This window comes from Epinephelus lanceolatus, chromosome 14 (assembly GCF_041903045.1).
Source record: "Epinephelus lanceolatus isolate andai-2023 chromosome 14, ASM4190304v1, whole genome shotgun sequence".
In the NCBI taxonomy this organism is placed as follows: domain Eukaryota; kingdom Metazoa; phylum Chordata; class Actinopteri; order Perciformes; family Serranidae; genus Epinephelus; species Epinephelus lanceolatus.
Genome location: NC_135747.1, coordinates 17,829,823 through 17,901,911, shown reverse-complemented (window position 1 = coordinate 17,901,911; position 72,089 = coordinate 17,829,823). Strand labels below are relative to the sequence as shown.

Sequence of the window (72,089 nt, the reverse complement as noted above, 5' to 3'; positions counted from 1 at the left end):
AGACAGAAGGTAAAGTTACTGCAGTGCTTACTTTCACTTACTGCACAACAAGTTAAACAAATGCTTGCAAGTCCGTGAATGAAGAATTTGTTTCGCATCTACCTGAGTCATACACCTCCAAGGATCCATGGAGGGCTGGAGGGGTCCAGGTGACAGAGGTAGCCGTGACGGGGCTGTTGCTGCCGGGGTCCATCTCCGTCTTCACCCCCTCGCTGTGTGGGGAGCTCCCTGCGCTGGTGGTCGGCTGGTTCTGGTTCCTGACGCCGGGCAGCAGCAGAGGATTAAACCTGGGATCCAATGCTGGGCTGTGGGAAGGGTATGAATGAAGCATGGGGTGGTGGTGCCGGGTGTGGATGTGGGGGTGGGGGTGAGGATGGTAGACGTTGTGGACGTTGGGGTAACCGCTTGTGCTCTGGGGGCTCAGGCTGTAGGTCCAGCTATCCGAAAGGGCAGCCGGAGGCGGGAGGCTGGCCTGGGAGAGCACGTGGTCGGCCCACAGAGCTCCATCTGGGTGGTTGAAGGAAACGGGGCTGGAGGAGAAGTCCGGGTGGACCGAGACAGAGACAGATGGGAGGCACGGGCTGGCCTGGGATGGATAGGTGGTGTTCCACATTGAGCTGCTCTGACCCTCAGAGAGAGATGCACCATCTGAAACAAATATCGAAAAACAATTCCAGTGTTTTAAGGACTGTAATAATAATAAGGATCAAACACATAAAGTATTTTGAGATCTATTTCAGATTTGTCTCCCACCCTCACCTTTCCATAAGCCAGCAGCGGCTGAAGGAGACGGCTGAGTCACTCTGATCGGTTTGGTCTCGCTGTTGAAGGTGCTGGACTGGCTGAGAGCGCGGGAGAAGTGCTCATCTACCACGTCACCAATATCGCCTTGGAAGTAGGTGAACAAAACACACCGGGAGCTCAAGTACTCCGCCTCTGCTGGTTGAGTACTGTCCTTGAGCTCTGAGCTGGATGTGGATCTACGGCCTGAGTCGGTCACTGGTGCTGCAGAACCCTGCCGGAGGCCCTGATCCCTGGAGAGCATCCCCCTTCCTCCTCCTTGCTGCTGCTGCTGCTGCTGTTCCATACACTCCTGCATCTTACTGTAAACACTCAGCCTCTTCTGAGGGAAAAGACAGAGAGACAACAACTTTTAGATCCATGGAATAAAGTATATTTGGATAAAATTGCAGAAAAATACATTTTAGTTGAGCCTAAACAGAATAAAGAACCAAATCTTATTACACATGCTGGTAAAATACTGTTATTTTCCACTCAATAAAATCACAACTAAACTATTTCCAAGCATCATACCAGTGATCATTTTATCTGCAAGCAGCTCGTGTGTGTGAAAATGACTTTCCTTTTTCCCATACTGCATTCCGACTATTTGTAAAGCTCAGTGTGCCTCATCCACATTCCTGAGTGACTGACCGGCTGTCATTACATCACCATTTGACCGCAGGATTAATAGTTTCGTGTCATCACGCCTGACCTGAGGTGAATGCCGAGCCTCGGGCTGGAATTTAATCATTCAAAACTCAAAATTGAAGTTAAGAGGTGTGTGTATGAGGCGTGAAGAAAGTTTGAGGTGGTGCCTTTAAGAGCAATCAGGCGATACAGAGAGACTTAATGCGTAAAAGCGAAATGATTTGTCATTAAAAAAATCTACAACATATTCCTACAGTGACTTTTATTATAGATAAATCACAAACTTTATGGTATGCCTTATCCCCAAAGTTAACTTAGTGTTAAATATTCTGTAGTACTTCCTTTGCAACTTAAATAACTAATACTAGTACAGTTAGTTATGCTGTTTAAGTTTTGGACACAGAGTTCATTTTGATCCAAGATGGCACGCGCTCTTAAAATGTCCTCTAATGAAATGAAAATACAGTTCTTATCTAAGGTTGTGTCACCCAGTCGCTACACAAGTTGCATGAGGAATATCTCACCTGTTGTTGCTGGTGATGGTGGTTATAGTAGGTCGCCTTGTACGCCGCTGCAGGGAGGTAGTGCGCCCCATAGCTTTGGTGGTACATTACATCCAGGCAACTCATAGCGACGGACCAGAGCGGTGAGTGACGAGAGAGAGTCGGAGGAGAGAAACGCGCACAATGCAGCCGAGGGCGTCTCTCCACTCCTGAGACTTCAGACGGGCTGTATCCTCCGAGCCATCGGTTCCTCCATATATGCCCAAACGCATACAATAGCCATGCCGTCCAGTTTGCATACAGACAATGCGCCCTCCCGCTGCGCGCTTTACCAGCACCACCCGGGGCCACAAAATGGATCAAAACGATACGAGACGCACACACTGTATCCTAAAAAAGAAAAAAAAACTTCTCTGACAAGTTTTCAGAGCGCTTCTGATTGGGTGAGTAAGCCTTCCCTCCTTCTCTCGATTTCTGTTTTGGAGGGGAGTTATATTTAGAGAGGGATGGGGCCATTTACTCACGCCCACCGGGGAAGGGCCTGCATGGAGCAGTGGGGTTTAGCAAGGCACTAACCCAGCCATGAGTCTAATGGTTCTATTCCCTATGGTGGTACTCATTCATAAAAGTTTATGTACTCATATGTTACTGATGGTCATATTAAGGTCTTATAGTTCAGAGACCCCTGACCTCAGGACTGTGTCAGAGCTTAGGACTTTTAAGGAGTCCCTCTGTACAGAAAATTCTAACTAGATCCTAATGTATTTATTCCGTTAACACCTCATTTATATTGTCTGTAAATCTGATATCCCAGGGGTGTCAAACATAAGGGCTGCTGGCCAGAACCAGCCCTCCCTAAGATCCAATCTGGCCCACTGGATGACTCTGCACACCTAGCCTAGTATTGATGCACTTGTGAAGGCTAAGAGGTGCCAGGTTTCAAGAGCAAGTCAAACAGTGTGTGGCCTACTTAATGTAAAATGCTGCTTCAGATGCTTTTCCAACCTGGCCAGAATACAGTTCTCTGAAAAATAAAACAGTACTAATTGTGGTCATATTTTAAGATATTGAACATTGTGCAAAATATCAATCAGCAGCTTCAGTACAAACTAATATGTATCAGACATCTATCTTTAAACAATACTGGTGGCAGTGTATGGAAAAATGCACATGTAATGACAGTGAGTCAAAGACTGACTGAATGTGGAAATGTTGTGACATGTTAAAACTGCACTTATTTTTCTTATGGCATCTCAGGATGTTCATAATTTGTTTTGTAAATGGATTAACATTCTCAGAATATTGAAAATAAAAAATAAAGAGAAAGATTTGGAGGTGCTGTTATTTAAAGGTTATTATGCAGTGATTTTAATAGTCAGGCACACTCAATAGATTTGGGCTGTATGTGGCCCATGATCTAAAATGAATCTGACACCCCTGTGCACTGCTTTAAAACATTCTCCACACTTCCAGGAACAATATGAATCCTTTGCTGATTTGTTTATTTGTCGGCTCACAAACAACCAAAAAATTAAAGTACTGATTCTTAGAGAAAATGCCTGAATCACCCATTAAAATATCCACTGAATTTTTAATTGTAGAATGCAGACTCCCTCTCTGGGCTGCTACGTCCTCTTACAGTAATAGCAGTGACCACTTTGACATTTTCCATGAAGGAGGAGATTGTATCAAACCCTGCGTGAACAAAGTCATCTGCAGGTCATCTTGGAGCAACAGATGTTATCCAGAGCCAGGTGCATTTTAATGTGTCACCTTTTACAGAAGACTTTTGTTGTTTTTTACCCTTGAGATAGAGATTAAAATGGCTATAGTAAAAAGCAACAGATAGACTGAAAAGTATTGTTTCTGTGTGTGTGTTTGTACCATTACTGACCTATGGTTTTCCTGCCTCTGTGCATTTGGTTTCTGATATGTTCAGATTAAAATTAAAGTTGCTCAAATCACTAATTAGAAGACAGTATGGAGGTGAATAGGGGAGGAGGTGAAAGAAAGGGGTATGACATGCAACAAAGGCTCCCGGTTGCCATGCAGGAGCTGTGACTGTCCCCTTTCAGCTTTCCCTTTCTGAATGAAGTTCCCTGACTGGCTGAGTTGAACAGTTTGCTGCCACCTGTTGGCGAGGTTTGTGACATGACACGGCTGTCAGTTTGACCCTGAAGGAGACCTGCTTTAAGCCACGTATCTGTACCATCTGTAATAGAAGCAGATGACCCCAAGTAAGAGATGTTTATCTTTAGTCAAGTGAAAGTGAGATTACACATTGAAGTTAACACAAAATATTAAAGAACCATTTGCTTAATTCTCAATTGCACAAACCATTGGTAGGCAAATTTATTACTGGGTTGTCTAAATGATCTCAAAATGTGTCCATCAGATACTTGGTCTATACTAAACTCTCATTCCCCCATCTTCTAAAAACCTGTAGGTTGACCATTTGATGATACAAATTCCAGATTTGTTTCTATTGTGTTGGCTTTGGATATACATGTATGAACTTTTTTTTTTTCCTTCTTTCAGATCATGTTTTCCCTTAGTCCAGTCACTACTGATTTAACATTTCTTTCAGTCCATTCATGTCATCAATTAATGTGGAGTGAATTCAATTTGTGAAGCTGTTATCATTATCATTAAAATTAAATTTCCATACCATATGAGAAGTGACTCCGACGCTACTTTGAAAAGGTATTGTTCAGCCATGAGATGCATACTGCATTATGTACTATAACCATAGCTGTGCTTCTACTCAAAGTACACTATACAGCATTCCACCCTTATCCTTAACACTGGGGCTCCTCAGGGCTGCATTTTGAGCCCCCTGCTGTACTTCTTGCACACATACAACTGTGAAGCCACTTACGACTTGAACACCATTATCAAGTTTGTCGATGACACGGCTGCGGTGGGCCTGATCACAGACAACAATGAAAAAACCCACCAAGGGAGCAAGGACCTGACCTGCTGGTGTCAGAACAGCAATCTTAATATTAACAGGTCCTCAGAGGAGAGGGCGGAAAGCCAGGTACCTTGGTGTCCACATCACTGAGGGCCTGACCTGGGTGATGCACACTGACTCTGGAGGAGGCAGAGACTGCAGAGATGCTTGAGGAAATTCTAGGCATTTCCTCAAATACTCAGGAATTTCTACTCCTGCACCACTGAACATCACAAACAGCACTGAAGAGGACTGCAAGGTCCTGCAAATCACAGTGGTTAGTACAGCTGAACATACCACTGGCACTGCTTTACTTTTCCTGAAGAATGTTTACAACAGGTGCTGCAAGAATGAGGCTAGAACAGTCTTTGGCGATCCTAGTCACTCGCATAACAACCTTCTCTCCCTGTTGAGGTCAAGAAGAAAGTACCGGATACACCAGGCCAATAATGAGAGGGTCAGGAAGAGCACAAGGATCCTTAATGAGAACACTGCTTAACCCTTTCACGCACAGTGGTCACTACAGAGGACAGTTTTTTAAAAGCCATTTTGTGTATGCATGGGTTCTGATGCTCTAGTTGCACAAAAGCCACTACTATGGACCCTTGTTGCGTCTTGCCATACACTGCCACCCACTGGCCAGGTGTTGTAAGTGCAACACAAATCTCTGAAAACCAAGATGGCTGACACAACGCAAAAAATGTTGTGCAGCTCAGGAATTTATCATCAATCCTACGATGATAGGAGACCCTTGCAGGTAAATAAAATGTGTTAACATCAAGTAACATCTAAGAAGTAATTCAGTTGTTAAAATTTCCAAGTATTGATATCAAGGTGGGAGGAAATTACAATTAATCATCTGTCCACTAAACTGGACATCATGCAGCACTGGTTATATTTTAACTACAATTAAATTATATACTTTAGGTTTACGGTTCAAGGCTTTTGCACATGCGTTGAGTAGTACTGGAGTCTAGTTTAACAGCATTAGAAATATATATTTTCATAGTTTCACATAGTACATCTTTTTTTTTTTCACTGGTTTACATTTTTTCAGGTAAAAACTTAAACGCATGCCATCCACTCGCATGGACATGTAAAAAACTCCTTGAGAAGAATATAAACACTTTGGAAAAAAAATCATGACCGAAGTAGTCATAATTCATGCGTAAAAGACACCCCACAAACACATTATTACAGTCTTTTTTTAATGCACAAATTGAAGGAACTGACAAGATTACATTTTACTGGAATTGTACCTTAAATGGTTTCTTGTGACAAATAAATGGATTGACTAATTGATAATATTTCAGTTATTAATAGTGCTCTGAGGGTGCTAGCATGACTGTAGACAACCTCTACATACAAAACAAAAAGGCAATGTCAAAGTACTCCCTAGAACTCTTGAACATCTTTCTAAATGTTTTATAGCTTCCCATGTTTACTTTTCTGTCGTCTTCATTGAGCATATACTGCAGATAAACCAGTGCCATTTAACATCCAGCTCACCTCGGTGTTTATTAAGTATTAAAGAATAGTGCTCTTTTAAATACTTTATGTTGCAATGTGTGTGGACAAATGCTCATACTGTATTTATATATATGTTTATGCTAGCCTACTTATGTTCTTATTTTTCTGTTCTCTGTTGTCTGTCAATAGAAGCACTTTGAGTTTACATTTAATGAAATGTGCTATATAAATAAAATTGCCATTTCCTTTGCCACATGTAAAGCGCAATTTATACTTGTGCATCAGCTATATGCAGAGCCCACGTCGAAGTCTACACACATGGCCTACGCTGTTGTGAGCAATTATACTTGTGCAGTGGTGTGTTTATGTCACTCTGCAGTTACACCTCCAAACCACTAGTCAGCAACTGGGTTTCTGTGAAAAGTGACAATTTCAAACACAAGTCTGCTTCACTATAACTTCACTATAATTCTGTGGAGGCTTTATTGTCTTCACAATTTGTTGTTTCTTATCTGTGAAATCCAAGTTTCAGTTCACAAAAATAGACAGGAGATCTGTATTGCTGCGACATGTAGTTACATTTCTGGGGAGGTGCACGTCAGGCTACGGCATAGTGTACGGCATCAATTCAAGGAAGACGTATAAATCTCACATAAGGACTCTCCAGTGACAATCAGAACTTTTGAGACTGAACGTCTTAGACCAAATCTCATCCTTAAGCCCCATTTTGCCTGCCAATAAGATGCTATAAGGTGCAATGCTCAGTGTCGTGTTATCATGGCTGGTGTTTTCTGCCAGCACCAGGACTTCAGTGCAGAGGTTTCTCCAAAAAAGCCTCAAGGTACAGCAGCCTATGGTTGATCCCACTGCCCATTCTGATCTCCCATGATTATAAAGGGGTTTTACATGTTTAAACATAAACAATTATTGTCATTCCCTCGAGTTACCACTCTAAAATTTTATTTTCACACACCATTATTTTTCAGTTCAAATAGAGACAGCAGGGTGCTGCAGGGACAGGCAGCAATTAGACTGGTGACACCTGGCTCCTTTGCCGCTTGCTGTTATCTTGTTCACCAACTTTGTCTGTCTGTGTGGGAATTGACTTTCCATCTCGCATTCAGTAAATTGTAGTAAATAACACTGCAGGTGGAGACTTCTGTCTGTGCTGTCAGATGGATTTGTTGCAGAGGTGTAAAATGTGTATTTATAAACGATAATTAGATCATATGTGAACCCAGTGCTGTTGAGCTGCCATCAGTACTCTTTGAAGCCTCACCACACACACACACACACACACACACACACACACACACACACACACTTACTGTGTATTGAAAATACCTACAACCGTCTGATTTCTATTCCCACACCCACACACCAACACCATCCATCATGCAGTCACACTAATAGGCCTCTTGGCTTGTCTCAGTAGGAAACGCACAGGTGTTACTAATAACATTAATGATGGCTCACTTTAATTCAATTGTCCCAGTTAGCTGTGACAGTGTGACAGTGAACCAGCATGCACAATACAGGGACCCTGAATCTGAAGCAGCTAAATGGAATTTAGCTGTCATTGAAGGTATATATACAGGATTTTCCTTAAAAAAATGTATTGATTCATGCAGAGGTAATCATCACCTATGACCCATTAGAAGTGTGTGGCCGTGTATTTTTCTGCAGAGACTCTGCCTGTATTTTCTTATTTTCGTCTTACTTTCTTTGTTCAGGAAGTTTATGGGCGTGTATCCCCACAGTGTTCAGGTGAGGTTGGGGCTTCATAAGTAGGTAGTGACAAGGTGCCAGACCATAAGCAGCAGGCATCCAAGAGACACAGCACTAAAAAAAAGCAGAAATACAGCGAGGTGAAACACCAAACGAGATTGAATCTGGGGTTGGCTTTTACTTTCACTTTAGCTGGCAAGCGTGTTTACAAACAGTAACCCACAATCCTACATAGTATAACTTCAACTGTTTTATTTACACCTGTGCTTTACCTACTGGGACATGTGAAAAGGTGTTTAGGTCACTAAAACTCACTACTTCAGTCTATTCTGTACCAGGCTGTGTGAGGCCCCACTTCACACGCAAGGAGGTTCTTTCTTTCTTTCTTTCTTTCTTCCGAGTGTCCTTTGCATATCTTGGGAACGGTTCATCCAATCTACTTCAACCTTGGTGGGGGTACTGCTTGGGACCAAAGGATGTGCCTTTTTGAATTTGGCATTATTTAAATATGCGGCACATTTAGTATTAATAAACAAGTGAATGGCGCTCTGTGTCTCTGTACAGTGGTGGGGGTGGGGCCTTTGCAGAGCAGATTGTGAGTTGAACATGACATGTGTCACCATGCATATTTCACTTTGTGTCCACCACTGACTCATAACCATTGGTGAAAGAAGGCTGGCACAGTCCAGTACTCCGTACTACTAAAAGATCATCGCCAGTATGTAGTAGCCGGGAAGAGGGGACAGCAGCTGCCTGACTAAAGCATATAATGCTGGATAGTTACATAGAAAATAAAACATCATATTGTTGAGTAAAATCTGAATCTTTTTATGTAACCTGTCTCTGTCAGGTAAATGTAGTAGTATAATGTTTTCCTCTGATGTAGAAGTACACACTAAGTAAGCCATGTACCACTGAGTGCTTTGGTGGATTTTTGTGAGTTATTTTAAGGTATTTAAGGCACAGAGCTGATTGTTGTTGAGTTCGGATGAGTGTTCTCGAGAAAGCTACAGGCAGCAATACCACAGGCCAAACAATTATAGTCCCTGTTCTGAACAGGCAGGTTGTGAAGTGGCACTGCACTAGTTTACAGACATTAAAGGAACAGTGTGTGAGATGTAAGGGACATCTAGTGGTAAGGACTGCAGATTGCAGCCAGCTGAAAGTTCTCCAAATTCCTTCAGTGTTCATTGTTCAGGAGGTTTTTTTACCAGGAGCTGAATTATCTGCAGAGATCTCTTCTTCTCTAAAAAAAAAACTGGTAAAAAAACAAACAAACAAAAAAAAAAAACACTGACTGGCTACGGTTACATGATGGCTTCTCATTCGGAATGAAATAAATCTGAATGAAATCATTCAGAATTAAAGTTTTTCCAGGTAGTTTACATGGGAAATATTCATTCCGAATGAGGGTTTACACAGGAGATCAGTGCAATCACCTTTATTCAGGTCTGCGCAAGGTTTGGAGCAGGGAAGGTTTCTGATTGGATAGGGGGCGGGGCGGATGTTACGTGTTTATGTTTACCGGAAGAGAACACTGTAGTCCTTGCTCCGGATAACAAGATACTTGACGATGCCGTTCTTAGTGCCTTTTTCGGGCTTGTTTTGCTTATATTCCTGAAGCAGCAGTACGACAACAACCTTGTTCTGCTAATGCTTCATCGGTTGAGGAGGAGAAGGAAGGTAGAAGGTCGAAGAAGGGAGATAGAAGACCGTGCTGTGGCGAATGGAAACCAGTGAGTGCAACGAGTCTGACTGCTCTATCTAGTCTGCCCGTTGCTATGCAGTCCGTTGCTATGCAGCCCGTTGCTATGCGCACTATATACGTCATCGCGCCAGAAGGGCAAGGAGACGAGCATGCGCAGAAAGACCGGAATGAACTTAAAGAGGAATGAGTGTATACATGCACACAAAATTCTTTCATTCGGAATGACAAACGGAATAAACCACCCCCTTTAATTGGATTTAATTTTCAATCGGAATGACCGTTTTTCAATCAGAATGACTGTTTACATGACTACTTTTAATTGGAATGGCCTTTCATTCCAATTAAAAGTGGAATTAAACTGTCCATGTAAACGTACTGACTAAAGCAGTTTCACGTCACAAACCAGTGTTTTTCAGACATTGCCCATTGCAGATAGGCTTCTACCTATGATGGCCGATTGCAAAAACATGAATGGACATATTACTAAGAGCAAGTGTTTGGTTTGTTTGTTCTGGGCTACTGTAGAAACATGGCAGTGCAACATGGCATACCCCCTAAATCTCACACGTTTTATCCACAGATCCATCTTAAAAGAAAATCGACACCTGAGAGGCAAAAAAAGTTTTGTTAATCGTCGAATTGCTTCATCAGCATCAGAGATATATTTTTCTCTCACTTGCTATTTATTTTTCTCTCCTCATTTCTTACCTTTCATCGGTGTGCATTCCCCTCACTGTGGGATCTAATAAAAGGTAAATATTTAGGAAAGACAACAGGAAGATTTATTATTTATTTCCTGGCCCAAACCCACATGCATAGTTGTCACATACCAGATCTGATTAGCCCTCTGAGACTGTGGCATGTGAGTAACAGTCGCGACATTTTCCCTCATGTAACATTCACTTTGATTTCACACAGGGAGTGTGAATTATTCAGTTGCAAGCTGATGATGCGATTAGACATCATGGAAGTGGGGCAGCGTTTTGAAAGAAAAGTACCTCGACAGGAACTGCAAAGGAGTTTTGCTTATTTCAGTTGAGCTCAGCTGTGCTCATCAAGGTCCTTGATAAGAAGATTTCTCAGTTAATATTGCCGAAATCTTCTCAGATGATACAAGTGCAAAGCTTAAATTAGTAGGAAGAGTGTATTTTGTGCTCTTTTTTAGATTTTTCTATTGTCAAAATTGCAAGTGCTCAATGTATCTTAACATTGTATTTAAAGAAAATGATCAATTATTCACTCAGGGCAAGGTGAGCGCATCTGTAGAGGGCAAAAGTAGCATAGTTGAGAACAAGATGCTTCAGGTTTGTCCTTGCGGCTGGCAGAAAGTAACATCAGTGAAAGGCCTCAGAACTCATCAGGGAAAGAAGAAGTGTGTGGCAAAGAAAGGGCAGAGTAGCCGCATTGATCAGTACTTCCTAAGAAGTCAGTCGAGTCAGTCGGATGAAGTCCAGCAGCAGGTAGAAAACCACAGTTCGCAGGATATCAGTAACGCTGCCACTGAGGAGGAGGGGGTAGTAAGAGAGGATGCAGGTGACACTGAGGCCAGTATGCTAGCCAGAGAAAGAACCATGGAGCAAAAGGTTAGAGTTAGATGGCCTAGAGCAAATGACAGTAAAGAATGGGAGATAGTTAATAGAGACTTGTCAGTAATCTTGAGTAGGCTTAGAGGAAATGCAATACAAAGGTTAGAAAAGATGGGAGATATAATGTATTCATATGGTGTAGAGAGGTTTGGGGTGCATGAGAGAAAGAGGAGTGAGAGGGTACAGTCAGGTAAGTCTAGGCGGCAGAGAGAAATAGAGAAGTTAGTCAAGGAAAGGAGACAGTTAAGAAAGCAGTGGAAAAAGGCTACAGAAGAAGAAAGGGAGGGAATTAAGGTGTTGCAAGAGGAGTTGAGAAGCAGGCTAGCAGTTCTTAGAAGGGCGGAGCATCTCAGGAAAAAGAGGAGGAAGAAGGAATATGCTAGGACAGGTTTTTTCAGGGACCCTTTTAAGTTTGTTAAAGGATTGTTCAGCCAGGAAAAGGGAGGGCAGCTTAAAGCAGAAAGGTTAGAGGTTGAAGAATATTTGAGAAACACGTATTCAGATTTGGAGAAGAATAGGATAGTAGGTTTCCCACCTGATATCCCTCCATTAGGAGGGATAGAGCATGAGATGGATGTCAGGCCACCTAGGTGGAAGGAAGTTCAGGAGGTGGTCAGGCGTGCAAAGGCTTCTTCGGCCCCAGGGCCTAATGGAGTCCCCTACCGGGTTTATAAAAGTGCGCCTGATACCCTTAAATTTTTGTGGAAACAGCTAAGAATAGTTTGGGAAAAACAAATTATACCAAGAGCATGGCGTAGGGCAGGGGGTGTCCTCATTCCTAAGGAGAAGGAGTCTGTGGACCTTAGCCAGTTCCGGATGATTTCTCTCTTGAATGTGGAGGGGAAGATTTTCTTTAGTGTAGTAGCGCAGAGACTAGCTAGCTACTTAGAAAGGAATAGCTTAATAGATACCATGGTGCAGAAGGCAGGAATACCAGGTTTTTCAGGGTGTTTAGAGCATACTAGCATGATCTGGCACCAGATTCAGGCAGCGAAGATTAACAAAAGGGACCTACATGTAATATTTTTAGATCTTGCAAATGCGTTTGGTTCAGTACCGCACAGCCTCATTTGGAGTGCGTTTGACTACTTCAGAGTGCCACAGGTAGTTGTTAACTTAGTGAAAGCATATTTTCAGGATATTAGGTTGTGTCTAAGTACAGCAGGTTTCACAACAGGTTGGCAGAGGCTAGAAATAGGCATCATGGCAGGGTGTACAATTTCTCCATTAGCATTTACTATGGCAATGGAAGTAATCATCAGGGCTTCTAAGTGGGTGGTAGGTGGGGAGAGACGGCAGAATGGGTTGCATCTTCCACCAGTTAGGGCTTACATGGATGACATGACACTGGTGACCACAACAATGCCATGTACAAAGAGGCTACTAGAGAAGGTAAATAAGAACCTCAAGTGGGCCAGCATGAAAATCAAGCCTAGTAAATCTAGAAGCATCTCGATATGTAGAGGGAAGTTAAGTGATAGGAAGTTTGTCATAGATGATGAGGACATCCCAACAGTCAGTAAAGAGCTTAGGTAGGTGGTACAATGTAGAGTTGAATGATAAGGAACAGGTGGTGAAATTTAGAAAAGATGTGGCTGAAGGATTGGATAGAATAGATAAATCAGAACTTCCAGGAAAGTTGAAGTTGTGGTGTTTGCAATTTGGGCTATATCCTAGGTTAATGTGGCCATTGTCAGTTTATGAAATTCCAATATCTGTTGTGGAGAGAATGGAAAGGTTGGTTAGCTCCTACATTAGGAAGTGGTTGGGCGCTCCTAGGTGCCTAAGTAGTGTTGCATTGTATGGAAAAGGGATACTTCAGCTGCCAGTATCTAGTTTAACAGAGGAATTTAAATGTACCAAGGTCAGGACAGAGCTCTTGTTATCTGGGAGTAAGGACGTGGTAATTAGGAGTGTGGTTCCAAATCCAACCAAGGGGAGGAAGTGGAACCCAAGATCGGCAGTTCAGGAGGCAGAGGCAGCTCTTAGACATGCAGAGATTGTAGGTAATGTTCAGTTTGGCCGGGGAGGCCTGGGGCTTGGCTCAGGTAAACCGGTATGGAATACAGCAGGCCTCAAAGATAAAAGAAAGCTGGTTGTAGAACAGATACGCAGACAGGAAGAGATAGTAAGGGGTGCAAAGGTAGTGGCCCAGGCTAAACAGGGACAGTGGTTGAATTGGGAAAGTGTAGAGAAGAGGAAGCTTAGTTGGAGGGACCTGTGGAGTATGGAGGAGAATCGTATTAGATTCCTGGTAGGGGCTACATACGATGTGTTACCAACCCCCCAGAACCTAAAACTGTGGGTAAATGAGGACCCATCATGCCCATTGTGTTCACGTACCGCAACTTTAAAGCATATTTTGTCAGGCTGTAAAGTTAGCTTGTCACAAGGCCGATATACATGGCGACATAATCAGGTGTTGAAATGTTTAGCTGCAGGCATCGAAGGGAAACGAAGACAGGTGAATTCAGAAGGTGTTAAGGATAGGGGCTTAGTAATTCAGTTTGTCCGTGAGGGAGAGAAATACAGAAGGGATAAGTTAGTGAGGAGGCAAGGGTGTGGCCGCCTAGAAGGTGCTTGTGATTGGGAAATGCAAGTAGATTTAGGGGGAAAGCTTGTTGTTCCTCAGGAAATAGTCTGTACCAGGCAGAGGCCTGACTTAGTGTTGTGGTCAGTGAGTCAACAGATAGTTTATTTCATTGAGCTGACAGTTCCTTGGGAAGACTCAGTGGAAGAAGCCTATGAAAGAAAAAAGCTTAGTTATGCAGACTTAGGAGCAGAAGCTGAGCAGCGAGGATGGAAGACTAGGATTTGTCCAGTGGAAGTGGGGTGTAGGGGATTCATAGCAAGATCAACTGTCTCACTCCTGGGGGAACTCGGAGTGCGGGGACAGAATTTGAGGAAGACAGTGAGGGAAATGTCAGATGAAGCAATTAAATGCAGCCAGTTTATCTATTACAGAAGAAATAATGTCAGCTGGGGGCCAGCAGGGGGAACTACTAAGCAGGGCACATAACTCCTTGAGATCAGGTGGAGAGATCCACTTCCTGTCAGGAGAAATCCAGGAAGAGGAAGTATTTAAGTGTGGGAGTGGCCTATTGGAATCCATTTTGTTTGAGGCCATGCGGCAAGGTGAGTGTGCTTGCTGATCCTGTAAGTCCAGTTAGCTCCTTTAACTTTAGCTTATATTGTAGTTATGCTATGTAGTGTGTGAAATAGAGTATGGTGAATGTGCTAGTAAAGGTAGTATCAGCATTGCTTCTGCCTGGAGCTCGCATGTATGGAGCCTGGGTTTGGTTGAAGATGGCAGTGCTGTTTGGGCTGAGAAAGCCATGTGTAAGTAAGAAGGAAATCCAGGAAGAGGAAGGTTATTTAAGTGTGGGAGTGGCCTATTTGAATCCATTTTGTTTGAGACCATGCTGCAAAGTGAGTGTGTTTGCTGATCCTGTGAGTTCATTTATCTCCTTTAACTTTAGCTTACATTGTAGTTATGCTATGTAGCGTGTGAAATAGAGTATGGTGAATGTGCTAGTAAAGGTAGTATCAGCATTGCTTCTGCCTGGAGCTCGCATAAACGGAGCCTGGGCTTGGTTGAAGGTGGCAGTGCTGTTTGGGCTGAGATCACTGTCCAGCCTCCTGGAGGTGTCATTGTTGTGAGGGCTCGTCCTGGGGAGGTAGACTGTACAGCCTAACAAGGCTTCCTTCCCTGGGTCTACCTCCTCTGTGGTAGTATAGGTAAGGTAAAGGAGGTTGTTCGGTTAGTGTGGGGAGCAGTGAGACCTGGCATTAGGGGAGTGTCTCTGGGACGCCAGAGATCACTGTCTAGCCTCCTGGAGGTGTCGAAACACCGGTGAAAGGAGGTTCCCACCCGATGACCCCAAAGACATGTTAGTTATCACTGCTCACGGGTCTGTATAGTTAAGCCTTGCCATAATAGCTTATCGTAGGGCTTAGGAGGATTATTCACTGAGTGCTGATCCCTTTTTTTTTTATTAGAGCACAAACTTCTTGTGTTTATTTGAATTATTCATTGAATAGACAATTGAAAATATGTCACAACAAACTTGGAAAACAGCAACTGGGAAAGTTTTCAATAAACCATCAGTATCAGCCCCATGAATCATTCAAATCCTACTCCTGTCTGCATGTCTTGACCTGACAGATCACTCACTGTGACAACACCAGCAGACAAAGAGACTGATTATAAAAATGTGCAGAGATGGCAGAGTTAGTCCACATCTCCATCTAGTGTTTTCATAGAGGAAATCTCGTCCGTCGCTGCCTTCGCCTGCTGTGGAAGTGGGGCAGTGGAACACTCACAGTGATGCCTCGAGATGGAGCAGGAAGTATCAAATGTGCAGGTTTATAGTGCTGCCACATACACACACATGCACACACTCATGCAATCATGCACTCTTGATAGTGCATATTACAACAGACAGACACACACGAGCTCTCTGACACAGACGCTGGACCTCAGGGGTTTTCCACCAAACATCTGGAGCAGCCTGTGCCTCTCCTCCTCTGCTTCTTAATGAGGCACAGAGATGATTATTAGTGGGTGTTTTAGAGGGGGAAACGGAGGGAGGAGAAGGGAAGGGACAGAAATTAAAGTGGAGTTGGAGAATTGTTTGCTTATATACCCTTCAAAGAATGAGGGGCACCTCCAGTGCTTTACATCTAAAGAAATCTCTCATGCCTGATAAACTTCCACAGCTTTAGATCACAGACACATTTCAGAGGAACATTCTTCTCTGGGAGGGAGGCGGTTTTGGGGATACATCCCAAGAAACCAAAAAAGCAGGTCACAAGTGTTGTGTCCCAGATCTGAGTCTCAGAGGTAAAAGAAAGTTCGACCCTCCAAGTTAAGAAGCATTACCGCCAAGTTAAAAACAATCTTACCAAACATAAAGTACAATGCTTTTTGTCAAACTCCCCGTTAGCAGCAAATTGCAGCAAATTAGAAGCTCTACCTGTTTTAGACCTTACACTGCACTCCTGATGAGGCAGGTGTGAGATAACGCTGAGTGCTGTTGATGATGATAACTCACATTAAGCAGACTGCAGCATCATGAGTTTTGCAGTGCGGTTGCTATCATTCTTTTGCCCCGGGGAGGGTCTATAGAAACACACACCTGCCTGAGCTGACTCTCTGGACGACCTGAAGATGATGATGATAGTGATGATGCTGATGACACTGATGAGGAGGATGAGCAGACTACTGTGCAGGCAAATAAATGAACACTACACATGCAGGTTGCATGCTTGGGAAATCCTAAAAAAATACACTTACAGTAGAATTCTCATGACAAAGATGACAAGCTTAAATAATTTAGATCCACCGCTTGTTTCATATTTCATTGTCATTGTCATATTTTATTGAGATGGATCTCTGAGACATTAAGCCAAGAAAAGTATGTCTAAAAAGCCAATTTCTGGCTAAATAATAACAGACACTGGTTAAACTTGTCCAATATTTTGCTCTTACACACTTGCTATTTGTTTGCATGTACATTCAGTGGGTAATTTTATGCAGTTACAGTGTGTGTGTGAGCAGTGGGGGAGGACTGCAAACATTAAAGACTAATTAAAGAACCATTAGTGCATTTTCAACTACATGGAGTGATGCAATATCAGAGGATTTTTAATCCACTGCCATATTCAGAACAACTCCACTTACTATATATACAACACAGTTTGCCTCTAATTCAAAACTAGAACACGAGTCTTGATGTATAATTCAGTTAAAATGAGACACCAAACAACATGAGGGGATCATTAGCACTGTAGCACTAGTGTGTTTTCTAATGAGCAAAAGACAGTCATTTGTAAGTTAATGGAAATGGAATTTCCATGTTAAGCCAAAGGAAAAACTGTTACAAAAGCTTTTTTTTGTCAAACAAAAGCGCCACGGTTTCGCCTTTTCATTATCTCAGTGATCTCACATATTCAGTTTTAATTGCTCTAGCCATTATTGCGCATTTTGCAAATGGAAATGGGAGTTTTAATTGCAAAGACCAAGACAAAGGAAAGTAGTTCCTTCACAGCGTGCGTGCGTGCGTGCGTGTGCGTCTGAAGGCCTGCGCCCGTTACTGTCTCTCAAGAGTGACCAGTGGATATTGGGTTCCCTCAGAGCTACCATGCTGACCTTGGTTAAAAAGCAGATAATTACTTAGTCCATCCACCAGTTTTAACTCAAATTCTGCGTGTATAAAGATAAAGAAAACTGCCCAGGCTGCCCGGCACAAGTTAATGAGATGATGGAGACTCAAAGACGGGGTCATGTTGATGGAGGGGTAATCCACTCGGCAGATGTGTCTCCCCCTCGGAGGGTCAAGCTGGGAGGAATTTCCATTTAAACAAAAGCTGGACATGGATTTAAGTGTTAAATCTGAAAATCCACAGCCAATTGGAAAAAAAAATGTTTTGTATATGCACGGTATTTGGCTTCATACCCTGGATAAGATTAAGCACACAGGTTCCCCTCCATAACATTTTGCTCTATTGCTTTATGGAGCTATATTTTGATGTCTGGTTTAAACACTGACACAGGGAAGAATGCAGATTGGATTCATATTATCTGTGACATTAGTAATATGCTCTCCAGCAGAGGTAAAACGCAGCATGAATGAAAAACAGAGAGACATAAGTGGAGACACAGGAAGCTTCTGGCACCTTTGTGGGACATGACCAGTATTAGCCTTGGGTAAGATTTTACTTTGGGCCTCCCCTTCCATATCTTGGAGGCCCAAGCCTGTTTCCATCTTTACAAAATTACTGATATTACTGCAATATGATAAAATAATGTAAAAGCAGAATGTGTTTTTGCTTCTTTTTTTTTTTTATCAGAGATGAATACTAAATTGAGAACATGCTTCAAAAAAGAATTGCATATTCCCTTGTGTTTCAGTCCTATCAGCTCTTTACTGCAATAAAATGTTGTGTTTGCAGTGCTTGTGCTCATATTTTCACACCATAAGCCATTCACAAAGGGCAACAAATACGTGGAAATGAAAGGGTTTGAATTGTATGTCACCCAATACTCAACATGAATTAATCTTAGAGTAAGTGTGTTTTCAAGAAGAATGAGGCGACCCGTCTTACTTTAACATTTAATTGTTTATTACACAACAAACAAACAAAAAAAATCGACAAACTCACCTTACCTTCCATGATATTCCACCGCCCTACATGGGCTACACGTCTAGAATGTGATGCCTAGAATAATCATTAAAGAAGCTGTATGTGACATTCAGAGGATTTCTACAATCCAGAGTCTAACCTTAGATTGCCTGCACCTGGCTCTCAACATGGAGGAGCCTGAGGTGCTAACAACATGTACAGTGCTAACGATGGCAACAGCGCTGACATAACTAATGGTGTTAATGGGGGGTGTTACACTTCTGGGATGAAGTCATTTCACTTCTGGGATAACGTTTCATCACTGTGGGTCAGGATAGCACTGTCAGTGGTAATTGCTGTATGAGAGCTGTACAAAATGGCAGTGATTAGCTAGCCAGCGGGATATGCACGTGTGGCCGAATCATCTTCTACAACGAAGAACAGAGAAGCTGTATCTTTATATAGTAAATAATGGTTTGCTGCCATTCCAATGCTCTGAATGTCACATGCAGCTCTATTAAAACACATTATTCTGGCTATTCAGAATATGGCATATGAAATCAGGTCCATTCTAAAAACATCCATGTACTACATATTGGATACATGTCTGACAGGTATCTGATTAATAAAGCTTTCTCCCTCACACAACTTCCCAAACCTCCTGTGCAGAGAGAAGGACTCGTCCTCTGTTGCCCTTCCAGTTGTAATAACTCTAATTCCCTCATGCTAATGGTGTGTCTGTGCCTCGGCCCCTGCTGGGACCACCAGCCTACTTCTTGTGGTCACAGCCTGGCCCCGGGGCGAGGAGGACCACAGACTGGAGACACGGAACAGAGAGAAAGGAAAAAAAGGCGAAGGAGGGTTCTGGTTTGATGCATGTAGGATCTACCCTCAGACAGATTGGTCTCCTCAGGCTAAAAGGACCTGTGGGTAGAAGAGGGTGTCATTGAACCATGTGTATGTGTGCGCCTCTGAGTGTGACATCCAAAATTGGCGCCAGCAGCAGATTTAAACAATAACACCTCGCTGTTTGACCTTACTCACAAAACCAGCAGCATGTCTGCAAGATGTGTGTGTATGTGTGTGTGTGTGTGTGCAGTTGTTCATATTTACAGTCCACACCTGCATCTACATGCTAAATCTGTCTTGTGTTGGGTGTGTGTGTGTGTGTGCTTCGTGGGAGGCTGGGAAGGTTAGGAGTGGCAAGGATGATGAGCAAACACTACAGGGGAGAATAATCCCTCATTACCCATTATTCCCTGATACTGCACTGTGCCGGTGAGCGCTGCTAGATTCGTCCCACGGGCAGAAATGAGTGGAGTCACTCACTCGATTTATTAGACCGTCTCAAACTCCCTGCCCCCTGCCTCCCCCGCTGCTATCACCCTGTCTTGCTGCTTCCTACCACCCCTCCGTCTCTTCCAGCTCTCTCAGCCACCTGCTGTCTTCCATATGTCCAAAATCTTCTCCACAGCATACTCACTTTGTTTGGAAACTGATCAAAATGTAATGTTCAAGATAATTCCTTGTGGTCCTGATCAAACTGCATCATATTTGAGTGCATGAACCTGTTTGGCATGTTTCTAATTTTAAATGAGTTCTTGACATTTTGCAGAGAGTTAGATGAGAAGATCAGTGTGAGGATCATAAAATTTTATGTCTGTCCCTTAAATTTGAAGTTATAGCCAGTAGCCTGTTAGCTTACCTTAGCATCAAGACTGGAAACGGGGAAACAGCTAGTTTGGCTTTGTTTAAACCTAATTAAATCTATCTAGTGAAGCTAACTAATTAACATGTTCTCTTTTGTTTAATTCATGCCAAAAAAAAAGTGTAAAGAAAAAGAAGATGCATATAGATAATGCGCCTATGGAGTGATGTTTCAAACATCAAGAAAAAGAGCATGACGCTCGAAATGTCAAAAATTGCAGATGGTACCAATAGAAACATTCCTATTTTTGGTCACTCCTTTGTTAGGGTACCTAGCACACTGATCTGAAACCAAAGGGTGGAGCTAGAAACACTGCAGTCTGTTGATTGGTCAACAGAGTACCGTCACTCTTGCTCAGGGCTGAGTCGTGGCTGGTTTTGAAGGTTATGTATCCAAGGCACCCTGGTTGCGTTGGTTGTTGACGTTCTGGGACACTGTGTTAAGTTCTGCCTGAAACATGAATTGTCTTCTTTCAGAATACACTTCCATTTTAACAGGAAATTTACCGTTTACATACAGTCTCTTTGAAAAATAAATGCACTACGTTGGTACAACATCGCAAATTGACGTTTTTGTTTCCTTCAACAACAAACACACATGGTTGGGTTTAGGCAGCAAAATACGTAGCTAGGTTTAGGAAAAAGAACAGGGTTTGGCTTTAGAAACTTACGAGATGCATACACTGCTCGCTTGGATTAAAGTCGGTGTTTGTTGTACCCATCCACCACCCCTTCTGCCCACCTGACGTAGACTTTCGCTGCGTTTCCCCCTGACACCGTCGGGCATCATTTAACTATAACGGCAACCAGCCGTGTATCATGCTGATGGTAAAGGACGCCTTTTTTCGTTGGTTTCTGGCGCTGCAAGTCACAGCCCGAGCGCCGGATTTCGATGACTTCGGAGTGAGACTCCAACTGCTGACTAATATCAGCAACTTTTAAGGTGGAATGTTTTCTTGCATGTTACTCAATGCATGAGTTGACATTGTGTATCAGTCAACACACCTTAATTGTCAATATGACAACTTTTACCATTCCATTTGTTTTTACTGTCTCTCTTGGATGACATACACTTTAGTGATGATTGGATCTTTATGGGTTTAAAAGATGCACATGAGTTTCAGTGAATTTGATTATGTGAACTGCAAAACATTGTTCCAGTGCACCCTGGCAGCACCAAACCCCTGGTATTGCTTGACAAGGACTCAATGCACAAACCCACTATTTTTAAATATCCAATTGAGAGAAACTCTCACTCCAACTTGTTCTTTTTTGTTCTGAAAATGTTGTCGTTCTGTGGACGATGAAGGTGGTGCAGACTTCATCGGGCTGGGCTTCAAATCTAATAGACAGATATGAGGGTTCGATCTAGAATACATGACAAGAACGCCAATAAATACATGTCATAAAAGGTCCAACTATTCCTTTAAAGGAATACTTCAATCACAAAATGACCATTTTTATATCAGATTTTATATTATATTTTATTTTATTACCCTGAATTCATGAGGAAAGCTTTGTTTTTCTTGCATGCCACTGGTGAACAAAGAATCTAAAAATGGCAAATATTCCTGATGAGCTGAAGTAAAAGGACACTGAAAGTAAAAGATATGTTTCAATTTTTTACCAGTCACAGAAGGCTGAACAAAAGGCAAGGCAACATGGTTTGGAAGTACTAATTGGATAAGTGTGTGAGAGTTTGTAAACAGATGTTTTAATATAGTTTTGCTGTTGTTTAATGCAGTCCCTTTTTATTCCAATTAATCAACAATATTTGCCAGATTTGAGGCATCTGAAAAAAAGAAAAAAATCTTTATGATTTCAAGGTAACACGGCATAAATATTTGATATATGAATGGTAATTTTGTGGATGAAGTATTCCTTTAATAAAACAACAATGAACAGCACACATCTGTATAAGCCAATGGTGGCAGAGTGCTTTCCTAGTGATTCCAGACTTTCTGACCATCCTGTGAACTGTAACTTCCCCTGTCCCTCCTCTCCTCTATCACTGATTGTTCCATTGATTCATCCCTCCCCTCCTCTCTGAGAATTTGCCCTCTGTTCTCCTCTTCCTTTAATCCCCTGGTACTCTTTGTGTCCTCCCTGCCTCCTTCCATCTATCGTTCTCTCTCTCTCCATCTGGGTGGCGGTGAAGTATCCATCCATCAGAGAGAAGTACTGTTGAAATCCCGTGCCTCCCATCACAGCCCCTTGTCTCTCTCTGTGTTTGCATACAAACATATTTCAGCCTGCTTGCATGTCAGGGACTCAGGGAAGAATGCAGCATGTAGTCATATCTTATATCCTATTAGGATTCAGGATTTATGCTTGATAAACATGGGGAATGAGATCCTCAGGAGGCCCGGGGGAGATTTGGGGAAATTCTATTGCAAATGACAAACTAGAAAAAAAATAATGGAATCTGTGACACATGAGGCCAATATTGGCGTCTATTGCTGTAAAAATGAGATATCATCACGTCAGAATTGTCTGTCTATGATGAATGTGAAGTTGTTTTCTGTGATTTTTCAAGGTAAAATAGAGCAAAAGGGAGGCAGAGCTCCAAGTGAGAGTTTCTGTGTTACTGTAAGTTGTGTCTACATTACAGCATATTACAGCTGCAAGACCAAAAGGTGGTTGGAAAGACAGAACTTGCCATTTTTGTGTGGTTGTAAGGCATGAGGTATGAATTTTGGTGAAAAATATCAGTCATCACTTGGCTGTTTCAACAATGAAAAAATAAAATTAAAAAACATCGCTGGATCCAACACCTGGCTTCATTTTTGGATGTCCATGAATGGGTTTATCTGTGAAGAGGACAGAAAACACAGTTGTTACAACTCCACAGTCATCAAGTAAAAGGATCTGTGCGATTTGTTCGATGATACCTTAAAGCTGAAAAGCCTGATGTGCTTTATGGCTGCGACTCCCACTGATTGTGCAGAGATCTCATTTCACACATGAACGTCTCTCTCTGCTGCGTGTGTGTCCATACACTCTGTAGTTAGTGCCTTAACATTACATGTCTGCTTCCCCCAGGCCAGATTACAGAGATGAGGAGGAGAATGGGAGAGATAGAGAGTTGGAGAAAGTGGAGAAAAAAGGGAAAGTCAGGCTGACAGAGAAGAGAGACATTTCTTTGCATTTTATTTATTGGTTGTTTAAGTTTTATTTTCATTCTTAAATGTCCTTAGTTGCACCTGCTACCAGTATTCATCTGTAAACTGGACAAGTTTTGCCAAAATATGAAATTCCCAATATATCCATCACAGGTAAAACAAGTCACATATGTGAGCCCTGTGTATTGATTTACATCATTGCTACTTTGTAGCCTGAGACAGATACAGGCTTGGTACCTGCAGGCCCTCTGGGTGCTTGGGGCTAGATTTATCACCACTGGGGCCCTCTGATGATGAGGCCGTTTAGTGGGGGTCCCTGTAGTCTTCCACTGATTAGCGCCAAACATCTTCCCTAATAACCGTAACAAGAACAACGCCTCAGGACGACATGCTGATGCACACAGGCAAGTGCACATGTGCGCAACCACGCACACACACACGCAGACACACACCTCCTTGGAGATAGAGAAAAGAGCTAAGGGCTACCCATCCTCCTCTCCGTCTCCTCAAAGTCACCCCTCTCTCCTCTGCTCCAGCCATAACTTGGCATCTCCCACTATTTCTGGGCAGAGACACCCCCCCTCCCCACTTTGAATCTTCGGTGTTACCTCCCGCTGCCACCTCCAGCCCAGACACACATGCACCAAATTGAGTTGGTTATGGTTCAAGAGTCCCACCAACGCACATAAAGTTGCTCTCAGCATCAACATGAAATAGGACAATAGGAATACATGAATATATGCTGGAGTGCATGAAAACCCTCGCCTCTTGGGATAAGGAGGAAGGAAATTGAGAAGAACAGAATTTATGATGCTGAGAGGAGCCGTGGGGGTTATTTTATAGACAGGAACTGCCTTTGTGGATTGTTTCCGTACAACAGTTTGCATATTTGTGTGCTATGAGCAGTGTGTAGTACTGATAACATGTCCAGATGCAGACTGCTTGCTACATACAAAAACCCACTTGAAGGACTGAAAGGAAGGGACATCCAATTAACACATCAGTTGGATTAAATATCCTGTAAATGTAAAAAAAAAAAAAAAAAAGTAAAATCCATGCATACTTTATATGACTTAATTTGCTTGCTTAGCCTTATCATTAAGCAATAATAGGAAATGTCTTTGTTGCCAATTAGTTTCCGCCTTTATGTTGCATTCACTTACTGCATGGAATATGCATGATATGTCCACTGGACATTATTGAACAGCCTATATATATCTCTAGGTCCAAACATACACATTGGCAGAAGGATGAAATGTTTCTGTAGTCCAGACATTCATAGGGTTTGAAGTCCAACAGAAGGTAGACGGCACAGACAGCACTGTGTTGACATTTGTTGCCAATTAGCATTGTTTTGACGAGTGAGACACGTTTTTCTAATCTTGATGGGACATTTTACGAGGTACAAGTGAAGGCAGCATGAGAGTCCCGCCGTGACGTCATGCGGAGCCACTGAGTCAGTCAGCTGAGGGAGGAACTCCGACAACAGAAAGTCAACCAGGAAACGAAGCTGCTAAACTGACCCGCTGCCCCGGTGTGAAGGCTAAACGGCGGTATTAACGGCAGGAATCACACCGAATAAAAGCCCAGGACTTGTATTTAATATTTAAGTTAACACAAAGCGGCGACATGGCTTCCCTTTTCAAGAAGAAGACTGTCGACGGTAAGTTTGCTCTGTGTGGAAAAAGCTAGCTAACTTGTTTGTAGCCTTGGCTGTACAGACTGCTGTGTTGTTCCCTTCTTAAATTAGCTATCACCATTCAACGCCAACTTGTTAAACCTGTTCTGGGTCTAGTTGAGTCACAGCTCACACGGCTGACAGAAGCCTAAAAACAGCGTTGAGGCGCTGCCAAAGTTAATGCAGCTTAGGGGAACATGCTATTTGTAACGTTAAAGGATAGCTTAACGTTACAGTGCAGCTGTGAACACAAATATGTGGTGTTCCTTGTCACGAGGACAGTTTAGGTTTGTTTCCACTGACTGATCCAATCATTAGCTAAGTGGTGACGTTATGTCCATGTAGGAAGAAAGTGTCTGTGTTGCCACACTAGAGCTAAGGTAACATTAAGGTATTGTGTCACAATGACTGAACAAAAAACGGAAACACAAGACCCAGGTATCATAAAATTTGTGCCAAAACTTTACTGTCATATACAATTAAGAATATATTATAATTATTTTCATTTTTATATTCTATCATTGGTATTTGTTTATTCAAATGAACCTTTGGACTACTTTATCTCAGTCCCATCCCTCACATTGTCTGTCTTTGAAAGCTACATTATTGTCTATTTGTGTTAGACAGTGACTCCCTTGTTGTGCTGTAATAAAATAACTATATCAGTGAAATAAAAGTATGTGATGTCAAGGAAAGGCTGTTGAAATATGACCCATAAAGCTGTCTTTGTATTGTAATTTTAATCTGTATTACACAGTGATGTCAAAATTCAGAAAAGCCTTTCAATCTGAATCTTTCAGTACTTGTCTCCAGGCTAGGTAATCAACCCCACAAGGTCAAAATGGAAAACCAGCCTCTCTTTTATCAAATTAATGAATCAATTATTCTATTTCAAATACTTATATTGATTCAGAGGGCTGGATTTCAAGAGGGAAGGCACATTAACATTGACCTCCTCTGGACCCCTTATTTATGTTGAAAATTCCATAAAAAATATTTAAGTATATTAGCCACAGGCTTAAAAATAGGCTCTTTTGATGTAGGCAAATCTTTCCCCAGCACCGCCTTCCTCCTCCTCCCATCATTGTTATTCCAGTTTCACCCATGCGATCATCTACATACTGTACTCACTGCGCCCTGTGCCGTGTTACCTCCACTCCATGCCAAGCCATCGTCAGGTCCTCTCAGCTGTGACCTTACACAGTCTCCATCTGCTATTTAGAAATATTCTCATCTGTCGCTCTCTGGGCGCAGTTTTTTCATAGTTGCCCAGGGTAGGGTCGCTGAAGTAGTTTCTGGTTATTTGGCGAATGGAGGGGGGGGTTAGATCACACATATTTGTAGGACGATATCCCTCCCACTTTGAGACGTTGGCGGCACGTCACCTTATACGTGTACACGGGTGGTTCCCACAAGTGGTCCAACGTACTGACGTGTCTTGACCAAGGTCATGATCGTTGAACTTTTCAGAGAAAAAAGCATTTTTGCCAGTGGTTTGCTTTTTTTTAAAAAAAAGTGATATTTCCTTTTATATATTATATAGCAACTAATGAATATAGAGCTGAATCTGTTGTTTAGAGATGTATTGTACAGTTCTTCATTTTTATTTTATTTTTTCCTTTTATTTTATTTTTACAATTTAATTTGATTTAATGTAGTTTTTATTTTATTTTATTTTATTTTTTACAATTTAATTTAATTTAATTTTTATTTTATTTTATCTTATTTTATTTTACTTTATTTTGCTTTACTTTTTTTTTTTTTACTATTATAATCTTTAAACTTCATGTCTTCATAGAGAACCTATTTATTATTGTGTAATTTTGGGCTCATCTATTGACATCTGTTTGTCCTGGAAGGGAGATTCCTCCCCTTTCCCTTTTTTTGAGGTTTCTTCCTTTATTTCCCCTGTTCCTCTGTTTATTTGGGAGAATATTTACCCTGGAACTTCATTATTGCTTGAAGATTGTTAGAAATGTCTACAAAGATGTGTGTATTGTGCTGTATATTGCAACGTTAAAACATCTGGAGGTCTTAAAGGTGTATGAGTGTGACACTGATTGCTCGGGTTGTCCCACACTCAGAAGTCACGGATAAATGTGTGACTTCGGGGTCATACGTTATCTCACATGATGCCACTCTGTGTTGTGTGGGTGGTTTAGAGCTGACTCAGTATTGGTGTGAGCTGTCCAAGCACTTCCACAGTTGGCAGTGTCGGTATGCATTCTCAACGTGCTCTTTATTACTTTGTGGTATTCCGCGTGCATGTGGGCGCACACTCAAACATCACCACTCACTAGTAAGCCACTGAATAGATGTTTTAGATTTCTCCCAAAACTGTGCAGCTGACGTTGAGCGTGCCCTTTCAAAAGACACAGTGACCTCCTTTTTGAATGGATAATCACCACAACATAGTTTTCAGTCCATTTTTTTAACCACTTCACTTATGCTGCACTGAAAATAAAAAAAGAGGAAATTATAGAGGGTGGGTTATAATTAAACCACACAGAAAAGACAAAAGAACTGTACCCTACATTCTCTCTGCTTTTAGTTCAAATCAAAGGTCTCATTATGTCAGCTATGCAAGTCATGAGTGATGCCAGATTACATGACTGGAGTTTTCTCACCACAGCTACACATAGCACATAGCTGTATTTTTTTTTTTTTTTTTTTTTTTTTTTTTTTTGAGGTTATAGGGGGTCAGCACAGGGCAGAATTTTGAATAAGCCAGATGTTTTAGCTCCACTTTCCTGTTGAAATACAACTGATGCAAAGTCATACATTATCATACATTTCACGGAAATTCAGAGAGAGTGCATCTGCATTTTGGTGTGTGAAAAATGTACTTGGGTGTTATAAATGTGTAAATGTTTCGGTATTGTAGCTTTTACAAAGTATGAACTGACCTTTCCCCCTCTCTGTCTCCCTCCGAAGATGTTATCAAGGAGCAGACTCGGGAGCTGCGATCAACTCAGAGAGGGATCGCCAGGGACAGAACAGCGCTGGAGAAACAAGAGAAACAATTGGTGGGACCTCACACACACACACACACACACACACACACACAGTCTGGGGAACAAAACTATCTCTACGCAAGGCATTTTTCATAGATTTCAACACATTGCATCAATGCTTTATTAAGACCCCCCCCCCCCTGCTCTCCCAACACACACGTAGCTGGAGACGCTTATTACATCCACTTTCTACAATCTGGGATTGATCCTGATTGGCTAATGGGTCTAAATGAATAGACAAGACTGATCTGGAGTGGTGGCTTTGCTTCAGGCAAGTCAGACTACTCCTTCTCTCTTACACACACACACACACACACGCACAATAAGGCCATATTCACATACACACATAACATTTCCCCTCTGTGAAAGATGAAAGAAGCCGGCTATGTCCTCTCCCCTCTGTTGTATTAAGTAAATATCATACAGGACATAATTACCTCCCTGGGGAACCAGATTTTTATTCCTCATTAATGCTTTCCGCTAATTAGTCTGGTCTGTTTTTTTTAAAGCTTTGTTGCACGTTTTGAATAAAAGATACAATCACTAAGAAATGGAAATGACCTATATTAGCAGTTTAGCACCATCTTCACTGTCTGTTGCAGCCCCACACTGTGCTCACTTTAAATGTGGTTGTAAGCACACACATGCATATGCAGATGCAACATAAAAATGGCAAAGGATAGAGGTTGTCATCCAGAAATGAAAGTGCATTTTAAGTCAGATTTCCATGTAGTCTATAAGACTAACAAGTAAATTAGGTTTAAAAAAAGTATCTACTTTGTTTGGCTTCAATTTTTTTGTTTAACTGGTTTTAGGTACATTTTAAACGATGCACAAAGCATAGTAAATTGTGTCAAATTTGACTTCCTGAAACAAAATTAAATGTAAAACTCAGTCTGGGTTTTAAAAACTGAAGCAACATGGAGTTGAAGCTGCTGCTGCAACACATTGTACATCTGTTGTTCAGGAAAATCTTTGTCCCTTGTTTGTACATAATGATTCCCAGTTCCTACCAGGCAAAGTCTAACAGCCACACATTTGTGTGCTGCATTCCTTCACGTCGTATAGGAGCACTATCTATCCATCACATCCCTTCATCCCCCTCCCTCACCCCCTTTGACAGGCCAGTAAATAAGACATTATAGGCTTCACATCAGCAGAACTCCCACTGCTCTCATCCGCATCTTTTCCTTGTTAAAGCATTCATAGCTTTTCTGATGACACTGCAGTTGACATTATTATTGTCAATGTGTGCCTTTTTTTCTCACACAGCTCTACATTTGTTCTCCATGGCATTATTTTGAAGATTTTCTGCTCACAAACCCAAGCAAATGCAGACTGAACCTAATGCACCTGTTCTGTGTGTGTGTGTGTGTGTGTGTGAGAGAGAGAGAGAGAGAGAGAAACAGAGAGACACAGAGCTGAGTGGGGATGTCTATTGCTTCATCAAACATTAATAATTGATTCTTGTTTCCTGAAGATGCTTTTAGCTCACACACACACAAGAAATAAACAACACATGCTGAGGCTGTCGTACAGACTGTAGCAGTGCTGAGAGGCCTGCCTCGCTTACTGTAACCTGCAGCTCCACTCCTGTCTCTTGGGAGGCTCACAAACACTCATGCCCACACACAGGATCCCTGTGGGCATCAGTGTATTTTCAGATGTTTACCAAAGCTAAAAGCATCTAGTGGCTTGCCAGTATGCTCGGCCTGATCCAGAGATCTATATTTGCAAACACATTGGTCTCTCGGGAGCATTGTGGATATATTTCTGTTTGTTTATCAATGCATAGCGTGTGTATGTAAGCATGAGTACTTTTGTGTGTGTGTGTTCTCTGTTATACAGTAGGGAGAGGAAATCACAGTAGCGCTTTGCAGGTCATAAGATTCGTAGCAGCACAGCAAGGTTATTCAAATAATTACATAATATACTCAGTGACACTGACACTGCAGCTACTAAAACTGACACACTATCCCACACCCCCCCCTGCAGGAGGCTGAGATCAAGAAAATGGCCAAGAGTGGAAACAAGGAGGCATGTAAGATTCTCGCCAAGCAGCTGGTCCAGGTGAGGAGGCAGAAGGGCCGCACATACGCAGTCAGCTCCAAGGTCACCTCCATGTCAACGCAGACAAGGCTCATGAACTCACAAATGAAGATGGCCGGCGCCATGTCCACCACAGCCAAGGTAAGATCCCAGACTCTGTCCTTCAGTTCAACTGGTCTGAGGTCAGGTTTAGATCCACTACATTCAACTCACTGTTAGAAAAGTTAGGTGTATTTCTGTTTTGCATATGAACTAGTTTCAGTGTTTACTCGCATCAATATTTTAGCGTTGTAATTAAAGTATTAATGTGGGATCTGTTCATGTTTAAAGCCAAGCCTGGTGGCGTCTTTGTTAATGAAGTGTGAGAGGTGGCAATTGGCCAGGAGCGATGTACTGCACAGAGTCAGACTTTGCTAACATACACAGGTCAAACATAATTAGTCTTCAGATTAATGGAGTGTGATCAGATGGGTGTGGTTGTTTCAGAGAGAGGGAGAGAATGTATAAATTATTTTATGTCAGACGTACACAGTTTATACACAGATGCACACACACAGATTTTCCTAGAAAAAAATTGCATCTTGCTTTTAGTTTATTACATTAACAGTTCAGCGTTTTCCTCTTATAACATTGGGAGCTATGGTTTAGGGTGGTTTAACAGTGGAAGAGTATGTCAGCGACAGTAAATCCTATCTGTTTTGTCAGGCTCAGCTGTGACAGTAAGCTACAGTTGTGCTGATCTTTCACAGGAAGGAAAAAGATGCATAATTTAGAGTTGTGTTTGTGTGTTTTTTTTAGTACTTTTATTATCCTTACATGCTAATGCCTGCATATCTACTCTTGTAAAGCCTTATTTCAACAAAATTATGTTTTCTGATTTGTGATAAGAGCAGAAATCATTTGGAAATTGCACCATGGGAAACTGCTTTGTTTGTAATATGAAAGGAAATTCACCTTGAGTATTTTCTGTGAGAAAAAAAGGTCTTCTATATAGTGACCATGAGGATCAAACTTAAATTTCACCTATTTTACTGCCCTTACATGATGAAAAAGAAAGCTGTTTAAAATGACCGCAGGAAATTCTAAACAAAGTCCTGCGTGACGGTCTTGCTACATCCCTTTACTGCAATCTTGTTTCTTTACTCTAGAGCAGCTTTTAACAGCACGCTACTTCTCCTCAGTACCAGCTTTAACCCACAAGATTAATTCTTTCCCTTTTTTTAAATAATGTCTACAGACAATGCAAGCAGTGAACAAAAAGATGGATCCACAGAAGACCCTGAAGACCATGCAGGACTTCCAGAAGGAGAACATGAAGATGGGCATGACCGAGGACATGAGTAAGGACTCATAGTACAAACATGCGCACACAAAGAGCTCTGGTATTTACAGGCTTGCCAAAACCAGATTGTCAGGATATGTGTGAAAGGTGTACAGAGTGACATGTGTTGCAGCGTGTGCTTTGATGAGGAAAAGCGTAATATGAAAGTATGATTGTGACAACGATGCAGAGAGAGGCTTTGATATTTCAAGTGCAAATGGTAACACACAAGCATCCAGACACACGTGCCAGTCTGAGTACAAATTGTTTAGTTATCTCACTCTAAAGTCCAAACTGTGACTGAAAATCAATGTGTTAGATTTAATTGACCTGTCTGTCCTTATCTCCTCTCTCCCTGTCGACAATCTGTCCAGTCAACGACACTTTGGATGAGATCTTTGAGGAGTCTGGGGATGAAGAGGAATCTCAGGACATTGTCAACCAGGTTCTTGATGAGATCGGCATTGAGATCTCAGGAAAGGTAAGAGGTTCAAAACAACCTTCAAACTACCTTCTGTTGGAAAACATTTAACCCTATGGGGAAATGCCTATTTTATTGACTTTTATCTAAGTCTTATCGCTATTAATGTAAGAATGAGAAAATGCTATAGTTAAAACACAAGGTTATACCACACATTTTACTCCTGGGAATCATCCCCCAGCAACATGATCTAAACAGCAAGTGCTCCACATGGTTGTACTCGACTGTTAAAATGTATTCCAGCTGCCACATGGTGGGGCTAGCCTTCAGCTCTTCTAACTCTTATGTACTGTAGTGGTTTTAACTGCCAGGCTGCCCATCTGCTGTGTGTCTGGCTCCCCCTGGGGGGCTTCATGAGTTATTACCTCTCATAACACAATGTACAACCCCACAAATTGTCCCATAAACAAGCCCACAGCTGGAGAGAACAAACAGGGGAGATTCATAAAAACCTGCAAAACTTGGGGGGGAAATTGTTTGCTGCTCAATCACAATAAAAGACCGAGCAGAGAATTCTCCGAATGCTCTCGTTTTGTGCACTTTTCTTGGAAAAGCAAAACAATAAAACCTCTCTCAATCAACCCTAAAGCTGGAAGGACGTTACAAGACTCTTAAACAATGGTTGGTTGGGGGAAGCTGATATGAGTAAATAAGCAGACATATGTGTTATTGTGTTATTGTCATTGTCAGTGGAGTTATCATTCAATGGTTTTTAGTATGAGGGGGAAAAGGCTGCAAAATGGCTTCAGTGTTGCAGCAAAGACAAAAGTAATTTAATAAAAGTTTGAATTAAGATCCACATCATTTAATTATGCCTTTTGGCTGTGAGTGCCTGATTGTTGCAAACACTTGTATAATACCAGTTGAAAAGTCTGCAACATTCAGAGCATTAATATAACAGCACACGACTATTTGCCATGAAAAGGGGAAGTGGAGTAATGGCGTCCTGAGTAATAGTAATGATAATAGATTTATTTGATGTAGCACCTTTCACAGAAATGAAATTTGCAAAGTGCTTCACAAAATACAATCAAGCAATCAAACAATTAGACAATAAAACATGAAATCAATAAAAACAAAGGCAATAAACAAATAAAGCGAGGCAACAAGAACAAAGTAAAACACAGAGCAAATACAGACTTCTGAGGACCCAAACAGAAACATAATAGGGAAGAAGCAGTGGACAATTTAGGGTGGGACAAAGGCAATTTTGAAAAGATGGGTCTTCAAAATTTCTAAAGACACTGCAGACCGTAAACTTTAAGGAAGAGAGTTCCTTAGACACTTCGTCAAAGGCACTATCACCTGTTGTTTTGATTCCGGAGCAGAGGTCCTGTAGGTCCTGTTCTGTAGACCTAAGGGACCTACTGACAATATATCGATACCTATTGACAATATATTGATGGGAGAGATTCAGGTGCCTGACAGTGGAGGGTTCTATACGTGAGAACGAGTATCTTAAAATGAATCCTGAACTTGATGGGAAACCAGTGTAAAGAAACTTTAGTGGGAGTGATGTGGGTTGACCTGTTGGACGTGGTTAACAGCCCAGCAGCAGAGTAGTGAATAAAGTCCCCCTCCCTCTGTGTGTATGTGTTGTAGTTCGAGCTTCTCTGTTCATTGTTTTGGTAGTCGAACCGGTGGTGTGCTTGCTAGTGCATGTGAGTCCCAGTGTGGATCAGCACTAGGTTCATATGGTGGTCACTGGTGATAACACTGTCCCAACCCATGGTTGCGGGACCCTCCAACATTAACACCGTTAGCTCTGTTGCTGTTGTTAACACTGTTTGCGCTGTCAGCACCATGAGCTGTATCAGCCACCTCCATGTTAAGAGCCGATACATATAGATCCTGAATATTTGAAACAGTTTCAATACTCATTTTCCACAGTATCGAAACAACTGTACGAGCTGTGCTATCTCATTTGCTCTTACTGTGAATGTTTACTACAGTCATTCTGTAGATTTCTGCTACTAACCAAGAAAAGTATAGTTGTAGCTGACATTTTGCAGCCTTGTTGTATTTATGGTTTCATAAAAACTTAAAATTTTCTGCCCTCAATGTCATTTTTTCCCAGTGGTATAGAAAATAGTATTTAATATCACTAATGCTCTGAATGTTGCAGCTCAAAAAATATTGGACCTATCAACCAACAAACTTGGGAGGCAAAACTTTGAAGGGAGAGCTTATAGAAAGTTGAGTGCATAAGTGATTTTGCACTACTGTTTTACAGATGAAGGATGATTGATGCTGTAAACATAATGTTTAGAGATTGGATAAAGTAATTGAAAGAGACATCACAAAATATTTTTGCAGTATGAATTGTTATGTGGAGTAAATAGCTTTCCAAAATAACAGACAATTATTGTGATCCAATTTGAACAGGTCTTTTACATTTGGCTGCTGAGCAGCACAGTCCGCAGCAGCCAGTCTTACAACAAGCACCAAGCTTTGTGATTGCGTGTGTGTTAAGTTTGAATCGAGCGTGCTTGCTAATGGGGTTTTTCTGCCCATGTGTGTTTCCAGATGGTGAGAGCTCCAGCTGCAGGAAAGAGCGTCCCCAGCGCCGCCAGCTCCAAACAGGCCACCATCTCTGACGACGAGATCGAGAGGCAGCTCAGAGCTCTGGGAGTGGACTAATTGTCTTCTCTGTATTAATGTTCACATTACAAACCTGTGCAACATTAATACTGATTGATACAGACTCTTTTAGATACATCGGTTTTCTCATTGTTGAAATGCTACAGGTGTAACAAAGGGTGCACACCAACACACACATTAAGACATTCAAAGGCATGCAGACAGACATGTATACTAACACGCAGATAGTCACACATTCTTTGGCAGGTTGCCTTACAGGTCATGAGGGCAGAACATCTGATCTATTTATGCGAAAAATAATATTTATTATGACACTGGAGTGGCGTAAATAACAGATGTTTGACCTTAAGAGCTCAGAACCACCTACGCTGCTGTTTACCACCCATCTCTGTCTTTATAAGGGCTACAGTATATGAGACCATGGAACTGGCTTTTTCTCATCTGATGTTTTGGCCTAACTTTAGTTATTCATGTAATATATCAGCTTTTGGCTGGCTGAAGATGGATGGTCCATCTCCAGCATGTTCTAATGAGTAAAACATGCTAATTAAAAAGAGCTTAGGGGTCTTCAGTAACCAGATGGAACTTGTATTTTTCCTACTCACACCGTTTACGTGATTCACTCCCTCTGAGGCAAACTATCCTCTACTCCATGTGCATGTTTCATAACTATATGTGTAAAATATTCCAGGGTGTCAGAAATGGGACACAGTTACTTTACGGTGCAGGTGGAAAGGAAAAGGAGTGGTCAAGGAGCTCGTTAATTATCATGTTTTTTAAATCCTTCGGTACGCTAACGTAGTTACAAGAGATGATGTAACTCAGACAAACATGCATGTGAAATGTATAACTAACCAGGCCTTCACTTTACTTCAACATAATGCATGAGATTGGGAGATGGGTTGATCTGAGGGCAAGCATTTAATTTGTGAGACTTCCTAAAAACATGGGGTTTCACCCAGTTGGACGCAGTTCAGCAAACTAATGTTCACACTTTAGATGATAACCTGCGAGCACCTTTGTAAGACTGCAGAAAAAAATCCAGAATAATTTCAGTTTGATGAAAATTAGAAGCAGGACTGAGTGTCAAAGTATGGGCTAATTTTATTTATAATGCTTGGAAAATTAGACAAACTAGACTGAATAATACGTGCTACAAATATGAAAGCATACAGAATATACAATTCATGGTTTCCTATAGCCTGTATATTTGGTCTCATACCTATATTGACTACATGAAAACTGGCGAGACTCCCCCTGACCCAATGTGAGCTTACAATAACGTGCATCAGGCATGTGCGTCACAGAAGGTAACGCGCCACCGCCGAATGAAGCCCAATGTTTTTAAGGAGTCCCTTTAATTTGCACCACCGAAGATGCTATGCTGTACAGATTGTGTGAGGAAACTGTACCAAACACAATGAGGACTAATGTAAGACTGGCATATCAAAGAGTTTTGAGTCAATTGTTTGATGCTACTGAGTAATCATTTAGGTTTTTTTTTTTTTTTTGGATTCTTGGTTGAACTGATTGTGTATCTTATATCGGACGTGGGTTTTACAGTGATTGTAGGATGGCACTGTTCCTGCAGTCCCTCCTCTCTTTCAGCTGCTGTGCAGTTACTGTCATGTTATTTTAAACTGCCTCACTCACAAACACACACACATACACACACACTACAGCAACAAATTGATGGAAGTGTTTGCTAAAATTACACTGTGATCCAAGAGATGTTTTCTCTTCAGAGCTGAAGCTGGCTCTTATATACAGTGATTTGTCAATGTCAGCCGGCTTCGTAAGAGCGACAGAGATATATTAAGTCATATTAAGTCTTTGTCTTTCTCTCTGGCCTTTTGTTCCCCACATTTATTCCCGTTGCCAAAACAGAGTGAAAATGTTTTCATTCTTGCATGTATCTAACAAAACACAGTCCATTGAATTTCCCTAAATCATCCTTTCCTTTACCTTTTAACAGTCTGTCGTGATAGTCAGTGGAAACAATGCTTTAACAGATTTCGGCATTGTTTGAGTGCAATTCCATAATAAGGAAATTTCCACACTTTTTAAAAGGTGTATGTATACTCCTCTTTATTTGTGTAGTCATTGTAAAGTGACTCTGTAAAGGGTTTAAGGCTTTTATAATGAATAAAGTTTCTTCAGGTACAGGTTGGTGAGCCTTGTGTTTCTCCATTTTAATGACTAACTACAAACTGTTTACACTTGTACACACCGTTTTTCAATCCTATAATTCTTAGACATTTAGATGTATTTTTACTACCATTTCAGACAGGTATTGGTTCCCTTATATTGTCATGTAAGTTCCATTACAACAAGCATTGAGTGTGCTCATTCAGAAATACATAGAAGTCAATAGATGGATCCAAATGTGTAAGAAATGCCAGTATGGTCGAAAGCAAAAGCAGCAGCTGTGATGTTAAGTGTATATACTCACCTACACCGATCAGCCAAAACATTAAAACCACTGACAGGTGAATTGAATAGCTGATTATCTTGTTACAATGCAGTGTTCTGCTGGGAAACCTTGGGTCCTGGCCTATATGCGGATGTTACTTGACGCACTCCACTCACCCAAACACTGCTGCAGATCGAGCAAACCCCCTCGTGGCAACAACACTCCCTAACCCTAACCCCAGCAGAACGATGCAGCACACCACACTGCGAAAACTGCTCAGGAATGACCCAAGGAACTTGACAAAGAGCTCAAGGCATTGACCTGGCCTCCAAATTCCCCAGTTCCCAATCCGACTGAGCATCTGTGGGACGTGCCAATACCCCAGATGTACAGCCCATCCACAGTGGGGCCTCTAGGGATTGGACATGAAGTCTGGGGATGCCTCTTGGTGTCTGGCACCAGGGTCTTCACGGCAGATCCTTTCAGTCCCATGGGTTGCGAGATGACGTACCAGCATGTCCCTAAGATACTCAATCAGATTTGGATCTAGGGAATTCGGAGGCCAGGTCAAGGCCTTGGCTACTGCCACTGGGGAGTGTTGTTGCCATGAGGAGGTTTGCTTGGTCCGCAGTGGTATTGGGGTGGATGGTGCGTGTCAAGCGGCATCCACATGAATGCCAGGACCCCAAGTTTCCCAGCAGAACACTAGATTGTAATAAGATTTACTTCACCTTTCAGTGGTTTTAATGTTTTGGCTGATCAGTGTATATAATCCTTTAAGCACGAAACACTGCAATACAAACATTCTGAGTTAAGGTATATGCATTCAGATGTACTGAATGTACTGAACTGTGGTAAGCCCACAGTGTTCTCTGAATACATGCCAAGTGAGGACAAATTCCAGGACTCAGTCTTAAGAGGTGTACTTTAAAGCGTCGGTGAGACCATCATTAAGAAACTTCTTAGTAGCTTTATCCCATTCAGCATATTGTACCTATAACTTTCCACCATACAGCCTCAGAAATGTGTCGGCAGTCGATGGACCTGCTGCATTTATTTCCCCCGACGGCACTCCAGTGAGACAGCTGCTCATGGATCACAGTGGAAACTGCTTGTTCCTGAATTAAGATGTCTCCTAGCTTTATTTATGAATCCCCAGCGACACACTCGTAAATTGTACAATTCGTGGTGTACACATAACCAGACTCTGTCTCCTAATGTATGTATTCATAGGGCAATATAATGACATGAGTAAAAATGAGAGATGGAACATGTAGCTCTGAATTAGTTCTCCTTTATTGTCAGAAAAGAATTAAACTGATTTACTTTCCAGTGGCTGGGATGTGAAAGACAATAGCTCAGCACAAGTGCAAGTTTTTGCACTAAACAGCTGTGACGTATTTACTGGATCTTTTCAGTCAAGTTGAATGACACCATTTCATCTAAAATACATTCTTACAATGCTTATCATTCTTTGCACTATAAAATCATGGCAGTCTAATTTCCATCTGTCACCAGGCCTGCAGAGCTAACATTAAGGCTTACAGTACATTTTGTCTGAGAGAGAAGTTGTGGCGTGTCTGCTTGTTTCTTCACTTCATTAAGACATTTCACATCAGTCATCCCAACCAGGTCAGAGTCGTGACTGGCTGATGTTCTTCACTGTGTGACACTTTGTCAAGGCAGCAACAACAGAAGCCTAACATTAACAAATATGAAAGATTAAATCTATCTTACACCAAGGAAACGACAGCCCTCACATCCATTTGTTGACAAGAATGTCAAAGTTTCACACATATCCCTGACTTCAAACCATAAATCAGAGGTGGAACTCAGCAAAGTAGATCAACATAATACATTAGATATCAAATAAATAGGTTGTTGTGAAACTTTATATATATTACTTTTTTGACCACAGCTAAATTAATTTAAACAACACAAACAGTTTTTATAGGACAGGTAATTAATGAGAGAGCATCAGCTCTAACCTCAAACACACAAACAAATACAAATACGACACAAAGAGACCTGCTGTTAAATGCAGATGTAAATGTAGAGCATTTCAGAGACAAAATTATGAAAGCTAACATCTGTTGTTAGAAAGGCACAGGGCTGATGTATATGAGCACTCATCTGCACTCTAAAGCTGATTAATTACATTTTATTTGGTCTGTGTAATTAATATAATTTCAGTATGCATACATTATAGCAAACAAGGTACAGCCAAGATTCAATGCATTTAAATGCAGAGGTGAGACCAAGTCATTGTTTTGCAAGTCACAAATAAGTCTCAAGTCTTTGCACTAGTGTCTCAAGTCAAGGCTTATAAGTCCCCTAGTCAAGTCCCAAGTCAAGTCCTAATTTTGAGGTCCTAAACTTTGCATTACACATCTTAAATCAGTCACAATGTGCTTTTCACCAAATGTAATTTTAAGAATAAGTTGACGGTGGTGAACCAATCACCAGGTTTAGCCATTTCCAGTAACTGCCTGCTGGTTAGCATATGGAACATCTTGTGAGCAAAGCATTGGTTTAGGATTGGTCTGAACACTCCCACCATCTTGGGAACCAGGAAGTACATGGAGTAAAACCACTTCTGTCTTTCGTAAGTGGAAACGACAGACACAGCCTGGTTCTGTAACAGGTCCTGGATCTCTGCTGAGAGCTAAGACGTATTCATAAACTCATTATTCATTATTGCCTTAAATTGTAATAAAACATATTTTTCGCTTTAACTTGTTTGTTAATTATATTTGTGGTGTTGCAAAGATGTAAACAGAATGGAAACAGCATCCTTACAACTAAATGTGGGTGAAAAATGTGTGTTTAAATTATTTTTTGGGGGGATAGTGGCCATATTGGTATTATGCAAATTAGAGGGCATAGTAAAAATATAATATGATTATAAAATAAATCATGAATCTGAGTATTCCAATGTGTTTCTCATGGTCAAAAACCATAAAATAGACACCAAGTTTGCATTTGTAGCTAATCTGATAAAAAAATTATAACCAAAATGGTGGGTGGTGGCCATATTGGATTTTGCAGCCATAGTCATCAGAAAGCCAGTCTGCAACACCCCAACATTCAGATGTCTTCTACATATATCAAAATATATATGTGCCAAATTTGGTGCTTTTATCACAATTAAAAATTTACAAAAATCAGGAATGCTTTTGGAATTTATCTTTTTTTGTAAAACAAGTGTGTCGGCAGTTGTTGCATCGCCGTCTGTAATTTGCTACTGCAGTTTGTTTTTTGTTGACCACCACATCGTTTTTGAATGCAAACAAAATTATCTTTGGTATCATTTTTTTTGTACAACTGGTGGTTAGTACCCTAACATTAGTTCTTCATGGTTCGCTCCTGCACCTTGACTGGACGCTGTAGAATTGGTTGAAACAATGTGAATCTGGGGATTTATGTGTCGACTTGCTGGAAGTGAACTGTATTAATGTTGATTCAGGAAATGAAGGGAAATAAAATTATTAATGGCACACAGATCTTTTGGCTTTGGGGAAGGTATCAAGTATTTTCAAGTAAGGCTCAAGTCCACGTGAACTCACCAGTCTTTAGTGTTAAGTCCAAGTGAAGTTGCAAGTTTTATTTTTTGATTTTGTCAAGTTGAGTCTAAAACAGTCAGATCTGTGACTCAAGTCTGACTCAAGTCCAAGTCATGCGACCCAAGTCCATCTGTGTAAATGTCAGGTCATGGTAGCTGCAGCATCAAACCAGCAGGTCACATGTTGATGGCAACCTTTCATCGTCACAGTTTGAACTTCAAGAAAACTATTGCTGGCTCCCTGGGCTGCTCTGTGATGTTTATATATATTGACATACTGCTAGAAACATTTCTATTCAAGTAGATAAGAAAAGAACAACAACATAAAAATGGCATTTAGAAAGAACATTGTAGTAAGGGTTGTCTCTTTAAATTAAACAAACATTTGCTGTGCTGGAGTCGAGTTACACACCGACAATGACTCATGTTCTTATAGCTGGAGTGTTTTTCAGCTGTTGTTTTTTAGTCAGGCTGACCTTCACAGGATATAAATTATCATCTGAATGTTAAATCAATGACATTGTTTCAAATGCGTCAGCAGCTGCTTAATGCAGGGTGAGGGCAGGTTTTTATTACTGTGTTTTTCTGTTTCCTGTTGAGTTAAACTCTCCCACTTCATGATGGAATGATTTCTGTCAGACCCTTAATTTAAAATAATAAAATATTTTCAGCAGCTGTGGACATGAAGGCACCTCCACTACTCTCTCCAGCTGAACCCATCACTACGTCATTGGTCTTTGTGTTTTACTCATCTGTGCGATGCAGTGTGGGGTGAGTTTGGTCAAACAGGAGCTGAGGTTGAGGCTGGTTTTGACCCGTTTCTCTCTTTGGCGTCGGTTGCAGAACCAGACTCTGACAACCTCCTTCTCCAGATGAAGGCCCTTAGCTATCCGGGCTATTTCCTGAGAGGAGGGCTTACTTTTCTCCACAAAGCTGCGCTCCAGAGCCTCCTTCGCTCCCAGGCTGCAGCGGGGAACAAGGGAAAGAGAAGAGAGGATAAACTCTACGAAACAAAATGTCATTGTATGGTATGCATTGTATCTTTGTTCCTCTTTATCAGTGATACCTGATAGTTGTTCTCCGTTTCCTCTTCCGCTCATTCATTCCTATTTTATCATTGTACAACGCTGCAGGAAGGGGAAAAAGGTGTTGTTATTAAGAAGAGAGAATCACTTCACAGCTCACTCATTTATGTATCATCTGATGAGGAGGCATGAGTAAATAATGGGTAACTTTTCAAGAGGTCATAAAGCAAAAATGTTGGGACAGACCTTTGTCTTTTTCTATCATGAAGTAAACTAATGACCCCTAAATAAGAGACATATTTTATGGATGTTTCGCATTATATTCAATGCACAACAGAACAGCTGATAAACCCAGATAGTGAACTCAATAACTGCAGGAGGTTTGTGTAAAACAAGTGATTCTGCTGAATTTTGAGTAGCTTATTTTCAACAAAACAAATTCAGTGTTCCCTGACACTTGACTGTTGTTCTGCCCTTTTCAGCTGTTTTAAATGTGCAGTTTTTTTCATTCAGGATGAGGCTGTTTAGCAGAGAGTGAAGGTTCTATGAAAATAGCGTGTGTTCAGGTCCTCACCCTGACCTTATCCTGTGAGATGTTTTTTTTTGATATGAATAATAATATAAACTTAGAAATTACAATTTCAATTAGTTTTTTTTTTCACAAATGAATGATTTCTTTTTTTTTTAAAGATTATTTTTTCAGGCTTTTTGCCTTTATTGTACAGGACAGAGTGAAGGGGAGAGAGAGCAGGGGGGTGACATGCAGAAATGGTTGCAAACCGGAGTTGAACCTGTGACCGCTGCAGCAAGGCATCACCTCTGTACATGGGGCACCGGCACTATCCACTATGCTACCGACACCCCAGAAATGAATGATTTCTTTGTGATCTTGTGCCGTGATGCCAATCCATGTGTGCCGTGGGATTTTGTGATAACCATACATTATTATTGCAATATTCAACTGAGCCTATACAAAAAGATATGAATAATAGTATGTTGTGCACATCTATTTCCTAATAAAAAGGGAATCTGTAGCTAAAAAAATTTCAAACACCCTCACGGGGAACCTATTTGTCACCGGTCGTGCATGGGAATTATTAGTGTGTGATACATCAGAAGCCCTGATTGGCAGCCAGTGTGAGGGATGATAACATTTAAAAGGAGAAAGGCGTGAGTGGGACAATGGATCGCTTTATTGTACAGAGCAAATTACAACAAAGCACCAGTGAAGACGACCTACCGCCAAAAGAAAAGAAAAAAACTGTCAGTATACAGTTTTTTAATTGTCTTATGTCATGATAAGAGTGATAACACATGTTATAGAAGCTATTGTGCACAGATATAAATATATATTTTGCCCTTTGGTGTGCCGTGGGCTCAAAAAGTTTGATAACCAGTGTCCTGGATAATGTGCAAGCCAGTGTTAGACCTCCAAAGCCATGCAAGAAAAGCATGGCATTAATAGAGTTATTTCCAGCTGACCCTATCATCACTCAAAAGTGCAATTTTCAATTCACATTGATACAAATTTCAGCTCACAGAGATGAGCTATCCAGGTAAAGATTACCTTGGGATAAATGCTATAAATGGGGCTTGATGGAGTGGATGTGTGTGACTCACCGCCGGCCAGCTCGGCTTCGTCAAGCCATTTAGCCAGAATAGCCTTCAGTTTGCAGGCGTTCTTGAAGCTCAGCTGCAGATTTTCAAAGCGGCAGATCGTGGTCTGACTGAACTCTGAGCCGTGCACCGCAGCAAGAGCCTCGCCTACGTTGGTCTGTGTGTAGCCTGGAGGTCAAAATGAAATACTTTACAGAAAACCCATGAGCAGAGAAGCAGCAAGGCGAGCACACACATACAAACATTTGTGGTAAGGTCTGTAATTGGTGCAGCTGGATGGCAGGGTCATTTTCAGTTGTTATTATTATCATCCTTTTAGTCAGAGTACCCACCAAGTTTGATTCTTCGTATTTTGAAGTCATTGGCAAACATCTCCAGCTCTCGGATCTGCGGGGAGTCCATGGCAGGGGCATCTTCTGGGTCCCGCATGCTTTTCCTTTGGCTGTCAGTTTTCATCTCTCCGATACTCGGGCCCCCGGGGGCCTCATCAGTGGAGAGGAGTGCCGGGGGCAGTGAAGAGAAACTATGGCTTAATGCACAGGAACCACTACTAAGACCGTGATCCGGAAACTTGTACAAGCAAGGAGTAAGAGACCCTGGAGAGACAGAGAGAGCTTTTAGGTGGACAATTAGGTGGTTGGAGTCTCCGGGGAGACCCTCAGACTGTCAGGAGGGTGCTGAAAGCAGCATGGCCGCTACCCCCACACGTATCCTGACAGCCTTTATTTCCACAGCACAAAAAAAGTTTTGACATGCTCCTGTGAGAACTACTAAGAATAAAAACTGCTGGAACCTGCAGGCTAATAATTTTACTATCGTCATAATTCTACTATGATAGTCAATATAGAGTGTTTTTGAAATAAATGTGACAGTGTCCATCCCCCCCTGAAACAAAGGGGTGCCTATTGAAATGTTCCACCCTAGTTTTTTTTTATTTTGTAAGCGAGAAATACACTTGTGACACCCCATGTAGACCATGTAACACACACCTGAACCAGCTCCATTGACTGATAAAGACAGTTTCCCCATGATTTATAAAGCAAATTCAAATTTCTTGATGGATTACTCTTATCTTCAGGTCCAGTGTTGCCCCACAAAGCCCCCCATTTGTTTTAACAGGTCTATACTCAGCAGAGCAAAACACCACTCAGCCCTTTTAAACAGGTTGACCGTTTACAGGCTAATGTTCAAGATTCATTATTTATCTGCCAATCACTCCTTTCCTCCTTTTGTTAGCATTAATGACAGATTACTGCCAGAGGAACAGATGGATGGAGGACTAATTGTGTTTTGGAATATGAGGCTGCTCACTGCATCAACGTTCTGCACAGCTGCAGGGGGAAAAAGCAACTGCATTGATCAGTTTTAGTAAAAAGTTCAATCAATCACATCATCATACTGTAGGAACAGACGGTAGGTGACACTTAGTTTGTGTAGGCTTCCATCCACTCTGAGCTGTCCTGTGTACAGTAAATGGCTTGTTTTTTTACAGTGTCAACATTGCTGGAAGTGTATCTATAATGAGCAATACAACACTCCCCTCTTGTGTCAGTGGGATTGTAGTGCAGTGCAAACTATATCATATATCATATGCAACTGAATTTACAGAGGAGGTGACTGGAAAGATAGATAATAGAAGGTTGTGATGTAGTGGTCATACGCTGCCAGTTAATCATGTACACTTGGCTGAAGCGACAAATCCTACCTTCATGAAGGCTGGTATTGTTCTACTGTGCTGTTGATATTGTGCTGTGTTTCTAACATTTTGTCCTTCCTATAAATGGTTACATCTATCTACACAGCCAGTCAGGACGAGCCGGTGCAATCCTACAACTCCTTCCAGTGTGCGAACTGTACCATGACTTTCAGGGGAGCTCACTTTTTTTTCGCTTATTCAATGCTCATACAAATGTATGAGCATTAAATCCTTAAGCTTCTTTGTTTTGTTTGGACATATCTGTATGCTGACTACAAAACAGAGACAGGAATAATGGTAATCTGGTGTGCAGACTGAGGGGGACAAAAATAAAGTTTGCTCTTTTCTGACCTTTCAGTTGAAGTGAGTAAAGTTTGTGATACTGTGCTGTAGCTGCAGTTGTGATGGCAAGAATAGCATGCATGCCTGTATCTTTAAAATGAATGAACCTCATGCATGAATTGTGCATCAATAATTATGCATGATCCATGATGATGAAAATACAGTACAATAGGAATGCATGACAAAAACAGCTTACTGTCAGTATTTTAGAGACCCTCCCCATGTCTTATGAAGAAGAACCAAGCTTCCCTGGTTCTCCTTTGTTTCACACCCTGACTCCTTCTTTAAATCAAGTATATGAAGCACATATTCTGTAATCTACAATACACAGACATATCAACATGGCCATAAAAGCTTCTTCTAAAACTCAGACACAGCGAAATATTGCCTGCAATGACAGCAGCAGAGTTGAAGCCATTGTGGACTGTCTCTGAAGGAACACAATGGCAGAAATCCCCCCCCACCCAATACAAAATGATTGGTTTTCCAAAAGTGGAGTGACAAAAAGGATTGTGTCATTGACTGGCTGAATTGTTCAGATCTATACACCAGCTGGAGAGCAATGTAGCAGATTCTGCACTAAAACTGTATCAGTGGTTTTCTCATGTACTGAAGGTGTTAGGGAGAGGTTGGATTCTCTTAAAACCTCCTCTCACGTCTAGGGGGTAATATCTAGCTACAGTCGCCTATAGTTTTCAAAGCCCTTTCCATTATCCTTAATTGACCTATGGATAAGCCCCGCCCTCAAACGCAATGAGCCAATCACAGTGCGTATAGCCATTCCCATACACTCGGACGTTCTCTGCCTGGACGTTCATTGAAATGCATTACAGAAAGTGAGTTTTAAAAATGGTCAAACGGTGTGCATGGAGTACATGCAACTCCAACACAAGGTATCCTGCGAGGCTGGGCGACGAGGTGTATTTTTAACACTTTAATGTTAGACCATAACATCAACTCAACGTGAATAAGATTAACAATGATGTCTACATCTGTTTTAAGGTAAGTCAACATTGTGTTTGAGGCAACATATTGTCACTTTGCTGGAAAGAAATATAAAGTTATCTTTAACATCTTGTTGGGAATAGAATGATGTTATGTGTTTTACTATAAGTTGTGTTTCACTATATAAGTTTTAGATGTGTGAACAATGAGAATACTGAGATGATTTCAGCTGATCTGAATGTGTTTGCTTTGCAGAAGTGGAGAAGTACAGGAGAGGAAGAGACATGAAGTCTGAGGAGCACATACCGCAATGCTTAGATAATTAGTTTCATATATGGTAAAAAGAATAGAAAGTGATATACAGATAGTAAGGTACAGCACGTGTAGGGAGTTGTGTTGTTCTCTTGTCTTTCAAAACAGGAACCACGCCCCCACCGCCAGCGGGAAGGAGTCAGATTAACACGAGGCAGGGGCGTGGTGTGGTGAAGGAGGAAGTGGAACTGCCAATGAGAAGAGGACAACGCCTTGCGTGCACAATGACACTCTGTTACGCTCAAATATACTGGGTCAGGGAAAGGACAGGAGGTCAGACTTCGTGAACTGACACACCTTTGTTGTTCGTCAGGGACGTGAAGTTGAGACCCAGAGCTCTGTAATTTTATTCCTTTACTGCTTAATAAACTACATTAACTGAGACCGAATATCTTCTCCTATTGCTTCATCAAAGAACACGCAGGACTGAGATCACACATAGCACATTAGAGAATAGGATGAGTCTCTTAGTCCATCAATCTCTAGCTAACGTTAGCTAAAGTTAGCCTAACGTTAGCTCCTAGCTGCGTTGTTCATCATGTCGGGAACTGCCCATTGGTTCGACATCCCATTGTTTCAACCATATTAAACTCATTGTTCCGAAGTCCGTTCCGAAATCATCATGACGCCCTGTGGTTAAGGTCTGGTTAGGTTTAGGCACAAAAACCACTTGGTTAGGGTCAGGAAAAGATCATGGTGTGGGTTAAAATGAAAAAGAAAGTGACACATAAGCCGTGAGCCTGCTCCGCCTCAAGCCGGTCGCGGCGCACCATACGCCCGCCTTGAGCCGTTCAGCACCGCAGACAGTCGGACTAATGGGATGTCGAACCAATGACATGGACCCATCATGTCACCTTGTTGGCTGGGAGTTCATTAGCTTATTTTGTTCTAGTTTTTGTACTTTGGTGATCGTACATCATTGTTAGCTGTTGTCCAAAGGGCTCTAGTTAAAGCTATAGTGCATAACTTCTACAGGTCCGTAAATGTCCGTTTCACCCAAGCCACTACTAGAGGAGATGACACAATGCTGATTAAACCGATCGGCTCCTCTAACATCTCACGGTATTTTTCAATATCATTTTTAGTTTGCGTGTAGACCGGCGTCATTCCCACACTGGCGCACAGGAAATGCTTCCTCACAACAAGAAGGGAGGGGGAGGAAGAGTGGAGAGTCTCATAGCAAGAGGTAGAGTGCAGGTAGAAAGAGAAAGCAACATGGTGGAGAAGCGGCCGAGACACGGTTCAGAAGTGGATCCTACCACAAAGAAAAAGCCTGGACGTTCGGCTCAACGTCTACTACCAAAGAAGGAAAGTGACCGACGGAGAAGGCAAACAAGGATTTGTATTGGCGTCACTTTTCCTCAGTGGAGAGCCCTGAAGGAAGAAATTGGGCTGAGGGCAGACACGGATGTTGCCTTGCTGCTGTTGGATAAGTAAGTGACTTGGTTTATAATTATATTATGAGTAGTATGTGTTGCTGTTACATGTACTGGACCTAGTACTTTATTATTTTCTTGGAAATGGTGCTATGAACGTAATGTCATGTTAGCAGCCTGGTGTTCACCACGTTGTGTAGCATTGTGTACAGTACAGGCCAAAAGTTTGGACACACCTTCTCATTCAATGCGTTTTCTTTATTTTCATGACTATTTACATTGTAGATTCTCACTGAAGGCATCAAAACTATGAATGAACACATGTGGAGTTATGTACTTAACAAAAAAAGGTGAAATAACTGAAAACATGTTTTATATTCTAGTTTCTTCAAAATAGCCACCCTTTGCTCTGATTACTGCTTTGCACACTCTTGGCATTCTCTCCATGAGCTTCAAGAGGTAGTCACCTGAAATGGTTTCCACTTCACAGATGTGCCTTATCAGGGTTAATTAGTGGAATTTCTTCCTTTATCAATGGGGTTGGGACCATCAGTTGTGTTGTGCAGAAGTCAGGTTAATACACAGCCGACAGCCCTATTGGACAACTGTTAAAATTCATATTATGGCAAGAACCAATCAGCTAACTAAAGAAAAACGAGTGGCCATCATTACTTTAAGAAATGAAGGTCAGTCAGTCCGGAAAATTGCAAAAACTTTAAATGTGTCCCCAAGTGGAGTCGCAAAAACCATCAAGCGCTACAACGAAACTGGCACACATGAGGACCGACCCAGGAAAGGAAGACCAAGAGTCACCTCTGCTTCTGAGGATAAGTTCATCCGAGTCACCAGCCTCAGAAATTGCAAGTTAACAGCAGCTCAGATCAGAGACCAGATGAATGCCACACAGAGTTCTAGCAGCAGACCCATCTCTAGAACAACTGTTAAGATGAGACTGCGCGAATCAGGCCTTCATGGTCAAATAGCTGCTAGGAAACCACTGCTAAGGAGAGGCAACAAGCAGAAGAGATTTGTTTGGGCCAAAAACACAAGGAATGGACATTAGACCAGTGGAAATCTGTGCTTTGGTCTGATGAGTCCAAATTTGAGATCTTTGGTTCCAACCGCCGTGTCTTTGTGAGACGCAGAAAAGGTGAACGGATGGATTCCACATGCCTGGTTCCCACTGTGAAGCATGGAGGAGGAGGTGTGATGGTGTGGGGGTGTTTTGCTGGTGACACTGTTGGGGATTTATTCAAAATTGAAGGCACACTGAACCAGCATGGCTACCACAGCATCCTGCAGCGACATGCCATCCCATCCAGTTTGCGTTTAGTTGGACGATCATTTATTTTTCAACAGGACAATGACCCCAAACACACCTCCAGGCTGTGTAAGGGCTATTTGACCAAGAAGGAGAGTGATGGAGTGCTGCGGCAGATGACCTGGCCTCCACAGTCACTGGACCTGAACCCAATCCAGATGGTTTGGGGTGAGCTGGACCGCAGAGTGAAGGCAAAGGGGCCAACAAGTGCTAAACACCTCTGGGAACTCCTTCAAGACTGTTGGAAAACCATTTCAGGTGACTACCTCTTGAAGCTCATTGAGAGAATGCCAAGAGTGTGCAAAGCAGTAATCAGAGCAAAGGGTGGCTATTTTGAAGAAACTAGAATATAAAACATGTTTTCAGTTATTTCACCTTTTTTTGTTAAGTACATAACTCCACATGTGTTCATTCATAGTTTTGATGCCTTCAGTGAGAATCTACAATGTAAATAGTCATGAAAATAAAGAAAACGCATTGAATGAGAAGGTGTGTCCAAACTTTTGGCCTGTACTGTACATGGTGTGAAGCGAGTGTTACTCTGTGTATAGTGTGTCGCGACTGGCGAGTGTTACTCTGTGTATGGTGTGTGGCAAGTGTTATGGAAGTGCCGCCGGCTTATTAGTTGTAATAACGCATTATCCGCTGGGAGGCGACAGAAGTTAAGCACTATAGCATTAAGCTAACGTTAACTTCTGGAGTTTAGCTTCATTAACTTATCTGTAATCACAGAGATAACACAGGTTGGCAAACGTTATGCTGAATGATTCAATGTAAATACTGTAGCACCAAACTAACGGAGAGACACTCTTGGTAAAGATGGTAAAAAGGCTGTTAAACTTTTCTCATATTCTGAGCCAAAAACCTTAACTTCAGTGGCACTTTAACATGTTGTCTTTGATGGCGATGGCAATGAGATGTGGTTCACAAGCGTACACTGTGACCTGTAAATTTTGGATTGTAATTTAAGCTTTTCATCAACCTTCTCAACAATAAAATGATGAATATATCCCTCCAGTGCGTAGTTTAGGCCCTTTTGGTTACTTCTCAATGACATCTGATCGTTATGTCACCAAAGCATCAATTGCCTCCTGCGAAATGCCGTGTACTGTGACACCTGCCATAGCGCCGGTCACTGAATGTTGATATTTTGTCCAAGTGAGTGGAGGGGGGCGTGGCTTAGCCACAGGTCAATTGTCCAATGTCTCTTAATTGAGAAATCAATATGAGAAAATAGAGTGAGCATCTGTGATATATCCCTCTATACCTCATTTTTTGAGGAAGGGTTTCAGCAAAAACTCTTCACGCCTGAGGACATCAACTGTTCTTTTAGGTCGTGGATGACTCAGCAAGAGGCATTCTGTTCATCCTGACCACGTTGGAGGAAAGAGAGAAGACTTTTCCTTGTTTGTGCCTGATGCCTGCACTGAAGTTCCCTGGAGAGCGTACATACAGCTATGCTGCGGTGCACACAGCAGTTTTTGTGTGTGGTATGGAGACAGATTGGACAACAAGCCCTTTTGAAAACATGTGTTGGCTCAGTGGGTTTGCGAAAGCACTTCACAAGCCTTTGTGTACATGGCCATGGACCCTCCAGCTGCTATATGTGCACACCATCCGCAGAGTGAGGCAGCATCAGCCACTTCATGCTGAGCAAAGATAGAAAGCAAACAGACTTACAAATGTAGCTTTGTCACTAATTCATTTTTTGCCCACTAAACAAGCTGAAAACACTGACTTTTATTACCCTGTAAAGTCTTTATGGCCAACAAACATATAGCCTATTTACTCATCCTGCATACTTGATGAAGGTGAGTCCATATTCACTTGAATTTTATCTCTGTTTTGGTCTCCACCAACGACAACAAGGAAAATATGTGTCTCTTTAGTTGCAAAATTCTCAACTCTGTCCTATTTTGTATCGGGCAGGTCGTGTTAAGGTTGTTAAACGCCTCGATACTTTATTAAAAATTCAATACCACATGTTTAAAATGATACAATCTCAGTTATAGATTCTGTAGTATTGAAAGTGCCAAAGATTAAAGAAAAAAACAAGCCACAATCAGATTTTCAACCCAAGTTGTAATTACTATTAACATTATTGCAACGTATTGGTATGTGTTAAATGACTTTTTCTCTTGCAGCACTGTGTGCAGCTTGTCAATAACAAAGAGAAAAGATTTATCTTATTTTTGTTTGCTGTGGCTGGAAACAAGAATGAGGTAAAAGAGGCTAAAAAGCTCCATATAGCTGAGTGGACTTCCAGCGTCAATAACTCTCTGTGGGTTCACAACGCGACACCTTGCACATTATATCTAGTCATTTAAGCCATTAATATAAAAAAGAGTAGATTAGTACAGCTTTAAAAATGAAAAATGAAAGGGCCAGCTTCATCTGTGACCTCGTCTTGTCCAGTTCACATTACAGAGTTTTTGCTTAATGCTACGTATTAACACTGTGACTGCCCTTTCCTCTCAAATATCCCTCTGCTGAGTGCTGCCGTTGCCCACTTTGAACAAGTTTCATTTTGTGAATTATCAGGGGCAATTTCTCACCACGCGCACACTTGATATGCCTCCTACTGAATTTCATAACAAAGTTTTTATTGCAGTTGGTTTGGTCGTCTTTTAGTTATTAATACTTCCCCTATTTCAATCTATCTAACATCCCTTTGTCCTTAACAATTATCTTTCCATATTAACATTTGCCTTTCTTTTCTAAGGATGTAGACAAAAGCTGCAAACTAATGAGTTATAATTGTGAAACCTTCAATCCGTCCCCTGATAGTCCAGAAACTGAGTTCATTAAAGTGACAAATGACCTTCTGATGGTAATAAATGTGGCCAGCTGTTTCATTTTAATCTTAATGTATTTCAGTACAGGCTGTGACACAGCGGACCATACAATTTCATTAGACCATTTACAGGAGCGGGTTGATGTCGTCAAGTCTATGCTCCAGTGGTTAAAATCCTACTTTTTAACAATCCTGTATTTTAAAAGAAGCAACCTCATTTCCTCTGCAAATGTTAATTGTTCTGTACCACAAGGGCTACACTTCAGATCCTGCTCTGTTTGATCTGCTTGGTCATATCAAACAAACCTGATGTAGCATGCATCTTTTTTTTTTAATCTAACAAAGAAGTTTAAGTTTATTTACTTTATAAATCCCCCTGAGGGGAAATTCAATGTTTTCACTCTTGCTTGTCAACTACACACAGGTCCGAAAGACACACACATGCACAAACAGGACCTATACATGCACAAAGTGGAGAGATGTCAGAGTGAGGGGGCTGTTGGGGGGTTCAGTGCCTTGCTCAAGGGCACCTCAGCAGCGCCCAGGAGGTGAACTGGCACCTCTCCAGCCACCAGTCCACGCTCCATATTTTGGTCCGGACGGGGACTCGAACAGGCAACCCTCCGGTTCCCAACCCAAGTCCTTATGGACTGAGCTACTGCCGCCCCAAGGTTATTTATGTTTTACTGTGCGTACAGTAAGAATGACTACTTTAAAGAGATTTCGGAAAAGAAAGGACAATAGTGTTAATTTGTCGTTATATTGTTATATTACAACATTTTACCAGGGTTCCCACAGTCATGGAAAACCAATATAAGTCATAGAATCCCACTATCAAATTTTCCAGATCCAGGTTATTTAAAATAAAATAAAATAAAATAAAATTAAATTAAATTAAATTATTGAATGTTTTGGAAAAGTCATGGAATTTCATTGTGTGTAATAAAATTCTTTCAGTAATCTTCCATTGATAACCTTCCAAGTCACGTAACCAGGGGTCGCGTTAACCGGATATTCTCGGTCACTGACTGTTTTTTTACAACAATGACCGGAAGGCCGTTGGTCCTTTTGACCGGTTGCAATTACCACCCCTGCCCACTTGGCAGCTGAGTGCACAGTCAGTGGTTTAAGTGGCTGCCGTTTTCACACTGCAGAGAAAAAGTCATTCATCTGCTTCATGTAGCGTTGTTGACATAATGCCCTGGACACACCAGACGCGGAACCAAAGCGGCCATGTTAACCTATCTGACTGTCCACACAGGCCGCTGAGCAGAGCGGAACGCCCGCGGAGTAGAGGCAGCAGTTTGGCATCTGGTCTATTTTTCACGGGAGCCGCAAGCGCTTCTGTCAAGCTGGATAGAGCGGATCGTACCAAACAGGAAGTCGGACACAGAAAAGACGAGAGAATCCGGCCGATTTTCAAAATAAAATAACAACAGCACGCACTGAGGAACATGAGGAGAAAATACCATGTTTATAATTTAAAATAACACAACAGTGCATAACCGAACACATTTTTCAATACCATAATCACTTAATTACAATTTTAATTTTGTGTCACCGAGCCTACAGGCATAACTACATAACCCCTGGACACACCGGATGCGTTAGTGACGCGTTAGTGCCGTCCGGTGTGTCCAGGGCGAAGCCTAATGGCACGGGTGTGTGGATGTCTGTTCATCTTTTCGTTCATGTCCTTATTAATGCACACTTTATAACTTGCTTGTTGGATTTACTAAAATTGAACGCATGAGAACTAAATGTCTTTGAATATCTTTATTATCATTTAAAAACGAAACAACCGGTAAAAATAGATTATGACCGGTTTTTAATGACCCTGTCGGTCAAAATGACCGGCGACGAAAAAGTCTAGCGCAACATCTGCACGTAACATAACGGCAAACAAAATCACATATGTTTGTTCTGTCTCTCCCTCTTGAATCTGATATGTTTGAAAAAGGCGGAGCAAATGGGGCAAGGAAAAAAAAAAGTCTTTTAAAAATCATGGAAAAGTTTTGAAATTTTGTCCATAAAATCGTGTGAGAACCCTCTTTTAAATGGAAATGTCACTTACAGTAACTATTTTTATTATCATCCCAAGACATTATGATTTGGTGTTAAATGTACAGGTCTGATCTGACTTAAAGTCCCTTGAAATCAAATATTTAACCATAACTCTAAGTTACAGTTAAAAATATATAACAAAAAATAATGTCTATGTATTTAACAGTCAAAAACTCAGCTATTCTGTTATGTCAGGGTTGTGTGGGTGTGATTTGACCAGATTTGATTGACAGTGGCCTGGCAACAACCTGTCATCACATTTTGATTCAAGTATTACTAATTGGTGCTTTGAGCTACTTGACATCACCTTTTTACACTGAACCCTGACCCACTTCAAACCAGTGAGAAATGAATAACCAAAACTGCTCCAACTTTGTCAGAAAATGTTGTGTAATGCAGGACTGATGGAGAACATATGTTTTCAGGGCCTTTCAAATTCAGTACAACCTAGCTAAGTTGGTAATATCAATACATGCTCTGGCCTGACAGCGTTTGTATGAAATGCTGCAAACTTAAAAACGCAATAATACCAATATAGAAGCAGCAGAATCTTATGAAATAAAAAAAAGGGAAGAAAATCTCTCCACACCAATACCATTCCCCCTGACAGTTTTCACCACTGCTGTTTTCATGTTTCTGCACTCTCTGCAGGATTTGGAGGAGGTGGCAAGTCGTCTTTGACAGTCATGTTTAACAAGTGTGCTAAAGAGCTCAAGCGTTCAGCGGAGTAATCATGTCTGAAATTGATTTTAACTAGAAGCAAATTTGAAATTAAACGGGAATAAACAAATTGTCTGCTCAATTTACTGGATTTATCTGCAGGCCAGGAGTGGGAATGATTATGTATGCATATGTGCATGTGTGTGTGTGCGCACGAGAGAGAGAGAGGGAAACTGACAGTGAGAGTGTGTACCCGATCATTACCTTGCAATGGGTTTGTGCTGCCTACCATGTTGGGGTGAGGGACACCACACGTCTGCAGAATACGAGTCTGAGAAATGCTGGCAGAGAGCATCTCCTGAGCTGCAGAGAGAGACAGAGGCCTTTATTATAATCTGCATAATAATCCTCAAATCATAATCACTGTCAGCATAGGTCTTATCAGTAAGATCATCATCAGATTAGTACCACCCTCACAATTACTGCTGTCATCATCAGCACTATTTGCTTAATGAATTAATTTCATAATTAATTGACTATCAACATTATTGACGAGCAGCTTAATTACAGCCTTGTAATAGTTGTCACAAATACCATCACCACCACTCACCTGCCATCATGCCATAGGTGGCCTGCTGGTTGCTGTAGTGACAGGGGGTGACTGGGTAATGTAGGCCCGGGGGACCGTTGCTGAGAGCGTTGCCAAGGGAGGAGGTGGACAGGTGCATGTGGGAACGCTTGGAGGGCTGTCCCAGGGACAGCCCTGACGACACTGATGGAAATAAACGTGGTTAGAATGTGACTGGAGAACAAAAGATCAGCAGACTAAGAACGGGAATGCATTAGCTAGGATGAGAACAGGGCAAGTTTTAAAGGGGAACTTCGCCTTTTTTCAAAATGCATACATGCATTTATTTATTCCTTTGGTCTAAAACAGTCCAAAAATACTAGTAAAAATGAACAAGTCTCTCCCAAATTCAAAAGCTTGAGTGGTAAAACCCAAGTTTGTGATGTCATAGGGTACAAATTCTGGAGCTGCTCCACAGGCAATGAATTAGGAAAGATGTTATAGATGACACTGAGAGCACCCAAGGCAGTGTTCTGAGTATATGGGTACATTTTCCATTTCAGAACTGAGAACGTTACAATAGAATAAAGCTCATTTGGGTATAAAAAAGAAAATAAACAAAATCAAGCTCCCATTCATTGTCTATGGAGCAGCTTCAGACTTTATACCCAATGACATCACATGTCTGCTTTCACCTCTCTTGTTTCTGGCTTTCAGAGAGAGTAGCTCATGTTCATAAATATTGATTGTGCTTTCCTCTGCCATGGAAATAACATACTGGAATTTTTAATTTAGGTGGTGGTCCCCCTTTAAGTCAGTTCAGACTAGAGTTCCCATAGACTAATATGGGATTTTGAAAATGATTATATTTTATTTTCAAATTCAATCAGCTGCTATGTGTCGACACAATACACAAAAATATCTTCAAATCTGATTTTGAGTTGCTTCTTGTGAATGATGAGAAATACAATACTATTCATTTCAACTCTCTTAGTTTGCTCATGAGGAGAGCTCCATCATATGAGACAGAAAGAGAGAAAATAACTGCTAATATCTGAGATTTTAAGGCAAATATCAATGTGTTAGTCTGGTGCTGGTGCAGAAAGAAAAGTGAGCGACATGAGCACAGTTTGAGTCGAACACATTTATTCTCCAACTAGACACTGGAGAGAAATGTCTGCTACCGTAGAATTGGATGCTGGTAGAGCTTTAGACTGCACTGTGAATCCAGTCAAACACATACCCTCACACAACCTTCCAGAAAAAGTAGTCTGAAATGAACCCATGAAGGGAAGTTTTTCTGACGCTGTTTCAAAGCTAAAGATTCCTCTTTAAAACCTTTCCTTTTGCAGGAGCTCTTCCCTGCTAAGTGTATTTAAATATAGTTGAACATTGCCCTGGTCATGTCCTCAGCTAATTACATAATTATTCATGTATTCATCTTTTTATGCAGCTTAGCGTTCTCTTGAAGCACTAATGTGTTGCACTCTGAGTTAGCTCCACCAACACTCATGTAGAGGCCATTTCTGTGTTCTCGGTGTCACGTATGATGATATGAAAGAGGCTGATGAGGTTATGTTAAACCAATAAAAATAATGTGCCACTGAGGATGATCCTGCTATAATTATGAATTTTATGTCTTCAATTATTGCAAATTGTACTTATTTTTCCACTTATTTAAAATGGCCACTCGACAGAAAACAAACATAGACCAGCAAAATTCCAGTACAGTGCTGTCGAAGCAGAAAAATCCATTTGCAAGATATGTTTGACCTGCTGCTACATGAATGTATTGTATGACCATTAATGTTTTGCATGATCTAATCCAGTCTATTCTAAGATATAACAAGCAGGCACTAAAAACCCACAGGAAGTTTCTTCCACAATGCTCCATCGTGAAAAAGACCTTGGGGAGTTTGCCATGCTGATAACATATCCTCAAAGCAATTATCCACTGAGTAGAGACAGCTGGGCCAAACCAGCTGATTAGATACATTTACATAATTTGGGTTGGCTTTGAATAAATGTATTTTTCTATCCGATTCATCCTCCCTATTCCCTGAAAACACAACTTTGCCTTCGTGAGGAAGCATCAGCATGGGTGGTGCCGAGCACGGTCGGGTCAATTAGAGGTCTACAGGAGCAACCTGTACATGAGACATCACTCACCGGCAGCACCCATGGGACTTACATTAAAATCAATAGTGTGAGTCAGTGTCAATGGGAGCAAATCTTATTTTGTCACAGCAGTGCGCTCTCATCGTATAGCCTCATGAGGCTGCAGTGAAAGATTGAAGTAGTTGTTTGAGGCCTGGCTTCCTGCAGCTGGGATTTAACACTGCGACACTATGTGCGCATGGCATTCAGGCACTATCAATATCTGTTTTCTCTTACTTTCTGAACATGAAAGAACAAATTCGGCTAAGGTAAAGCTCAAAAGAGGAAGGGAATTATGCAAACTGAAACATATGTAGGATAGAAGACCGTTTGAGCCCAGTTTACCTGCAGAAACCATGCTGTGAGCATGGGAGTTGGCTGGCAGGCAGTCACCGGTAGAGGCATGGTGCATGAGGATTGGCAGGGGTGAGTCTCCTGCAAGTGGGGTGAAAGAATCTGTGCTGAATGCCTGGCATGCCATTCTTCTCCAGCCTCTCTTCAAATGGTCCCAATGGTGCACTGAAGATTGACGTGATCCCTTAACTGGTTTCTTTTCTTTGCTCTGCCCTGTCTTGCTTTAATTGGTCTTGTCTCCCATTCTTGCTTTCCTTGTCTTGCGTCTCTTTCTCGTCCTTTTGAAATCTCTTCCTTCCCCTTCTTGTGTCTTGTTACGTATTGTCTCCCGTCGTCTTGCCTTTTGTCTTCGTCTTGTCTTCTTTGGCCTTTTCTTGTTCTGCCTCGTCTCGTCTTTTTTCACTTCTTGTATTGTCTTCTTTTCCTATCCTTTTCTCCTAATTCAGTCAAGCAGAGTTCTAACTTCGCTCACTTGGGAATATGCAGGTAGAAAACTGCAAACGGTTACCTTTTTTTTTTTTTTTCTCAAAGGGAAATGGATGTCAGCACTTCAGCCAGAACTCTTCACAGTTTATGGCACACCTGTACCCTCAGCCAAGGCTCTCCGAGATGAATAGTGATGAGCTTCAGGTTCAAGTCACTATCACTGATATATCTGCTCAAAGGTGTTTCTCAACTCTCGAGCTCTGTCTCACTGAGGCCTCTGCAGTGCATGTCCCTGTCTCTTTTTCTGTATTATAGATGCAGGTAAGCCAGTATCTGTCATACCCTCTGCATTTTGACGCCCTTGTCTACTGCAGGTATTTATATCCCACCCACCCACAACCAACCACCTCTCTCGACCTATGAGGCCCCCTATTTCCCATCAAGCCTCTCACCCCCCACCTACCAATCCCATGTCAGTGCTGTTATTACTTGTGTTTGTCCTTACCTGCATCCTCCTCATCCCGTTTCCAAATCCAGGATTAGGGTACAGAGCGGCTGAGAAACCCGATCCCCTCCTCTCCTCTCGCCGTCTCGCTGTCCCTCTCCCTGATTGCAGGGTTGTTTTGTAGTTGCAACAGGAGAATAAAGTGAGCGCTCATTAAAATAACAAAGACTTAGTTTTATGTGAGAATACTGCAGATAATATGGTGTGGCATGAAGCGTTACCACAAATTGTCTCAAACCAATTGCTTTGTTTTGTGTACGTGTACCCTCAACCAACGCTAAACCCAACTTGGAAAAACACACTTGTTTCACCACAGACATTTAATTCTCATTGCAGGAGCTTTTAGGTGTGATCATGTTGCATTATCTCAGAGTGAGTGGAAAAAGAAGTTGGTATTGTTGCCGTATGGTGTCCATATTGTGTTGAACGCAGATTGCTCCGGATAAAGACCAGAGGTCTCATCAGGGAGGATAAAGGTTAATCTGACGAGCGTGGCCACCATGTGCACTCTGTTGTGTCTGTTAGTGTTTGTGTTTGTCCTGGGCTCTGCTTCACTATTGTTGATGTAGGTGGGCAGCAGGTGGAAAATAGCTTGTGGGTGGCAGGCACGATTCGACTTGCTTAAGCATGCAGTGTAAATTTGGACTAGGTGCACTCAGTCCTTTTGACAATGCCTCTCTCTCAGAGCAGATTTTGAGCAAAACATTTTCAGTGTGGTTGCTGAGTTTATTCATTCACTCAAAAATGCACAAGATAACTGTGCTAAAAAGCCCAAGTTGAAAAGGTCTATGTCCAAATTCCCATATTGAAATAATCTTAAAAGAAATGTCTGTTAATTGTGGCTAGCATGTGTAGGCATCAAAATCCAAATCTAAATGCTGACGGCGTGGAGTTACTTCTTCCATCTCCCCTTCAATCTGCAGCCTCGATCGATGTAAGTCTCAAATCAGCTGTTTGATTAAACAAAACACAACGAGACTGAGCACTGATAAAGAAAGCCTTTGTGACAAATTGCAAAGCAAATCAAAATGGACTTTGACAAATCTCATTTTCACCCACAGGTTTGAAATAAACAGACACCAAATTCCCAACATTAAGAGGAAAACTGAATGTAATGGTGTGTGACAATAGAGAAAAAAACCCACCACCAGCACCAATATCAACCTTAAAATACTTCTCTCTCTTCTTTCATTTCAGCCAACAACTCCCACTCAGGGTAAAGACCATCTTCCCAGCTGGCGATTGCAGGCTTATTTTTGCACATAGAGACTGAACCACCTCTGTTTTATATCAATCTGCACACTGGTGTAAGTCTCCCAAAAATTTGCAGCAGATAATTAAAACAATTCTCCAGCTTTTTGACTTCACATAAAAGGATCACACTAATAGTTCATACATAACTACTAAATTTGCAAATCAGCCTTACATGTAAAGAAAAAAAAAAGATGGTGTAACAGAAAAATAAACATCACCTTTAGTTTCAGTATTTGGCTAATTAGTCATGTTCCAATCAGTGTTGTCTCCATCTGATTTGACTAATATAGTGAAATTGTTTGATACACAGGTTGGTTTTGGGTCAGCCTGTTCTCATGTACTGTTTGCAGTCATGGGCATTATGAGTAACGCCTTGCAGTAATAATATTACTTTTTCCAGTAAGGAGTAGTGTAACTAATTACTAATAAAATGTCAGCAATAATATTACAGTTACTCCAAAACCAAACAACTCCTTACAACGTTACTTTTGTTATCACATTATTTTTGACTTGAAATGCAACATCACGTCAAAGCAGCAAGCTAGTTGGAAACACTTACCTTAGCAGATGGAAATATTCCCATGGCTTCAGTTGTGTCTGGAGGAATGATGAAAAGAACACTGTTGCTGCAGGTAGTCGGACTATAACCCTTTCCATTGCAAAAAACACACCTCCCCAAATTTCCGGTGTGAAACACCTCAGCTACTACGACAAACAACACAACAACATGAAGCTCCAGGAAATACACCATACGAAAGGTGAGCCATCCTTGGCCACGGAAGTTGGCTGGAGCCCTACACTCGCTTAACAACCAAAACTAGATTTTAATCATGGACAGCTGCAGCTACAAAAAAATAATGAAGCTTGTGGCTGGATATGTTGTAGATATATTGTTGCTCAATGAGTGACTCTCCATCTTTCGGGCAGAGCTGTGGGAAAATACCGCTCACAGGTAAAAGAAAATCCCAGGTAAAAAGAAACTATCTAGCATTCGCTACACTTAACGTCGATTACCCTGACATTTACGCAAAGGCATACATCTTAATTTTGGGAGGATACGCAATTACTAATTTTATGGGGTGTAACGGAAAAGGAATGTAGTGCACAAAATTCATATAAATTCCACATAATCATTAGCCAGTAATTTGTGTATGAGCCCTGTTTTTTGGAAGGCTGCAACCACGTGACCCATGCGCTGACAGGAGTAAAGAGCCGGTTGGGGTGGGGGATGGGTCACATAACAGAGAACTGTCTGACAAAGGACTTTGCCCAAGGAGACTGGTGTTCGGAACCGTGTGAAACCAAGTTAACATTGAGTTATTTAGGGTATGTCCTCACCATGTTTCATTTCCTATATCTAACCTCAGTAACTTTACATTATAGATGTAACATCATTCATGGGGCGCTAATTCAAAGGATATCATACATAACCTTGTATGAGGATACCTTCTGTCGCCATGTTTCTTTCTCTCAATCTAACCTATGTAACTTTACTTTCTTTCCCTAAACCTAACCAAAGTAATGTCACGTCATTTGTGGGGTGCAAATTTGTTAGATATCAAACCATTGTAGGAAGATACTTTTCATGGGTATATCTTATCCTGAATTGGTTCCACTGTGATATTTTGAATTGCTGCAGACAAGCACAAAGATGCTTTATTGTTATTGCCACAAATATTATCTTTTGATTTATTGCAGATTGCTAAAATTCACAAAGAAACATTTGCACATGTTGCGGAAAGAAATGGCCAAATGTTATGATATACTGAATTTAATTTTTAATTACAAATGCCAGCAAATGGAAGGTTAAGAGACTTGAAAGGACTGAATGTGATTTGTGATGAGTAAAAAATAGACAATCAAAGGGTGAGGGAGTGGAAAAGGCAAACCTTTCCCATGGATAGATAAGCTACATGCAGACACACACACACACACCCACACACACGCACATAAAGAGCCTAAACTTAATTAGTGAAGAGACCATGAGTCAAAGGTTTTTTTTTTTAAAAAAAAGCACCTGTCCTAGATCTCCCTTCTCCCCTTCCCCTCACACACATGCAAGCACACACACACACACACACACACACACACACACACACACACACGTAAATACAATGTTGCCAAATGGACTATTATACTAATCTCTTATACACACAAATAAAAACAACAACAACTAAAAATTTAACAAGCTGAAAAACATAAGTAGGCAAGTAAACACAGATTTATTCCCTTTCCCACCACACACACACACACACACACACACACACACACACACACACTCTCCAAAGACCACTGATCCACCCACCGATGCAGTGGGAACAGAGTGTGGTGACACATTCTCACAGGTATCACATCCGTACATACAGTGTACCAGGTGGACTGTGTGTGTGTTTGTGTGCATGTGTGACAACAAGATGGCACATTTCAGGAGGTAATAATGCAACTTGTCGAACTTGTGTATGCATGTGTGCGCGTGCTTGCAGACAATGTCATGACCCTTTTCGCCACATAAACCTGCAATAAACAAAGCACCCAGACACGTTTTGTCTGGAACTTAATTGTCTGCTCATTAGCAATTTAGCAGCCTTTATTGTAATGGAAAGTCAATGTGAGTGTGTGTGTGCATGTGTGTGTTACTACGCAACATCGTACAATAACACCCAGTGAACAATGTGAACAATGTTAGCAAACATCAAGAACAATGTGTTTACAGTCACCTTGAGTACTTGTGTTTACCAGACATACAGTATGTATGGCAAAAATAGAAAATGACATGCACACAGTAATCATTTAATTTCAGTGAGGATTGAATTCCCTGTGCTGGAAAACAATTGTCTACACAAACATAACTCAGTAATTGATCATTAAGAGTCTATTACACAGTGTTACATTATAATTTCACAAATGACACAGGCTGACGATGCTCATTAATCATTATGAGTAATGATACAGTCATTTTTCAAACCAACCTTAATATTCAATGTATTTTCATAGTAAAAGTTTGGACTTGGCATTTTTGGCTGAATTGCACCACAACTATTCACAAACTGGTGAATATGAAAGTTATTTTTTCCAAACAGCCTAATGCAGTGTGAAGAGAAAAAAAGTGTTTTCCAGATGTCAAAGATCGCTCTCAGCCAACAAAACCAAACTGACTGCAGCTTTGTGCTGCTGCCTGTTCTCTGAGGTTTTTGCTTGAGAAAGAATTTCATGGCTGAGTGTGGGTGTGTGCATTTTCTTTTAATAATACACGTTGAACTTTGTTGATTGACCCTATGCCACTTCAGCAAATTCTTCAAATAACCAACCTTGAATAAAACGATCAACACTCGTTCTCCAAACCTGCATAAAAATGAATTTTGTCCAAATATTCCTGTTTTTACCCAACTGAATGGTCAGCGAGTGAAAGTGAGAGCTGAAAATGGCTTTTGTCATGTGTTTTGAATTTCTGCACCCATTCATTATGCAGGGGTGAACTCTGAGTGAGGTTTGTTGGATGCTTGAATACATCATGGCAGAGGTCAGCACTCCTTATGAATATCAAGTGTACCTTGTGCACCACTCCGACCACCATCTGCCCAGAGCTCGGCCTGAATCACAGACCGCAGCACAAACACCGCCTGAACGCATCTGAAAAGGCTAATTTCATCAACATATTCAACAAACCCTGTTCGAACAGCAAAGGTTAACCATCCATAGGAGGAAACAAGAGCGGGTTGTGGATCTGCTCTCCTCGTCTCACGCAGATTACCATCTCTCTTCATTAAGTAAATGTCACATCAAATATCTGGTTCAATGACATTATCCTCGGGTTAATTTACAGCTTGCAGTTTAGTATAAAAGCACCACTTCACCTTATTGTCAAGTGTTTTTAGCAATCTTCTGAGATCCTGTTTTTTAGGAAATGTCTTTGATTTCTTTTCTGAGCAGACATGCAGAATCAAGTGACATCTGTCTGTCAAAAAGTCATGCAGAGCAAAGGAATTATATTATGCCTTCTACAGCTCCTTTCAACATGTTCTCATTTACTGTTACAGTACAAGAAGATATAAGATGTGAAGATGACAAAGTCATCATTACCTTAACCATCAGCCCTATTGAAACAGGGCTGATGGAAGGCATTTTAAATTGGCAACTAACCTTTGATTCACAGAAAGTGCAGCAAGTCTTATCTCCTCATCACTCATCCTACATGGTTTGCATGAAAGGTTCCATACAAGGTAATAAAAGTGAATAAACCATACAGGGTCTCAAATGACCTTGCAAACACCACCATAGGAGTGCAAAATCAAATACATGCATCACATAACATTTCCAGTACTTATCGTAAGGAGTGAATAATGACTGCAGTAAACAGAAATAAAACGATAGAATAAACCTACTGTTAAGTTCCAGGTGGGAATTCAGTTTCCTCTCTTTCTCTTGGACCCAACAGCAACATTTCAGCCGCTGAGCCTCAGCTGTGAGCACACACTGTCCCTTTGTTCCTTCTGAGAAACACACAAACATTATTGGACTTGCTAAATATATTTATTGCACAGCATGCTGAATGTTTAAAGAGACTTTTATTTTACAATCCATATACAATTGTGGCACCGGGCAAGCTTCACCCTCAGTCTTTACATAGTCAACACTGCCGCTGGCATACTGCTCTTTGTGACTCTGTTCTTATCGTTTTTTCTCCTTTGCTCTTTGCAGCGTTTGCAGTCTGAAGGACAAATCAACTGAATAACAAGATGTTGCAGAAGGATAAGTAAATCTAACGGATAGATGACTGTGTTGAAAAGCAGTGAGAGATAAAAAGTGACACATGGGTCTATGGTGGACCAGATATGATAAAATAATAAAAATAAAAAGACACTGAATGTGGTGGCTGTATGAGGGTAACTTCAAGACATTTGAAAATAGTACTTGTTGGCATGTCAGCTCTGAAGTGGCAGTCCTCACAAAATCTGTCTTCCCAGGCTGCTGTATACTTGGATTGTTCTCCTCTTTGAGAAACTGTCTCAATACATGAAGTTCAACATCATTAGCCTTATGAGCTGTGCACCATGCAGTAATCTTTTAAATACTAGCTTGTTCCTGATGCACAGTACCATATTTTTCTAAGGGTTGTGATGCAAAACATTTAAGTAAAGTACAGAGAGTGGGACAGAGAATTAAGAGGGTGAGCCTGTTATAGAAGGGATACAATAGAAGAACAAGACATAAAGACATGTGCAGTACATGAAGTGCACACTTATATGTATGTGATGTAATCGACTTCATTAAATCTTCTCTCTGCACTGGAAAAAAAAAGAGAGGAAAAAAGGAACTAAATAGAATAAAAATCATACAGGATGGATGTAGGCGGTAGCTAGGCAACAAGCACCAAGGCAGGGCAGTTTACTCGTGTGTTAGTCGACAAGCTTTACGAGTTTCCATCTATCTCCTCATTTGCTAAATGAGGGTTGCGCCCTATGGGTGTCCACAAATGAAAGCTGGTAGGGGTGGAAAACCTCACACTGCATGTCATGCCTGGTTACTGTCGGTGGGAGCTGCATGAAAGAAAAAAAAAGCATTACTGTTAAAATGTAACAATTGCTTTTGGTTAAGTCGGTTTAGGGGCGTAAATATAGACAGTGCAGGCAGTGCAGTTGCACTGGGGCCCATGGGGTGGAGGGGCCCGACTGCCACCTGGAAATACGCCCGTGTTCAAAGAAGAACTCACATTAAAACAAAAATGGTGCTACTTTCCATACATGCCCTAAATAAAGCAAACCCATCTCCATCATGGTTTTCTGGTTTTGTAAAACAGTGTCAATCTATGACAAATTATAAAGTTATTCTACATAAACTATTTAAAAAACTATAATTTACCAATAAAAAAACTATGAAGTTAAACTAATAATTTCCTATTTTCTTTTGTAGATTTGTCTTATACAGATATGTAATGATGATCGCTGTGTAATATGTATGTTAATGTGTCCAATATCAAGTATCTGCAAGTGGATGTAACGTAAAAGCGGCAGTAAGACACACTGTTGCTAAATTATATATACACCTAAAACTCTGTGTGTGTGTGTGTGTGTGTGCGTGCTTCATAACTTGTAACTAGGGCGTAATAGGGCCCCTCATAATAGCGTGCACTGGGGCCCATTGTCACTACCTTGTGCCACCGAGTCGGTTTATTTATAAAGTATATCACATTTACAAAAACAACAGGTGTTGAGCCAAAGTGCTTTCCAGTGGAGCCAGATATCTGCCTCAGTACAGGTATACATTACTAAAGAAATAGGTGCATAAAAGGCAATAATGTTGACTGTGATAACCACTGACAAACTGGAAAAATACCCAATCAAATGTAATTGAAACATTTTAGCTATGATCTTTATTTTACTTGGAACAAGCACATTTGCCTGCCAGTGCAGGAAGTGATCTTCACCTAATAAGATTTCTTAAATTAAATCAGGGCGTCCAGCTACCAGAAGTTTGGATTAAATCTCTTGCTCTCTTGCTTAAAGATGAACCCAAATTGCGACACACCAGGAGCAATTTGGGGCTCATTATCTTGCCCAAGGATACTTTGACATGTGGCCTGGAGGAGCCGCGGATCAAATGACCAATCTTTCCATTAGTAGACATCCCGCTCTACCTCCTGAGCCACAGCTACCCTATCACTGGTGCAAACCGTTCTCACGCCAAAGTCCTCAAAATCCAATGCATGGGCAGTGACTTGCACCATCAGACACTAATGAAAAAAGCTATCCTTTAACGTCAGCATGATACGTGGCCAGTTGCTGTTGTAGTTTAACGGCACTCAAAATGGCAAAAGTCTGACTGGGGTGGGCAGGAGGGGTTTTGGATGGGTCCAACAAACATTGACTTTCACCTAGGAGAGCGGTGTTTGTGTCCGATAAGATTGTAAAGCCAAATCCTGTTATTTTTTCCCGAACCCAAGCACGTGCTTTTGTTGCCTAAACCCAACCACATTCGTTAGTTGCTGAAGGAAAAAAACGTCAATTTGCGGTGCTGTACCAACGTAGTGCCTTTCTTTTGAAAGACAGTAAATTTCCTGTGAAAACAGAAGTGTGTTTTGAAAGAAGACAATGCAAGTATCAGGCAGAACTTGACACGGGATCCCAAAACGTCAACAACCAACGCACCCAGGGTATCTTTCACGTCGTATCTGGATGTAGAAAGAGCATGACCAAACATCGATATGTATGAGAATGTGTAGACTAGCCATGACAGTGTCCACCAGTTTGTTCCAGAATGAAATATCCAACAAGTTATTCAATGCATACGACCACATAAGTTACATTTTACGCTCTGAATACAACCCACAGGAGTGTTTCGTAATTTAGCACTCCTTCCTATGGATGATGGAATAGCTTGTATATAGCCATTAACAGTCGCAGCTGTAAACACACAAATAATGAGGTGCAACAGTCTCAGCTGCACCAAAACTAAGTAGTTAGGTTTAGACAACAAATCTCTTTGGTTAGGGTTAGAAAAAATATCATGGTTTAGCTTTAAATAAGTACCAACGTCACATTATGTTACGTTAGTTACGTTTCACATGGGACACAACACTCCTAGATCAAAGTCCTGTGTTTGTTTGACCCATCCACCTCCCCTCCCTCCCACACTGAGATTTTGGTGCTCTCTCCTCATGGGAACAATTTAAAAAAGATGCTGGTCCTCAGGAAAAAGATGTTATGTGGACACAGGCCAAACAAGGTTAAATTTGGGCTCATCTCGACTAACATATGGTCAGTTTCATGGAATTAAATGAACCATGTGCATTTAGCTTTAAAACTGTATTTCAATGTCTGCTTCCCTCATGTGTGTTTGTGCTTTTGCCTCACCTGACCACACGGAGGCTACAGAACAAGCACTGGGAGAATCACCCAACAAGGGGGGAAAAAAAAGACGGAGACCCTGAATCTTTAACCTCAGTTTCATGTTTTGTTCATGGCCACAGCTGCAAATTGAGCAGGGACATCATCTCCCTGATGTCCTCCTGTCGACAAGCTCGTCTGTGTACAGTTCATTACGCAGAGAAATTATAGTTGGTGTTAGAGGGAAAAATCATTACATGGGATCAGGGTATTTGTTGTTGGCAGGCTGAAGCTAAATGCATTACAGATGATGACAGGCTCCCGGCGGTCTGACTGATAAGCTGGTTAACTTCATGTTGGATTATTTATTTATCTGGATCCACTCAGGCTTGTAACTTACTGACAGCTGTTCACATACAATAAAATACTATGTAATATGGACAGGTACAAGCATTAAAGTCAATGTGTAGACAAAGGCTTAACAAGCTCTCAGACGGGCTCATCCCTCCCTGGCTGAAAACATCTCATACTATACAGTCTGATGCAGTTGTAAAAAGTTGTTTACTCGTTCCATTCTGCTGAGCTACAAAGCAATGAGTGAATGTGTGAAAGACAGCACTGGAGTGCCGGGCGTGTTACTATGCTTTCACACAACTTTTTTAAAAATGCAAGACATCAGTTTTTAAGGGTTATTTTGAACAGTTTTGTTTTTTGAGGACATAGTCTACACTGCAGGCAGAGAGGGCAAAAGCAACTGAGTCACCGATTCATCCTTTTTCACAGCCTCCAAATTGTGTGTAACGCAATTACTGTGATACAACAGAATTATGAACACAACATTAACATATCATCCACCTTTTAAGATGATATGGACTAACTGAAGTTACTTATTTACACATCCAGCAGATATGGAGCAGCATTGTAATTTATTTAGAGTCACTTTTCTGACCACCTGGCAATTGTAAGTCTGATTTGGTCTCCACCAAGTCCTGAGGAAAATATCTGACTCTCTGGGTGCTAAATGCTCTACAGTGTTCACCAGCTAATCTCTTCGGTAATCAGTCCTGCTGCAGCCAGAAAAAACAGACCTGTGAGAGTGAAACAAAACAGTGAAGTTGTGGGACAGACAGCTAAACAATGAGCTTAAACCCACTGTGAAGCTCTGTAAAGCCGAGGAGAGCTGCAGGTTTAGGTGATAATTCTCGGTATGTTCATTACAAAGAGTAACCCCACACACATTGTCACACTGTTTTCACATTGTCATTTGTTACATTGATATTAAAAAAAAATACATTAATAGCTGCTTTAATGCTGCACTTATCAATATTTCTTAGTATCCATCAGAGAATTATCATGTATAATGTATAAGAACTGGATAGCAGACTCACTCCCATTCACCTGAATGAAAATTACTAACCAAATCTATAAGTCAAAACATTTTTCAACCTCCTTTGCTCCTTTTGACATCATGCAAAATGCAGCTTTTCGTGTTTCTTTTGACAATATAGAAATTTGATGGATTAGAAGACCACAAAACAAAGGTTACTACATTGTAACTCTAGTTCTATTAGCACAGGCAGAGCCCTCTACTGAACTCTATGGCTAACACTCTAGTCCAGTCACGAGCAAGCATTTGCCCACTGAGATTTACATAAACATAGCAGCCAATCAGGACATGCCTACCTGAATACATGCGGACCCCACAGTGTATGAGGCAGTACATGACTGTCTGCCATCCCACGCCTCCTTCAGCAAGCAGTGTGGGAGTGACAGGGCCCCTGGGAAGGGGGCTTTGCATGTGCTAATAGAACTAGGGTTACAATACTGTAACCTTTGTTCTAACTCACACTCAATTCGTACAGTGGGTGGAGCCCAGGCCCCCAGGCAAGCTGTTCAGCCTTGCAGCCAGTATTTCCCAGTGGCCACTTGCAGTATTGCAGTGAGAAATTCCCCTGAAGCCCAGAAAGCATTTTTCCATATAGGTTACCATTGTAAAAGAAATGAGTGTAAAACTGTTGACAGAACACCTCAAACTATAAACAAGGTCATTTATAAATTGTTTTCTGAATTTTTGAGCCATGGTGGTTTTATAATTGTAAAACTTTCCTGGAGCAGAAAAGGCCATTTAAAAATCTGTGATGTCATCACAATGTAAAGTCTATCAGATGAGCAGGAACTCGCAGACTGTGCCAGCGTAGGAAACACTGCTGTGCATATGCAGTGGACCGCATACCATGGAAGTAAACCCAGCAGCTAGAATACAATTGCAATGATAAGGCTGGGACATGATCGGTATTGGCAAGGTTTTAAAAGGACTCCATCTGTGAAATGGTCAGTGGGCAAAGCGACGATCGCTGAAGAGAAAGAGGTTAGCGGACAGCATCATGTACTGCCTTATATACTGTGGGGTCTGCATGTATTTGGGTAGGCACGTCCGGACTGGCCCGCTACGTTTATGCAAATCTCATTGGGCAAATGTGTGCTTGTGATTGGAGGAGAGAATTACCCACAGAGTCCAGTAGAGGTAGTAAGACAGAACAGAAAGGTGTGCAGTTCATGGTGTTGTGTCATCATTTTTACAGATATCTTTTTAATAATGGTGGTCTATCAGAAAAACAATGCAGGGGATTTATTTCCTTGCAATACTGTGAGTGCTCACTGGGACAAATTAGCGTCAAGGCTGAGAGGTGGTGACATCCAGCTCTTTTAATGTATCCATGCGGTACCCTCAGCTCTATGGAGTGTATTGCGTTTTTGAGCCAGAAGTTTTGCGTTTTTGGCTGCAGTTCAGTCTCTCCAGTCTCATCAACCCCGATACACCAACAGGCAGACAGACAGAGTCAGCACCTGGCTGGTGAATATAAAGAGCCAGATATTTCCCTCTGGAATTGATGTAGAGCAAAACAAAGCTAAAAGGAGAATAAATATTGGACTTGCAGTTCAATCGGCAGGTTGCCAGAAACATGACTCCAAAGATGAGTGCCAATGTTGCTCTGTGTCTGCTGGGTGTATAAATAGGCAACTACCTAGTGCTTCTTCAAAGCCAGGGGATCACCTAGGTTCTCCGTTTCCATTTTGGAAGGTGATATCATGTCAGTATTGTGTTTACGCTATATCTCTTTCTGATGCCCCAAACTGTCAGAAACAAAAAAAAGATTAATACTGCTTTAACTTCGGCTTTTGTGCCTTTTATGTTTTACTTCTTAAAAGGTTTAGTTTTCATCTAAAGTTTGAGACAGTTCTTTTTAACCTATAGACCTACAGAACTCTCAAATCCCTATAAATCCACAATGATTCTTGAATTCAAAAGTTAATCCTCGCTGAGTAATAAACCCAGCCAGTTCCTTAAAAGTAGAACTTTTGAGATTCAAGCTTTTTAACTGACAACGTCAATAAAAGAACCGGCTAAGGATTTAGAAAGAAAAATGGTTCACTCTGGCCACATGGCATTAATTGATCCAGTGTGGCTATAAGCCATCTATGCCCCCTGCTGTCTTTGACGGTGCCATGGGGGCAGATTAAACATGAAAGGATGACACTGACAGCACTGGGTCTGCCACTGGTATATTGATAAGCACCAGACAAGGCAGTGTGGTAGGACAACTCTTGGTTTAATATGCAGGCCAGGTCTTGTCTCTAGTGACAGGAAGACAGAGAGCATGAGAAAGCATTACATTTCAGTGTGCCTGTGGCCTTTCTCTCCTAAATTCAAAGAGCTGCTATGATAAAAGCAACATGGCAAGTAAATTAAAAGGAGCGATAATTACACAAATATCAGTAGAAAATGGGCATCACAATAAAATTTGAAAACAATGAGTCTTCTCTATTTGTCAGGCCCTTTCTGCGTTGTAAAGACCAGAGCTCAGAGGCTCACATCAAACGGTTGTGGTGATGAAAAGAGCAGGTCTCAGAGGGCTGATAGAGAAAGGAAGGGACGAGATGCACAGATCAGAGAGAAGGACCAAATGAAGGCTAATTTGTCCTGATGATCCCGACTGTAACTAAAAAGCTTCAAAGAGTAGCAGCACGAACTCAAGATCATTGGTCAGATTATGTGATCACGCACAGATCATCTCAACGCCCCACAGAGGAGCCTGTACAGTGGAATGCATATTATTCCCAATCAATTTACCTTTGAAACTGATTTCATATTAGTCACAAGCTTACATATTTCAATTCTGCTGCTTTCTGTTGTCGTCTTGAAGGCCACCTCCGCAAAACTGTACTTGAAAGCTGAAAGCTGAGTGATCGGTATGCACTCAAGCTGCTGACAGCAAACAGTTTTAATATTTATGAGGACCCTTCAGAACTTTAATATAATGAATATGTGGCTGTGTAAATGGAAAGATTAATCCCACGATTAGTATGCTTTCATTATGTATTTACCCTCATGCCAGC

At 41.4% G+C, this 72,089-nt stretch overlaps 3 protein-coding genes across 4 annotated transcripts in view; 1 reads left to right on the top strand and 2 right to left on the bottom strand.

Annotated features, from left to right (window-relative positions):
- Positions 1 to 2,294, bottom strand: part of vgll3 (vestigial-like family member 3) — a 2,923-nt gene extending 629 nt beyond the window's left edge. The window contains exons 1-3 of the mRNA XM_033617178.2: positions 1,956 to 2,294; positions 760 to 1,123; positions 103 to 648 (exon numbers count right to left, since the gene is read on the bottom strand). Coding sequence (XP_033473069.1) covers positions 103 to 648; positions 760 to 1,123; positions 1,956 to 2,060 — 1,015 coding nt within the window. The 5' untranslated portion in view covers positions 2,061 to 2,294. The remainder of the gene's footprint in view (positions 1 to 102; positions 649 to 759; positions 1,124 to 1,955) is intronic.
- Positions 2,295 to 24,814: 22,520 nt separating this feature from the next.
- chmp2ba (charged multivesicular body protein 2Ba) lies at positions 24,815 to 36,640 on the top strand. Its single transcript, XM_033618197.2, has 6 exons — positions 24,815 to 24,996; positions 27,946 to 28,037; positions 30,021 to 30,215; positions 31,312 to 31,414; positions 31,770 to 31,876; positions 34,403 to 36,640. The coding sequence occupies exons 1-6, from the start codon at positions 24,963 to 24,965 to the stop codon at positions 34,514 to 34,516; spliced, it is 645 nt and encodes a 214-aa protein (XP_033474088.1). The 5' UTR covers positions 24,815 to 24,962; the 3' UTR covers positions 34,517 to 36,640.
- Positions 36,641 to 38,168: 1,528 nt separating this feature from the next.
- Positions 38,169 to 60,456, bottom strand: pou1f1 (POU class 1 homeobox 1). Of its 2 annotated transcripts, XM_033613111.2 has the most exons (8): positions 60,428 to 60,456; positions 58,615 to 58,715; positions 55,215 to 55,376; positions 54,869 to 54,967; positions 43,427 to 43,690; positions 43,098 to 43,262; positions 41,519 to 41,579; positions 38,169 to 41,415 (listed from the first exon to the last, which is right to left on the bottom strand). In XM_033613111.2, exons 3-8 carry the CDS (start codon positions 55,330 to 55,332, stop codon positions 41,175 to 41,177), a joined length of 948 nt encoding a protein of 315 aa, XP_033469002.1. In that variant the 5' UTR covers positions 55,333 to 55,376; positions 58,615 to 58,715; positions 60,428 to 60,456; the 3' UTR covers positions 38,169 to 41,174. The 2 variants fall into 2 exon arrangements, with proteins under 2 accessions (XP_033469002.1, XP_033468991.1); XM_033613100.2 differs by lacking the exons at positions 58,615 to 58,715; positions 60,428 to 60,456 and adding an exon at positions 57,675 to 58,582.
- Between the last annotated feature and the right edge of the window lie 11,633 nt (positions 60,457 to 72,089).

Bases quoted from the DNA above. Each gene is read 5' to 3' on its own strand.
- chmp2ba (XM_033618197.2), top strand. From the start codon at position 24,963: ATGGCTTCCCTTTTCAAGAAGAAGACTGTCGACG. The intron at 30,216-31,311 runs GTAAGATCCCAG...TAATGTCTACAG, and splicing joins CCATGTCCACCACAGCCAAG to ACAATGCAAGCAGTGAACAA. The intron at 31,415-31,769 runs GTAAGGACTCAT...CAATCTGTCCAG, and splicing joins GGGCATGACCGAGGACATGA to TCAACGACACTTTGGATGAG.
- pou1f1 (XM_033613100.2), bottom strand. From the start codon at position 57,810: ATGGCATGCCAGGCATTCAGCACAGATTCTTTCACCCCACTTGCAGGA. The intron at 55,377-57,674 runs GTAAACTGGGCT...TATTTCCATCAG, and splicing joins TCACAGCATGGTTTCTGCAG to TGTCGTCAGGGCTGTCCCTG. The intron at 54,968-55,214 runs GTGAGTGGTGGT...CTCTCTCTGCAG, and splicing joins CACCTATGGCATGATGGCAG to CTCAGGAGATGCTCTCTGCC.